This window comes from Mercenaria mercenaria, chromosome 18 (genome assembly GCF_021730395.1).
Source record: "Mercenaria mercenaria strain notata chromosome 18, MADL_Memer_1, whole genome shotgun sequence".
NCBI classification, from domain to species: Eukaryota; Metazoa; Mollusca; class Bivalvia; order Venerida; family Veneridae; genus Mercenaria; species Mercenaria mercenaria.
In genome coordinates this window covers 55,275,041-55,338,469 of record NC_069378.1, presented here as the reverse complement: position 1 = coordinate 55,338,469, position 63,429 = coordinate 55,275,041, and the positions used below count along the sequence as shown (strand labels likewise).

Below are 63,429 nucleotides of genomic sequence, written 5' to 3'. Positions count from 1 at the left end.
TTCTCCGATTGGTTGGTTCGTACCGGGAAACGACTTAAGTGCGGAAAGGACTGCTTTTCACATTAAGCAAGTAGCGAAAAGGACATAGACATGTATTTTTAAGCTCCTTTCCACAAAAAGACTTATATTTATTCTTATAATAAAACTTTTCTTCACCACTACTAAAAAATGTTTATGTCAAAATCGCATATCTAAAGTTTCAATAATTGATGTTAAAGGAAATAATCTTTGTCAAATTCATACACTATGATTTGAAAAAAAGCCTTTTCATATGAGAAGTTTCATCTTGAAAAATGTGTTTTTTATTTATATCAGATATATAGATAACATGATCGAGGCCATAAAGAAGGAAAGCAGAGGAAAGAGAATGCTGTTGGAAATAGTGCAGCTACTGATGATGATGATGATAATGATGATGATGTCAGTTTTTAAGCATTTTTTGATGATGATGTGTATGAGAAGTATGCTGATATTACCTTAAAGTTTGTCAATGTTTTTTTTTATAATGCTGATGAAGAAAATGCAGCTGATGATGTTAATAGCACTGATGATGATGATGTTGTTATTTTTTTTAATTGAGAAAGGGAAGGAAAAGAATGACATGTAGTTATGCTGCTTCTTTATGATGATTTTATTTTTATTTTTTATATTGCTGCTGCTGCTTGTGGTGGAGATGATGATGATGATTTTGATGACAGATTGTTTTTGATGATAATGCTGATAGCGATGAAGATATTTTCATTGTTATGTTGTCAGTGAAATTGTGATTGGCATGTATATAATAATAATGTTGTCGTTATCGATGAAAATTATTGATGTTTGTGATAATGGAAGTGTAATTAAAACATTGGTTTTGAAGTGATACTTCAATTAAATGTAATAACTGTATATTAGGTTTTGATTTTTAAATCATCATCATCAGTAACATCAGCATCAGAAAAATCCTCATGGTCGTTTTATCAATATTTAACTTGAATGCTCGTGACTGGAAGTTTTTAATTTTTCAAATTATTTTAGTATCAGATTTGAATATCTAAAAAGAAAAAAAAACACAACATCTTGTCAATTTGGAGGCATGAAAACATTAATCTTGTTTACATTATACATCGAACACACTGGGCTTATCAGTGCAAGTCATGGCACTATTCCAGCGCTGCATGCTTGGGTACCCCTTTATAACCGATCTAACTACTCTTTGCATCAGAAAAATATCTTGAAACATAACATGCAATAATAAATAATAATTATGCTGTGGAAAAAAGACAAATAGAAGGTTTTAAGGTCAATTGTTTTGTCATTTCCCACATGTTTCAGTTGTTACACCTACAAATTGTTTCTTTAATGTGTGCCTTATAAAATGATTTTTAAATCCATTCATTATATGTAATCCTTTATGCTTTAACATATTGAAGTGTCACAGAAACTTAAATAACATTATTTTAATTAATGTCATAATCACCATCATCATCATCAACAACACCATGACAACTGTCATCACAACCACCACAACAAAAATCATCATCTTTTTTATCACCACCACCACCACTATCATCATCATCACCACTATCATCACAACCATACAACAATTATCATCATTACACACTATCATCACCACTATGATTTTAAACATTATCATCTTCATCACCATCACCACCAACATTTTCTATAACTAAATACAAATTCCCCTTTTGGCCTTTTTTGTCTGTTTGTATTCTTTAAAAAATATATTTCACAGACGAAGCAGTTTTTAAATCCTACCAGGACTGAACTGTTTTGATATCTGTCTTCTGGCCTGTTTCGTCGGGCCCTTAAGGGTGTTTCTCTTGTTGCTCTGTCTTCTGAAAAGGCATTGAGTACATACGTTTTTGGTTCTAAAGGTTTGCTTTTTATATATTTATACACGAGCATTTTTGTGTTTTACATGCCATGCCCTTTTGTTTCCATTACGTGTGTTAGAGATTCACCTGGAGGGGATTACTTTTATTTACACTGTCCCGTGTCTTTGGAACATGATGGGGGTAAGAGTGAGGTTGGGTGCTCACCATAAACCGGTTTAAGCTCCCCAGTGGTGTTTTTGCCACTGACCATTCCAAGGCGGTGCCCCACTGTGTTCCTTTGTTTGTTCATTTTGTCCTCATGTGTCAACTTTGTGTGCGTTTGTATGTGTGTGTGTGTTTGTGGTGTGCAAGTCTGCGTGCTGTCGGTTTCATTTTGCGGAGACTGCGTTTTTGGGACATGGCATTCCCTGTTTGATATTTGTCTTTGTTTTTTTTGTTATATTCGCATTCGGGTCAAACAAATTTTGTTCTGTTTCTTCCGTTCTCAACATATAATTTATTTAGTGTTTGAAATTATTTTTTGTCCAATGGCATTGCAGTATTCTCAAATTATCGGTAAATTTATTTTGGTAAATCAGCATTTACTTCCAGTCGTTTATTAACCCAGTAAGTCACATACTAAACATAAAAGATAATTTCAAACACTAAACAGGTTAGTGTTTATTAGTAAGCATTTATCAAATTAAATTGGTCGCGTGGCTGTGCTGCGTCAGACCAATTTAGTTTGATAAATGTTCACTAATAAACACTAACCTATACTTGAACTTCCATTTTTAAAGATATCCAGAACTTCTAACTTTTATACTTTTGTCTGATTATCTATAGCCTGCAATCTGTTTTTGTTTTTCATATTTATATATCATCCATTTCAAAATACGTAATTCCCTTTGTCACTGCCAATTTTATTACTTTTATCATTACCATTACTTCTTAAAAAAGTAGGTGTCTGCGTCTTAATCTGCTCCCAAGTAAGAACAGGTAAATTGTATATTTTGATTCAAATGCAAATGTGTAGGAAGTATATTTTCAAGATTTTACACACGATTTTGCTTAATATTACATACGAGTTAGTGATAGGACTTCTTGTTGGTAGATAATAAAATTTGGGTTAATATTTATTCAGGAAAACAACAACAACAACAAAATCCCGAAAGAAAATATATGAAAATGTGTATTTAAAGCTTGTTTTCTGGATAGTATGTGATATTTTATTTCAACAGTTCACCATAATATTCATAGGCTTTCATTTTATACCAAAGTTTCCCCTGAATCTGTAACAGACAATTTCTTCATGGGTTTTCGCGACAGTATTTTTTTATATTTTCGAATTAGAGACTTTTGTGCGAGCTCGATTCATACAAATTATAACGGGCCATCCCGATAAAATGGTCGGTACTCTGAAATGGGCCTTGATGTTTTGGAGTCTCCCTCTCTACGAAATTATTGTAGTCAAATAATTTGAGGCTACCGATGAAATATCATCAAGTTATTTTTCTTGTGGGCAATTCATAACTTTATCATGACATCTGGAGATTTAACTGACCAATCAGAGAACAGCATTTTCAAGCACCTGCCAGTTTCCAATTTGGTAAAACAAAGTACTTTTACAATGAACATACAGTGATTTTAGAAATACATATCGCACTATTTCTGAAATCAAATTAGATTTTTGACTGCACATGCCCCAGATGATGCTACAACTACAAAACTTTGAAGTTTCATTGAAAAATTATATAGATTTAATACCTTTATTTTATTTTTAAGGTTGAGATTTTGCACAGGGAGTCTACAGGCCTCAACCTTAGTGGTGGACCGTATTACACCGCTGTGAATAATTTAAATCTTCTGCGAGAGTGTTCCTTCATGCAAGAACGATTATCAGTGAATCTAATTCGCCAAACTTCGCCCCGCCTACTTCAATGAACGCAAATGAAACGAAATATTAGCTGCGCGCATATCAAGGCGATTCGCCGACAATTTGACAATTTCACCGAAGCACTTGCAAAGAATAAAAAATTGTAAAAATATATGTGCCTTCGTAAAAAATGTTAAATAAATCTACATGTTCACGGTCGTAAAATATGTTAAATAAATCTATGCCTTCATGAAATATGCTACATAAATCTACCCGGCAGTCATAAAATTCAGTCGCGTTTAGTTGGTTTGAAAAAAAAATTCAGTCCAAGAATCTTTGAGATACAAATGAACTAAAGCAGTTCTTTTGGTTCTTTCACTGCCCAGTGTATGTAGCATTGAAACACCTGATGAATTTTAAAAGCATCATCCAAGAGCTTCGAAACAAAGACACCTAATACCTCCAGGTGGTATTTTCCCTATACATTAATATGTATGGAATGCAGTGCTCCAGCTAGGATTAAAAAAGGGCAGGGTGCTGGCACTGAAAAGGGCACTTCTGGGGTGGTGGTCGGTCCGGGACCGTGCTCCCCCGGGAAAAAAATATAACTGGTCCATGCATACAGTGCATTTTAACATACTTTAAGCATGGAATTTGGCATAATTTAGGCATGTTTTTTGGCACACTTTAGGTATGGTCTTTTAATAGGCTATGTCTGTCATCTCTAATGCACCTATTTATTAACTAAAAATTCTGCTGTTTGTATTTTACTTGGCATTGATTTTCAACTTGTAACATTTCTTTGTAATTGCATACTGAATAACAATATCTATGTGTTTAGGCCTATTTTACTTGCTACAATTTCAGTACACATCTTCTCCATGTAGGCTACTTGATATTTATAAATTTATACCTGCCACATATTATATACAGAAAATAAAGTTTAAACTTCCACTTAAATAAATGAAATCAGGCAAAGTTTTTAACTTACAACAGTCTAAAAGCAAGTTTAGCACTTGTAATAGACATATTCCGGGTATCCAAAATTTTATATCCGGATATGGTTACACTTTTTTCTAAAAGTCGTCGAATGTCCAGTTTAAACAATAGTTTTGAAAAAATATTATGATGCAAAGACAGTTTAACAGCATTTCACAGTATCTGATATTAAAGTGTACCCTGTCATTACATATTAGTAAACTAATTTCAAAGAAATCTTCATGAAAAAACGGCAATTTCACAAAGCAGACGACAACTTACTTTCGATTTCAAAAACTTGTAAAACGATAAAATCAAAATATTTTCCTATTTAAATTTGATTGTGATCGATTTTTATTAATTACATATAAATGTCTGTTGTCTGGACTTAAGTTTCAGTTGTGTTTAAAGGGGTATTTACGACTATATTACCGAAAACGAAAGTACACTTTGACAGGTGGCGCAAAATGATAATGATTTCAGACTGGTTTGCAAACTGTTTTAACACTAAGGTTCAATGATTTTAATGCTAGTGGAGCAGTCTCAAATATCATGGTCTGCCTCGGGCACGATTACAGCAGGTAATATTGTTTAACGCGTGTATCACTCGATAAAAAGGGGGCAATAAAGCAGTGTATTATAATCACAGAGGCAAAAAAGGGAAGTTTGGCTAAAAAAAAGAAATGAATGGTTGTAAAACGGGTAGGGTGCCTGGCGGGGCAACAGGGCGGAACGAATTTCGGAACGGGCGATGCGCCCTGCTGTAAATAGCTAGCTGGAGCACTGGAATGAAATAGAAATTGAAATGTATATATAATGAAACTTTAACTTTAAGAATTTTGAAAAGTCATAAAATAAAATAAAACTCTTTTTTGTGATAAATGACCTTATATAAATTTTGAATTACAATGGTGAAAAATAATGAGCTGAACATTTTAAACTATTTTTGATTCAGTGTGATATTAGGATGTACTGGTTCAAGAGTAAATTGCATGGTTTAAGTATGAAATGAAATAGCTCTAGATTAAAAAAAATATGGCATCTGATTCTGGCACTTCTGTATATAAAGTGGCTCCATGTTTTTGCAATTGGCTAGTCATGCTTCAAATGACATCTTTTAAACCCCTTGGCCAATTTTGATCAAACTTCACAGGAATGTTCTTTGACTAGTCCCCTTTAAGAATTGCTCTAAAAATTGAATTTCATGCGGAACTCTGGTTTAATATTTTGCCAGGACAAGGATTCGAACCTTGGTTTCAATCCGAAGAAGGGATTATAAATGTCTTTACCACTAGACCATACTAGTACAATATGGTGTATGTAATAACAAGATAGCTGAAAGATTGGAGGAGGAGGAGGTAGAGTCAGGAGAGTCTGAGCAATATGATGACCATGATGAGGACAGTAGAGATATCAGATTGCTACAGAGAAAGCATACAAATTACTTGTCGGACTATTGTGAATGAAGATATGATACAGTCATTTTGTTCTTCCAGTTTTATTAGCTCGACTATTCGAAGAATAGTCTAGCTATTCTACTCACCCTGGCGTCGGCGTCACACCTTGGTTAAGTTTTTGCATGCAAGTACATACAGCCATCAATTAAAGGCATATAGCTTTGAAACTTTTTTTTTCTTTTTCTAGGTCAATTACCAACCTCTCTGGGTCAAGTCCCATAACTCTGACATGTATTTTGAGCAAATTATGCCCCCTTTTGGACTTAGAAAATTTTGGTTAAAGTTTTACATGCAAGTTACTATCTCTAAAACTAATGCAGATATTGATTTGAAACTTCACATGTGTCTTCGGGGTTATAAATCTAGTTGATAACAGCAAGTCCTATAACTCTGACCTTCATTTTGGCCAAATTATGCCCCCTTTTGGACTTAGAAAATTCTGGTTAAAGTTTTGCGTGCAAGTACATACAGCTATTTCTAAAAGGCATATATATTTGAAACTTATTTTTTCTTTTTCTAGATCAATTACCAACCTCACTGGGTCAAGTCCCATAACTCTGACATGTATTTTGAGCAAATTATGCCCCCTTTTAGACTTAGAAAATTTTGGTTAAAGTTTTACATGCAAGTTATTATCTCCAAAACTAATGCAGATATTGATTTAAAACTTCACATGTGTCTTCGGGGTTATAAAACTAGTTGATAGCAGCAAGTCCCATAACTCTGACCTTCATTTTGGCCAAATTATGTCCCCTTTTGGACTTAGAAAATTCTGGTTAAAGTTTTGCGTTCAAGTACATACAGCTATTACTAAAAGGCATATAGATTTGTTACTTATTTTTTCTTTTTCTAGATCAATTACCAACCTCACTGGGTCAAGTCCCATAACTCTGACATGTATTTTGGGCAAATTATGCCCCCTTTTGGACTTTGAAAATCCTGGTTAAAGTTTTACATGCAAGTTTCTATCTCCAAAACTAATGCAGATATTGAATTGAAACTTCACATGTGCCTTCGGGGTTATAAAACTAGTTGATAGCAGCAAGTCCCATAACTGGTATGCATTTTGGTCAAATTATTTCCCCTTTTGAACTTAAAACTCTTTTGATATTTAACCTTTTTGGGTAATATTTTCCTGCTTCTGGGACAATATTTCGAATAGTCGAGCTTGGCTGTCTTACGGACAGCTCTTGTTTATTTAAGAAATATGTCCTGTTTATTTGGGTCATATGGAGTTATGACGTCTACAACATCACAATTTATGTGCTAGAATTGGAGGTCCACTAAAGTCTGAGCAGGTCTACTAGATTTTAGCAGTTGGTGGACCTGCTGGCAACTGCCGAAAAAAGTTAAGGTCGAGGCTTGGTCTATGATGAAGTCTGAATAAAATGTAATCATTACCCAAGTTAAATTGGTATCATTCTGCAGTGTTTCGGACATGTTAAAATTACGAATATCTCAACTCCTCCTACTAATTTCCATCAAACTGAAATGAAATATGGTATACATCATTGACATGAATTGGACATGGGCACATTATAGGCCATTCAGCGTCTTCGAAAGGGAGTATTGAATTAAATAAGGAATTAGCTGGTATTCCATTTAGCCTTCTTGAAGAGTTTTTTTTTTTCTCAAAATATTCAGTTTTGCTTAATGCTTGCCCAGCTAACTTTCTACAATGAACTTGTCCATCTTTCAATTTGGACAGTTCCAATAACTGTTAAAAGGTGTGCTTACCAAAAAGATATTGACTGAATAGCAAACAGTGCAGATCTTGATCTACACTAGTCGTAAGGGCAGAATCAGTAGTGTCCAGCATGATAAGGGCTAACCTGTTGTTGGTGAAGTCTGTCCACTTACTATAACAGGTACAGTGCAGATCTATGTATCATTTAGTCAAGTGTTTGTTCCCCAGGGGAGGCATATTTTCTCTACGGTCTTTATAGAAATTTGTCTGAAATCATTCATTCTCCTCCTCAGATTCAGATTGAGAAGCTGGCAGTTACATGTGAAGAATATATTTTTACTGCTACACAGAATCTAGGTACACTGTCACTTGTCAGTTTTAATACTGACAATCACAAAACTGAAATACTGTTGAAAACTGCTGTTAAACTCTAAAAACAAAAAAAGAGGCCCTCCTCTCTGTGTCCAAGGTTTCAAGTTTTTTTGTTTGCTGGAAAACCCCCTGTTCAGAGAGAGTAAATTACAAATGAACAAGGAAGAGTTACATGTGGATACTGTAGGCGTACATTTATTAGCGCGGCAAAAATTTAGCGCAAACGCAATTTTTGGTGAAATATCTAATTAATGCGTGGACGTGAATTAGCGCTCTCGCGAGACCGCTAATTTCTAATTTTAGCGCTGTCCGAGATGAGGCTCTCGGAGATTTACGGAGATTCACGAAAATATTCGGAAATAAACTTAACTGTCAGCAATTTTTATGTAATGTGTTTCTGTTGTAATTATACGTCATACTGATTATGAAATCAACTTTTTTCACTGTTAGCGGGCTAAAGAAAGTACGATTTATTTGAAATTATTTACTTATGTGTTATACCGTAAATCTCTTCTTGTATTTAATTATAATAATCTGCGTGTTTTATATTCTGTATACTAGTTATAATTGCTGAAATAAAACGAGATTGTCACACATTTTAATCATTGAATCCCCTTTGTCCTACATGCATTGTGTCTTAATACAAACGTTCACACCTTTCCGTAAACGAGCGACTGCAACAATGGACATGCCCGAAGGTGATACGGAAATCGATAACAACTTGATCAAATGAGAAAAAACAGGAACTGCAAGCTTAAATATTTTATTTTGTATGATCATATATTTAAAATAATAATATGAACAATAAACAGGAATATCATACGAACCTTAAAATATTAGCAAGCAGTGTAACTAGTGCAAACTCTTAAGTGTAATTATTTGCAAAAGTTCGAAGAAAACATCATCAAATGAAAATGTACATGAAAATGCTTGGACAAATTAATGCGCGGACATGAATTAGCGCACGTGCGATAGCACTAAAAGCGCTGTTATTAGTACACCGCTAAAATAAGTAAGCCTACAGTATATATTTTATATCCACAGGAGGTTGTGCTGATCCCAGAAGAATGAAGATAGCAGTAGAAGGCTGTTGCCATGGTGAACTGGACAACATATATCAGACAATAGAATACCTGGAGAAGAAAAACAATGTCAAGGTTGACCTGCTTCTTATCTGCGGGGACTTCCAGTCCGTCCGCAACACTGCAGACATGGACTGTATGGCAGTGCCACCGAAACATAGGAAAATGAATTCATTTTACAAGTATGTTCAACTTGCTCTATATATTTTATAGCGTAAATGTGTTAGGCTTCTCAGGATGAAAAATTAAAATTAAGGCTTCTAAGAATAAAGCAGAAAAGTAGTGTTAAGAAGAACTTGAAATACCTTGTTAGCTATTGTATGGGATTAGGCATTCTGTTATCAATATTTACAGAAAAAATTTTCCTATGAACTTGCAGAGTTATCACAAACTGAATTTTGTACACTGAAACAGTACTACACTATTGTTACCAATGTTAGTGTATCTATCCAGTAATTTTTGCACAGATTGAAAGTTTGACTATCCATTATTTGTCACTGCATGAAAAGAAGTACTGTTGAAACACGATATCTCAAACTTGCTTATTTCAAAATTCTGGCAATCTCAAAGACATTTTTAAGTCCCTTCCCAAAAACACATGCAACAGGGCAATTGTTTGGCTGTTTTTGGGGCCGAATATGGGCCCCGTTCCCCTTATAAAATAATATATTTTTTCCCTTTCTCAGAAGAAAAGTCCCCTGGTAATGGGTTGTTTGACACAGCTAGATATGAAATCTCTTTCAAGTTATATTATAGTGCCTCTAAGGAAGGTTACTGAGCACTGCAATATAGTTGGAAATAATTTAAAACAGTATTGATAAGTGTGAAAAGTAGTAACATATATATGGCTTAAAACTTCCTCTTTTTGTCTTAAAACGGCGAAAAATTCCACTTCCTGAGGGTATGGGTACCTGTCCCCAAAAGTTGTCTAGTGCCCTATGCACAAAATACCATTTTTAGCTCACCTGTCACAAAGTGACAAGATGAGCTTTTGTGATCGCGCGGTGTCCGTCGTCCGTCCGTCCGTGCGTCCGTCCGTCCGTAAACTTTTGCTTGTGACCACTCTAGAGGTCACATTTTTCATGGGATCTTTATGAAAATGGTCAGAATGTTCATCTTGATGATATCTAGGTCAAGTTCGAAACTGGGTCACGTGCCGTCAAAAACTAGGTCAGTAGGTCTAAAAATAGAAAAACCTTGTGACCTCTCTAGAGGCCATATATTTCACAAGATCTTCATGAAAATTGCTCAGAATGTTCACCTTGATGATATCTAGGTCAAGTTTGAAACTGGGTCACGTGCCATAAAAAACTAGGTCAGTAGGTCTAAAAATAGAAAAACCTTGTGACCTCTCTAGAGGCCATATATTTCACAAGATCTTCATGAAAATTGGTCAGAACTTTCACCTTGATGATATCTAGGTCAAGTTCGAAACTGGATCACGTGCCATCAAAAACTAGGTCAGTAGGTCTAAAAATAGAAAAACCTTGTGACCTCTCTAGAGGCCATATTTTTCATGGGATCTTCATGAAAATTGATCAGAACATTCACCATGATGATATCTAGATCAAGTTCGAAACTGGGTCACGTGCCATCAAAAACTAGGTCAGTAGGTCAAATAATAGAAAAACCTTGTGACCTCTCTAAAGGCCATATTTTTCAATGGATCTGTATGAAAGTTGGTCTGAATGTTCATCTTGATGATATCTAGGTCAAGTTTGAAACTGGGTCACGTCCGGTCAAAAACTAGGTCAGTAGGTCTAAAAATAGAAAAAGTTTGTGACCTCTCTAGAGGCCATATATTTCATGAGATCTTCATGAAAATTGGTCAGAATGTTCACCTTGATGATATCTAGGTCAAGTTCGAAAGTGGGTCACGTGCCTTCAAAAACTAGGTCAGTAGGTCAAATAATAGAAAAACCTTGTGACCTCTCTAGAGGCCATATTTTTCATGGGATCTGTATGAAAGTTGGTCTGATAGTTCGTCTTGATGATATCTAGGTCAAGTTCGAAAGTGGGTCACGTGCCGTCAAAAACTAGGTCAGTAGGTCAGATAATGGAAAAACTTTGTGACCTCTCTAAAGGCCATATTTTTCATGGGATCTGTATGAAAATTGGTCAGAATGTTCATCTTGATGATATCTAGGTCAAGTTCGAAACAGGGTCATGTGCGGTCAAAAACTAGGTCAGTAGGTCTAAAAATAGAAAAACCTTGTGACCCCTCTAGAGGCCATACTTGTGAATGGATCTCCATAAAAATTGGTCAGAATGTTCACCTTGATGATATCTAGATCAAGTTTGAAACTGGGTCACGTGCCTTAAAAAACTAGGTCAGTAGATCAAATAATAAAAAAAACCTTGTGACCTCTCTAGAGGCCATACTTTTCATGGGATCTGTATGAAAGTTGGTCTGAATGTTCATCTTGATGATATCTAGGTCAAGTTTGAAACTGGGTCAACTGCGGTCAAAAACTAGGTCAGTAGGTCTAAAATTATTAAAATCTTTTGACCTCTCTAGAGGCCATATTTTTCAATGGATCTTCATGAAAATTGATCTGAATGTTCACCTTGATGATATCTAGGTCAGTTTCGAAACTGGGTCATGTGCGGTCAAAAACTAGGCTTGTAGGTATAAAGATAGAAAAACATTGTGACCTCTCTAGAGGCCATGTTTTTCATGAGATCTTCATGAAAATAGTGAGAATGTTCACCTTGATGATATCTAGATAAAGGTCAAAACAGGGTCACGTACCTTCAAAAACTAGGTCAATAGGTCAAATAATAGAAAAACCTTGTGACCTCTCTAGAGAGCATATTTTTCAATGGATCTTCATGAAAATTGGTCAGAATTTTTATCTTGATAATATCTAGGTCAAGTTCAAAACTGGGTCACATGAGCTGAAAAACTAGGTCACTATGTCAAATAATAGAAAAAACGACGTCATACTCAAAACTGGGTCATGTGGGAAGAGGTGAGCGATTCAGGACCATCATGGTCCTCTTGTTTAAGTCAGATTTCAGTTACCTCGAAGTAAAACGCTTGGTCCCTTGGAATTTGAGATACCGAGTGACAGCTGTATTTCCAGATGTCACCATATTTAAATATTATTTTACATTACAGGTATTATTCTGGAGAGAAAGTTGCCCCAATACTGACAATATTCATTGGAGGAAATCATGAAGCATCCAACTATCTACAAGAACTGCCGTATGGTGGCTGGGTGGCTCCAAAAATATATTATATGGGTATGATTGTTATTGTTATACAAATCAGTAAATCTGCCATTAACTGTTGACAGAGAGTGGCCTTAATTCCAAAGTAGTTGTCAGTAATGTTGTAACATTATAAATATTTGAGCCACACCATGAGAAAACCAACAAAGTGCATTTGCGACCAGCATGGATCCAGACCAGACTGCGCGGATACACAGGCTGGTCTGGATTCATGCTGGTCGCAAATGCACTATGTTGGTTTTCTCATGGTGCGACTCATTTGTAGTTTTATCAAATCACTTGCCCTTCACCCATGTGGGTTTGAAATCTCACTTTGGATGAAGAATTCTTCATTTGAGGAAACCATCCAGCTGGCTTACGGAAGGTTAGTGGTTCTACGTTAGTGTCTGTCCTTGGTGAAATAATGCCCATATGGGCATCTCTCGGGTCTTTCTCCACCATCAAAAACTTGAAAAGTCTCTTTGACCTAAATTGTGTCAGTTTTGACAAGGCTAAAGAACACATATGGCAGAAAACACATGCATCAAAGATGATTTTTATATCAAATTTTGTTTATCTTTACTTAAAATGCTTGGTCCGTTGGAATTCTAGGTACCAGGTTAACTGCATTTGGTATTCGCTATATTTCAGGCTATGCTGGTGTTGTTCAAGTTGGAGGTGTTAGAATTGGTGGAATGTCCGGCATCTACAAAAGCAAAGATTATATGAAAGGTATATTTACTTTCTGTCTATTGTGACTGTCTATTAACCCTTACCATGCTGGACACAATGAGTCTGCCTTTGGGACCAGTGTTGATCATGATCAGCCTGCACATCTGTGCAGTCTGATCATGATCTGCACTGTTTGCCATTCAGTCAGTATCCTTTTGGTAAGCACCCCTTTTAATAGTTAATGGTACTGTTCACACTGAAAGATAAACAAGTTCAGTATAGAAATTTAGCAGGTAAGGGTTAAAATGCATTCTAGATAGCCTGCCTGATTAGCTTGGTAGGGAGAGGATGAATCTTAGTTCTAGACATGATTTCAGACTTTTCAAGTATTTGTTCATTACTGGTATGGAATCCAAGAACTTTGTATAATTAACTGATTGAAGCTACATAATTGAAATTCAGGTACTATTGGAAAATGACACTGTACCCATAGTTAACAACTAACAGAAGAAACATATTCTGTTTTAAAACTTTAAGAATATCGGGGTAACTGTTAAGGAGGTAACTCAACAAAGCCTTGATAACAGCTACCTGCAAACCTGATACTGTGATACGTACCTTAAACCAGTGATAGATTGTTTTTCTTGCATATTGCATTCTGCAAAAACATTAAAATAAACAGTTCTCTTTCTTTAAAACACTATTTTCTTGTTGTAGCATATTTAAATAAAGTGCGGGAAATCATCATCCTTGCCAGTAATTCACTGGAAGTCCAGTCCATTAAAAAAAGATTGTTTTATAAAATTTTCAAAGGCTTATTTCCACCAAGTTCTTAATAGTATCTATCCCTTTAAAAGCATTGGAAAGTTCTGATTTTAGTTAATCTTAGATAAAAGAAAAAATATTTCTAGCTTGACTATTCGAAAAATAGGTAGAGCTATTGTTGGCGCTGGCATCCCGATTTGGTAAAGTTTTTGTATGTAAGCTGGTATCTTAGTAACAACTTGTGGGAATGGATTGAAACTTGCATTTTTGGTTAAAGGGTTTTTGTATGTAAGTTGGTATCTCAGTAACCACTTGTAGGAATGGACTGAAACTTCATACTCTTGTTCACTGTGAAGGACTGACATGAAGTGGACACATTCTATAACTCTACTCTGCATTTTTACAAAATTATGTCCCCTTTTTTTTGACTTAGCAATTTTTTATTAAATTTTTGTATGTAATTACCGAGTAAGCTGGTATCTCAGTACCACAGATGGGAATGGATTGAAACTTCACACCAATGTTCACTGTGATCAAATGATATGAAGTGCACAGGATCCATAACATCGTTTTGAATTTTTTATCCCCCCGCCAAAGGCGAAGGGGATATTAGAAATGCTCTCCGTCCGTGCGTGTGTCCGCAACGATCTTTGTCCGGAGCATAACTCCAAAAGTACTGGAGGGATTTACTTCAAACTTCATACACTGATAGAACACATTGGGAGGAAGTGCAGTGTGCAAGAACAATAACTCTACCTTGCCTTTTTTTTGAGTTATTCCCCTTTATAATATTTTCATAAAAAATTTTGTCCGGAGCATAACTCCAAAAGTACTGGAGGGATTTTCTTCAAACTTCATACACTGATAGAACACATTGGGAGGAAGTGCAGTGTGCAAGAACAATAACTGTACATTGCCTATTTTTTGAGTTATTCCCCTTTATCATATTTTCATAAAAAATTTTGTCCAGAGCATAACTCCAAAAGTACTGGAGGGATTTTCTTCAAACTTCATACACTGATAGAACACATTGGGAGGAAGTGCAGTATGCAAGAACAATAACTCTACCTTGCCTATTTTTTGAGTAATTCCCCTTTATCATATTTTCTTAAAACATTTTGTCTGGAGCATAACCCCAAAAGTATTGGAGGGATTTTCTTCAAACTTCATACACTGATAGAACACATTGGGAGGAAGGGCAGTGTGCAAGAACAATAACTCTACCTTGCCTATTTTTTGAGTTATTCCCCTTTATCATATTTTCTTAAAAAAATTTGTCCGGAGCATATCTTCTTCATGCATGGAGGGATTTTGATATGTCTTGGCACAAATGTTTACCACCAAGAGGCGGAGTGTGTGCGCAAGAACCAGGTCCCTAGGTCTAAAGTCAAGGTCACACTTAGAGGTCAAAGGATATAAGAATAAAAACCTTGTCCGGAGCATTTCTTCTTCATGCATAGAGGGATTTTGATATAACTTGGCACAAATGTTCACCACCACGAGACGGAGTGTCATGCGCAAGATCCAGGTCACTAGGCCTAAGGTCAAGGTCACACTTAAGAGGCCAAAGGTCAGATACAAGAATGACTTTGTCCGAAGCATTTCTTCTTCATGCATGGAGGGATTTTGATGTAACTTGGCACAATTATACACCATCATGAGACGAAGTGTCATGCGCAGTTCCCTTCTTTAGAATTACTTCCCTTTGTTGTTACTTTAAATAGCTTTTATTGTAACTTTTTCATTACTAGTCGTAGGGAAAAATCGAGACCACTTTTCTGTAGTACAACAAGCATGCTAAATCAAATTTTGAGGTGTATTTTGACCAATCTCTACCTAATAAAGATTTTTGTGTGGACTTGCAATTTTTTTTTTTTTTTTTTTTTTTTTATAAAGATTAACTTCCTTTATTTGTTACTATAAATAACATTAATACTTTCAGACACTAACTTGCCAGGAACTTTAGCCTTCAATTATAATATGCCCGGCGGGGGGATTAGCCATGTCTAACATGGCTCTTGTTACAAAAGTATGCCCCTTTATCAACTTAACACTTAATCACTTGACAAGGCTGTTGAATAATCGAGTGTTGCTGTCCTCTGACAGCTCATGTTAACAATATATTTTCTCATCTTCAGGACATTTTGAACACCCACCATACTGTGAAGATTCCAAGAGGTCTGCTTATCATATCAGAAACTTTGATGTGTTCCGTTTGAAACAGGTACAAATTTGATTGTTTTAAGACCAAATACTCTTAATAAACATTTAAACTAGATTTAGCTCTTAATCTAATGGTATAAATTTTACTCTTAACATACCAGAGCCTACAAGAGTCAGAGGCATGTGTTGTGTGTTTAGTCTATGTTTCAAAAAAATTTCAGTCCTATAAGAGAGGGTGTCTACTTGTAGCAGTGAGCGAAATGCACAAGTGTATAGTGCTGCCTCACAGGAATTTCTAGTCTATGACATGTCAGGTGATATGATGTGATACCCCACCCAGTCACATTATACTGACACCAAGCTGAACAGTCCTAGTACTCTTCTCTTAATGCTGAGCACCAAGCGAGGAAACTACTAGTACAGTTATTCATGTTTGTATGACATAGCCAGCGACTGAACTCATGACCTCACACACTCTACAACTAGACTCCCGAGGGCAGTTTTTAAATGGCTGTTTAAGTTTCAAATGCTACATAAGCCGTCCATCATTTCAAAACTGAAAGTATTAATGTTACAGCTAAGGAGCTAAGGATTACACTCTTGGTAGATTAGTCTTACATAACAAAATATATACTGACAAAGGGCTTTTTGTGACTGAATTGAAAGGTATAGTCTCATTGAAACATGTTTTGAAAGTATACAGTTGTTTTATGTACTCTTTAGAATAAAACTTGATTATTCAGCATTTAATATGATTTTTGTATAATTTTTTTTTATATAGAAACTAATTCATGCATGGCTAATGGAAGGGTTTTGCATTTGATTGTTCAAATCTGAAAACAAAAATTCATTTGCTATAAAGAGACCAGTCTACATACTCCAGCATCTGATTGGTTGTCTTCTGAACTCAAATTTAAAATTGACCAATGGCAAGGCTGCTTTGTGAGACTGGTCTCAAAACAAAATTTAAAATGTTGCAGCCTGGAATTTATTGGTGATTTTTTTATGATTTCAGGTAAAACAGCACATAGATATATTTCTGTCACATGACTGGCCCAGAGGGATCTACAAGTATGGTAATGTAAACAAATTGGTTCAGAAAAAGAAGTTTTTTGCCGAGGAGATAGAGAAAGATATCCTTGGGAACCCAGTTGCAGCTGATCTGCTAAAGCTGTTACAACCTACATACTGGTTCTCAGCTCATCTTCATGTCAAGTTCCCAGCTCTTGTACAACATTCAGTGAGTGAAATGTTTTGTTAATCCCGTGATTCAGACTGAAATGCAATAAGGGTCATCATCTGTCCTTCAGTCTGTGTGAATAAAGTAACCGATTGCTTATACAAAATAACCGTTATGGACCATGTGTTTAACGAGTCTTTGACATGCATAAATTCGGTACGGTACTGAAAAAAGGGCATTAATACAATCACGACTTCCTGAATTAATTGAAATTTCGCTAATATAAGATAAGAACCTTCGCAAATTTAAATTCCTGACCCTTCCGTCGCGAATTCATAAAACCGCGAAATAATTCAGGGTGCAGGAATTCGCGAAATAAAGATCACGCTAATATAAAGTGATTTACAGTATATTATAGCATCAAATGTCACTTTGGTGCACTGAAAATGAACATGACATGGCACAGGCAAATATTTGTGGATGTGGTTAAGGATGAATGAAGGGATATGCTTGATGAATTAATATATTTCAACAGTTATTAGCTCGACTATACGAAGTATAAGGAGAGCTATCCTACTCGCCCCGGCGTCGGCGTCTTTCCGCGTCCCCACCTTGGTTAAAGTTTTGGTGCACTTTCTCTTTTTTCAACATATCTCTGTAATTACTTGATGGATTTGATTCAAACTTGAAATACTTATTCCTCATCATCATCCACATCATCTGACATAAGGGCCATAACTCTGGCACCAATATTTCACGAATTATCCCCCCTTTTCACTTAGATTTTCAGGTTAAAGTTTTGATGCACTTTCACTCTATCTCTGTTATTACTGAATGGATTTGATTCAAACTTAAAATAGTTGTTCAACATCATCACCCACATCATATGACACAAGGTGCATAACTCTGGCACCATTTTTTCATTAATTATTCCCCCTTTTTACTTAGAATTTCAGGTTAAAGTTTTGGTACACTTTCATTCTACCTCTGTTAATACTGAATGGATTTGATTCAAACTTAAAATAGTTGTTCAGCATCATCACCCACATCATATGACACAAGATGCATAACTCTGGCACCATTTTTTCATGAATTATTCCCCTTTTTACTTAGAATTTCAGGTTAAAGTTTTGATACACTTTCACTCTACCTCTGTTAATACTGAATGGATTTGATTCAAACTTAAAATAGTTGTTCAACATCATCACCAACATCATATGACACAAGATGCATAACTCTGGCACAATTTTTCATGAATTATTCCCCTTTTTACTTAGAATTTCAGGTTAAAGTTTTCTGCACTTTCACTCTATCTCTGTTATTACTGAATGGATCTGATTCAAACTTAAACAATTGTTCAACATCATTACCCTTATCATATGATGCAAGGTGCATAACTCTGGGACCAATTTTTCATGAATTATTTCCCCTTTTTACTTAGAATTTTTGGTTAAAGTTTTAATGCACTTTCACTCTGTCTCTGTTATTACTGAATGGATTTGATTCATACTTAAAATAGTTGTTCAACATCATCACCCACACCATATGACGCAAGGTGCATAACTCTGGCACCATTTTTTTATTAATTATTCCCCCTTTTTACTTAGAATTTTAGGTTAAAGTTTTGATGCACTTTCACTCTGTCTCTGTTATTACTGAATGGATTTGATTCAAACTTAAAATAGTTGTTCAACATCATCACCCACACTATATGACACAAGCTGCACAACTCTGGCACCAATATTTAATGAATTATGTCCCTTTTTGCTTAGGATATACTTATATAGTGTTTTGATACATTTTATCTTTACCACTCTTATTACTTTAAGTTGATATTTTTGACACAGACTGAGCATCTATTGTGCAATATCTTCTTCCACAATTGGAGTCATTAAACACTCCAGTGACAGCTCTAGTTTCCTCAGATGTGCCCAGTTTCACTATCCAGCATCGAAATAGTCGAGCACGCTGTCTCCTGTGACAGCTCTTGTTTTATTGTTGCATTAAATCATTGTTTATTATTCAGATGTAAGCGATTATATCACTGTGTACAAGCACTTTTTGAACAATACAATAAATTATACATTTTTTGGTATAACATATACCAATACCATGATGATTTGATCAAATGTAAAATTCTGTAGATCTCAATTGTGTTTTAATTAGTGCAGTGTTTTCTTACCATTTTCAGGAAGATAAGAATTCAAAGATAACCCAGTTTCTAGCCCTGGATAAATGTTTACCTAGAAGACAGTTTTTGCAGGTATGTGATTTGATGTGTGACAGTGTCTGTTACTTATGGTGGCTGTATGTGTGCCAGGGATCATCCTAGATCAAAAATTTAGGGAGAAGTGACTTCTCCCTCCACAGAATATATATATCTGCCTATAATTATATATTTCCACTTCCTGTGGGTCTTGCTATAACTCATAAACAGTAATTATTTAAGGAAATTGATTATTCCATTATTATTTTCATAAATGTCTAAATAAAGTATTAACTTAGCTATGAAAAAGTAGCCTTAAAATTTTTATCCGAAATTTACACGTCCGAAACTCTTAAGTTTATCAGGTGCACGATCAAAACGCCATGAAAATTTTCATTCATGTTTCGATTCTCGTGCTTTAATAATGACCGATTCTTGCAGAAACTTAGATTATACATTTAATTGATATATTTATTAATCTTCATCAAAATAATACCAAGCTCGTTGATATTGGCGATCTTTTTACAATAATTTTGTACGGCAGTTGAGACGTCCGCGGAGTCGTTTTTAGCTCACCTGTCACATAGTGACAAGGTGAGCTTTTGTGATCACGCAGCGTCCGTCGTCCGTCCGTCCGTATACTTTTGCTTGTGACCACTCTAGAGGTCACATTTTTTGTGGGATCTTTATGAAAGTTGGTCAGAATGTTCATCTTGATGATATCTAGGTCAAGTTCGAAACTGGGTCACGTGCCTTCAAAAACTAGGTCAGTAGGTCTAAAAATAGAAAAACCTTGTGACCTCTATTAGAGGCCATATATTTCAAAGATCTTCATGAAAATTGGTCAGATGTTCACCTTGATGATATCTAGGTCAAGTTCGAACTGGGTCACGTGCCGTCAAAATAGGTCAGTAGTCTAAAAATAGAAAACCTTGTGACCTTCTGAGGCATTATTTAAAGTTTCATGAATTGGTAGGACGTTCACCTTGATGATATCTAGGTCAGGTTCGAAACTGGGTCACGTGCCTTCAAAAACTAGGTCAGTAGGTCAAATAATAGAAAAACCTTGTGACCTCTCTAAAGGCCATATTTTTCATGGGATCTGTATGAAAGTTGGTCTGAATGTTCATCTTGATGATATCTAGGTCAGGTTCGAAACTGGGTCACGTGCGGTCAAAAACTAGGTCAGTAGGTCTAAAAATAGAAAAACCTTGTGACCTCTCTAGAGGCCATATATTTCATGAGATCTTCATGAAAATTGGTCAGAATGTTCAGCTTGATGATATCTAGGTCAAATTCTAAAGTGGGTCACATGCCATCAAAAACTAGGTCAGTAGGTCAAATAATAGAAAAACCTTGTGACCTCTCTAGAGGCTATATTTTTCATGGGATCTGTATGAAAGTTGGTCTGAATGTTCATCTTGATGATATCAAGGTCAGGTTCGAAAGTGGGTCACGTGCCATCAAAAACTAGGTCAGTAGGTCAAATAATAGAAAAACCTTGTGACCTCTCTAAAGGCCATATTTTTCATGGGATCTGTATGAAAGTTGGTCTGAATGTTCATCTTGATGATATCTAGGTCAAGTTCGAAACAGGGTCATGTGCGGTCAAAAATTAGGTCAGTAGGTCTAAAAATAGAAAAACCTTGTGACATCTCTAAAGGCCATATTTATGAATGAATCTTCATGAAATTTGGTCAGAATGTTCATCTTGATGATATCTAGGTCAAGTTCGAAAGTGGGTCATGTGCCTTCAAAAAGTAGGTCAGTAGGTCAAATAATAAAAAAACGTTGTGACCTCTCTAGAGGCGTTATTTTTCATGAGATCTGTATGAAAGTTGGTCTGAATGTTTATCAACTGGGTCATGTGGGAAGAGGTGAGCGATTCAATACCATCATGGTCCTCATGTATTTTTTATCAACAGCGACCGGGCAATTCATTTACAGAAATTGGCCGTATTAGAAATATTTTTGAAGTAAGTTTTAATAAAATCAGTAAACAATATACAATTGATGCATAAGATCATGCACTCGTTAAGTTTATCGGGTTTTTTGCACGACGATTGAAAATTTGCAAAATTGGCGGCGGCTTACAATATTATTGATTAACATTGGGATATTAACGATACAATTGGCTGAAGTTTAACAGGCGAGTAGGCGGGGTTAACTATGGCTTTATTGGTAATTTAATCTAGAATATTAATCAAGTTTTACAACTTTAAGTAAACAGATTACAACATTCAGAAAAACTCGGCAATTCAGATTTCGCCTGGAGGCGATAATTAGGCGAAGTGGCTGATTTTAAAGCGACGATATCGTTCAAATCACCTTGTAGGCTGATCCCTGTATGCTGGCCTGAGCACAAAGCTTTCAGGATTGTTGAAGGTCCATGATTGGTCATTACGTCTGTCATCCACAATATCTTTAACAGGGTTTGCACAGGCTTAAAAAGTGCTTAAATTTGGTTACTTTTCTTAAAAAGTGCTTAAAAATGAAAATTATTGCTTAAAAGTTCTTGAATTTAACACCCCTCTTAAAAAGTGCTTAAAAAGTCCTTGAATTTGTCCCAAATGTGCATAAAACTGCTTAGAAATTGGAAAAAAAAAACTTTGACAAGTCAAATTTCAGTTAACTCAAGTAAAACAGTTGATCCTTTGGAATTCAAGATACCAAGTTTTAACTGTATTTCAATTCCAGTTGTGTCCCTGGTTCTTTGATAAGGCTTTTGTAAAGCACCCATTTGTGTAAAGAGACTCCTATCCTAAAGAAAGTTGTTTTAGTTTCAGGAATATAGAGTTTGAATTTGTGACACTGGTTTAGTAGAACTGGCATCTCACCACTATCTGCTTTCCCAGTCTGTGGTGTATAAATTTTTGTATCTTGCTTACTGGTAGACATTATATAAATATCATATGGCAGTGTTTGTGACATTGATATTGTCAACCCGAGGGCAGAATGTCCCCTGAGGCGAAAGCCAAGTGGTGACATTCTGTTTCGAGGGTTGACAATATCAATGTCACAAACGCTGTCATACGATATTTATCTTATTATACCGAACAAAATTAAGCGCATAAAAAAGTTTTTTTTAATGCTTTTTATCCATTTAATTTAACAGTCTCATCTTTAACGTGGTAATCACCTGTATACACATTGAATAGTGACATCATTACTATATGTCTACAAGGGAGGCAATCATTTCATGATTTGGCTAAAATATTGAAGCAATTATTTGCCCTTATTTGACATTCAAAATATCAGCGTGGTCACATGACCTTACAGTCACTTTTGCTAGGTTACATGTCAAAAAGGTTGAAAATGTTTCTGATAGTCAAAATATCTCTTTCTCAGGTAATGGGATTTTATCATTGTAGACAGAAGTGTGGTATAATAACAAAATTTATCAATTCTGTTGCAGGTAATTGACGTTCCTCATGACAATTCCAAACCAATGAAATTGCAGCTTGATTCTGAATGGCTGGCCATTCTGAAGTCGACCAATCATATGCTGAGTTTATCCAAGGCTCCACATTATCCTGGTGGAACACCAGGAGGAAGGTAATTGGTTTGTTAATTTATGTAGAAATTTACACTGTATAGAATGCTGTACAAGGTACTACTGTTTCAGCTATGCTGTATAAGACATATTCTTTGATAAATTGTGCTTATCATATCAGATCAAGCCAGTACGAAACACAGCTGAGCAGATATCAGAAAATCGGGGCCAGTATGAAAATACCAGGCCCAGTAACAGAAAAATAGAGCCATTCTGATTGGTTAAGATAAGAGAGCCGTAAAATTATTTCTCTGCTGGTTTTGTATTGGCCCGAGCCTGGGAGCAAGTACAAAAACAAGTTTTGACATTGTTTAATATGTTTATAGCAACTAATAAGTACGGTTGAAACTCAATATCTCAAACTCGTTTATCTCAGAATTCTTGGGAGAGTTTTTTTGCTTCATGAAAACTTTTAGTATTGGTCAGACATGGAGGAATATGTAAAAAGAACCAGTAGTATGCCCATTTAGCACGGTATTGTCAATCAAGATGACTGGGAAAATTTTCAGTGTGGGATAATTTGATAGAAGACTATATGTCAAAATCATTTGTTCTCAACCTCTGATTCATGTGGGGAAGCTGACAGATACTTGCATGGAGAACAAGCATACAGAAATACTGGTAAGGTTAGCTCAACACTGTTGTGTAAAGGAAGTGTTGACAGGTGGTGTTAAACCACTATGAAACAGAACAGTAAAAGGCAGTTTTCCAAAAAAGGATTTAGAACTCGAATAATTAGGCATCATTTCTGCTCCTTGTGTGGAAGTTGTCAGATACTCGAGGGCAGCAAGAACTGAAGAACACAATAAAACTGACCTACCAGTCAACTTTCATACATCTGAAGTTATATTTGAAAATTAATGTCTAACTGGAGAGAAAAAAAATCTGTTTCTAACTTTCAGGACCGATTTTACTCCAACAAAGGCTGAGATTGAAGCCGTGAAAGCCGAATTCGGAGATAATCTCAATTTTCCCGAGCGATTTGACACTTCGGTACCAGCTTATGATCCAAAACTGTCAAAACAGCAAAATAAAATGCCGTCTGCTCAGACAGAGATAAACCCGCAGACAACATTAATTTGCAGTATGCTTGATCTCACTGATCCAAATGCCGTGTTTCTGGGAAAAGATTCTAAATATAACCTTCCCGAAGATGCTGATGTTGAAAACGTTGATGGTGGAGATGATAATGATGATGATGATGATGATGATAATGTTGATGATGACTATGACAGTGAACTGAGTTTTGTATCGCTCTCGGAAAGTGAAAAAAGTTTCAGTGACCGCAGTTGTAGTTTATTATCTGTTGGAAATGACAGCATACTCTCTGCAGGTAATGAAAGTTTTACTTCAGTAGGTAACGCAGAAGAGATCTCAATAACTGAAGAAGATGATAATGTTGACAATAGTAATAATAGCAGTGAAATTAGGAATTTGAGTAGCAAAATTGAAGAAGCCCCTGGTAAAATTTTCAGAATTGAGAAAAGATTGAGTTTATCAGAAAAATTGAAAATGTGTCCGCCGACAGAATCTGGGAGTAGTTCAGATACTGCTCCGTCTTTAAACACGTCACAAGACGAGGTTAACGATGAGTCAGAAATTGCAGAAATACTAGCTGCTCAAAAATCAGATGGACTTAAAACCGGAGCTGGTATGTTTTCTCCTGGAAAGTCGGACTCGGATTCAGAAATCGTCGACAGTCAGACCAGCTCATCTAGCTTAGACTGTAAGTCACTAGAAATCAGTGACGACGATCCAGAGTTACAGCAAATGATAATGGCTCAAAGTTCAACAAAGAAAAACGAAAGTATTATTATGGAAGTCTCAACTGAAAAAGATGATGTGGAATTTCAAGCCATAATTGCAGAACAGAAAAAGAACAAAACAATTTCCGATAGTTTACCGGAACTATCACACGGTGCAGAACTTGAAAGACCACTTAATCAGTCAAGTCCAATCGTGAATATAGAAAATAAATGTATAGAAGATTCTATAGAAAAATCTGGACAGAAAAGAATGGATACAGCAAAAACTATAAAAAGTCCCGCTAGTAAAAAATTCAAAAGGAGAAATCAAGATATGTATGTGAAGGAAGATAGTATAGGAGAATTTTGATCTGAAAATTTCAGTTAAACTTAAATGATTTTTTTTTTGAATGTCTTTTCCCATGCAACATTTGTTGGAATGAGACTGCTTTGGCAGATTAGTTAAAAGTTGTTTATTTTAAGCATTTATCTCCTCATTGTTGTGTTATTATGCTTAATTAGGGACCAGAAGCTTTCGTGTAAGAAGGGGCCTCGGTGGCAGAGTGGTTCAGGTCACTGACTTCAAATCACTTGCCCCTCATTGATGTGGGTTTGAGCCTCACTCGGGGCCATGAAATCTTCATGTGAGGAAGCCATCCAGCTGGCTTACAGAAGACCGATGGTTCTACACAGGTGGCCGCTCATAATGAAATAATGGTCTTCCTCCACTATCAAAAGCTGGAAAGTCGCTATATGACCTGTTACTGTGTCAGTGCGATGTTCAATGCAACAAAAAATTTATGTAACCTTAACTGAGAGTGTGACTTGAAACTAAATGTAAACGTTATTTTCTAACTTTTAATGTCTTGAATACATTTTGTTTTGTTTTTGTATTAAACTTTACATCATGTTATGGTATTGTACACAAATATTTGACGCAAATAAAAAATGATAAGAAGCTTGAAAATTTGGTGAAAACTTCTTTATTTCTTGGGGGGAAAAAATCATTTGAGCCGCGCCATGAGAAAACCAATATAGTGGGTTTGCGACCAGCATGGATCCAGACCAGCCTGCGCATCCGCGCATTCTGGTCAGGATACATGCTTTTCGCTTTCAAAGCCTATTGAAATTAGGGAAACTGTTAGTGAACAGCATGGATCCTGGCCAGACTGCGCAGATGCGCAGGCTGGTCTGGATCCATGCTGGTCGCAAACCCACTGTGTTGGTTTTGTCATGGTGCGGCTCATTATACGCCCGTTTGAAAAACGAGACGTATTATGGGAATGCCCCAGGCGGGCGGGCGGCGTCCACAGACTTTGTCCGGAGCATATCTTCTACATGCATGAAGGGATTTTGATGTAACTTGGCACAGTTGTTCACCATCATTAGACGGAGTGTCCTGCGCAAAAACCAGGCCCCTAGGTCTGAGGTCAAGGTCACACTTAGAGGTCAAAGGTCAAATTCATGAATGACTTTGTCCGGAGCATATTTTCTTCACGCATGGAGGGATTTTGATGAAAGTTGGCACAATTGTTCATCATCATGAGACGGACTGCCATGCGCAAGAACCAGGTCCCTAGGTCTAAGATCAAGGTCACACTTAGAGGTCAAAGGATACAAGAAAGAAAACTTTGTCCGGAGCATATCTTCTTCATGCATGGAGGGATTTTGATATAACTTGGCACAAATGTTCACCACCACGAGGCGGAGTGTCATGCGCAAGAACCAGGTCCCTAGGACTAAGGTCAAGGTCACACTTAGAGGTCAAATGATACAAGAATGAAAACCTTGTCCGGTGCATTTCTTCTTCATGCATAGAGGGATTTTTATATAACTTTGCACAAATGTTCACCACCATGAGGCGGAGTGTCATGCCCAAGAACCAGGTCCCTAGGTCAAAGGTCAAGGTCACACTTAGAGGCCAAAGGTCAGATACAAGAATGACTTTGTCCGAAGCATTTCTTCTTCATGCATGTAGGGATTTTGATGTAACTTGGCACAATTATACACCATCATGAGACGAAGTGTCATGCGCAGTTCCTTTCTTTAGAATTACTTCCCTTTGTTGTTACTATAAATAGCTTATATTGTAACTTTTTCATTACTAGTCGTAAGGAAAAATCGAGACCACTTTCCTGTAGTACAACATGCATGCTACATCCAATTATGAGGTGTATTTTGACCAATCTCTACCTGGTAAAGATTTTTGTGTGGACTTACAATTTTTTTATTTTTTTTTTTTTTTTTTTTTTTACGATTATCTTCCCTTAGTTATTACTATAAATAACTTATATTGTAACTTTTTTTTATAATTGACCGTAGGGAAAAAACAAGACCACTTTTCTGTGGTACAACATAGATGTTACTTTCAAATTTTAGGTGTATTTTAAGGTATCTCTACCTGGTAAGGAGTTTTTTTGTGGACTTAGAAAAACAAATGACTTACAATGATTACTAAACAACCACAAAATTAAAATTCCATTTGCAAATACAGGTGCTAGAGTAAAGAAATTTGTTGTGACGGGCGTATATTGTGACATTCTGGCACTCTTGTTTTAATTTTATTGGCACAGAAGTTTAGCGGAACTTAATATGATTTTTATACAGGACACCAGTCTTGATACCACCAAATCATTAACACTTACCCTGCTAAATTTCTATAATGAACTTGTCCATCTTTCAACTTGGACAGTACCAAACTGTTAAAAGGGGCGCATAAATAAAAGATACTGACTGAATGGTGAACAGTGTAAATCATGATGAGATTACACAGATGTGCAGGCTGATCATGATCTACACTGGTCGCAAAGGCAGAATAAATCGTGTCACAGCATGATAAGCGTTTAGATTGGTAGGGTAGGGGGAATAGTTTGAGTGAATCTAAAAATGTAATCTGAATGAACATAAAATTCCGATTCTTTATATATCTGAAATTGGGTCCATGGGAAAAACCAGGACTTTCCGGTACCATTTTGTCATGTTCATAGGTAAAGACATTTGCAACAGTCTGAGGCTTAGTCTCTATATTCATATATTGACATGGGGAAAGAATTTTCTTACAGAAAGAATTTCTTTTTTAAACTGTTTTTACTGAGAATCAAATCAAAAACAGAAATATGAAATAAAACAAACCATAGGAATCCAGCCTTGGTCATTAATTATCTGCCCTTGAAAGTCGGAAAATGCTGAAAAAATCTACGTTAAATGGCAGATAATTCAAGATCAAGCCCGGGTACCTATGATTTTTAATACATTTTTCCGTTTTAAATTTGATTCTCAGTCAGTACACGAAGTTTAAAGAAATTCTGCTGGTAGGAAAATCTTTGCCCTATATACATACCGATGTGTGCATATAAATAAAGAAGCACTTTAAAACTCTTTTGCATTCACCCCTCGATATAGGCACCTGGCATTTACCCTTAAAGATTGTATTGAAATATCTATTGTTAGATCACCATGGTTATTTATAGAACCAGACCATGCAGAATGGCAATACATTTAAAACACTATAACACTAATTGCCAATGATAATTATATTTCTTTTTATGTCTGGGCTATTTACAGATTTTATTACATGCAATAATGGGCAAAAGAAGTCTTGTTCAACACTTCATTTGGCGATTGCTACACAAATTAATTGTTTATTGAAACTATTAATGATAAATATTTCATTTCCCAGTCAACAATATATTTATATACCCCAGTAAACAAAGTTAATGCCTGGCACTGGTTCAAATATATTTAAATTAGGCGTTCTAACCTTTACCCATCAAAATTGGACTGTACCTTTAAGTGTTAAAAGTGGTGCATAGAGAAAATATACTAACTGAATGGCGAACAGTAGCCTGGAATTCCAGTCTGACAATTTCTAACTTTTTTCTACCTGCAAATTGACTGATAATATCAGAAACTCGATGAATGCCAATTAACACTAATTAGCGCAAATTAAGTGATATCTTTAATGCATAAATATTAGGTATGATTTCTTCTGACAAAGCACAAATATTATCAACGGCTTCCCAGGCTAGGCGAACAGTGCAGATCATGATCAGACTCCCTGCATGGGTACCATTCTCATCCATCAGAGGTTCATACGGGGAACCATGGTAGACCTCTGGTATGCGAGAATGGGATGTGCAGACTGATCATGATCTACACTGGTCTCAAAGACAGGATATAGAATCTGTTTAATAATTTTACATTTTTAGTGTATGCTGATAACTTGAATGTTTTATGTGGGTTTTATGCAAACGAAAATAAAGAATAAAGCATAATAAGGTGAGAGAAAAAACTTGAGAAAAAACGCGACTTTCGTGCAAATTTTGTCCTTTTTTTCCGGCAAAGTGAGAAATAAATTACAGGCGATAATTTGAATTTGAATAATTAAACAGGATTTTACATTCACACTGGGTATACTTAACATCTGTTTCATCATTACTTCAAACAAAATCAATTAGCGCAATTATTGTAAAGAATTCACGTGCCCATTGTCGCGTAAAATATGATTAAAGGTATCATAATCATGCCATCTCTTTAAAGCGACAAGTCTGGGTGAGAAATGACTTTGTGTGGTATTAAATGAAGTCTGTCTTTTCTACATTATTTGCCTCATAACTTATTGATGAATAAATTTTTCGCTCCCGGTGTGTTTTGCCTAATAAGATAATGGGTCTGTATCAGTTTTGAAATCGGGAGTTCAAAGGGTTTTAGGAATAAAATGTCTTAATTAAGAAATGTATTTTTGCGTTTAACAAATTGATATAGTCGTATTAATATGATATGAAATTGAAGAAATTATTGCACTTTGCAATTAAACCTCTTGCAGGTAATAAGCGGAAGTTTTATCAGCAAAAAGTGCTAAATTGTACAACGATAATGAAATTATTTGAGAGAAATTATTTGAAATCCAATGCTTCAATTAAAAAAGTTACAATTTAATGCATACCAGCACGTTCTAAATCCAGTGAAATCGTAGAAATCAGTATTAGCTTTTAGAAGGTGTAAGATTAATGCTATCTGCATATTGGTTTCGTAACTAGCGGTGTCACGCGATACACTGTCGTCTGCGACAGGTCCCGCTTTTATTGGCAGTTTAACAGGAAGGGAGGTGGATGGGGGATGTGGTTGATGGGCCGAGCGTCTTAATCCTAGCTCGAAAATACGAGATTCGAATTTTATTACATTCAACAAAGAGTTGTCTAATTTGGTTATTTCAGAAAGTGCCGGAGTTGGACCTGCTCGTATAGAAAGCAGCCGCCCAACCTATTTAAGGAAACTTCTGAGAACTTCGTCTGCTGCTGATTTAAACTAAATAAATAAGAACTAATAACCAAATTGTGTTGAACATACCAATAAAAAAAAAAAAAAAAAAAAAAAAACACTTTTTTTCCCTTAAAGATTCTTAAGGCAATTAATTATGAATCTAGTTCTATGCACGCCTATCTTTTTTATCCAGGCTAGTTTGGTACATTTCTTGAGTTTTTTTTACATCAAAAGATAATAAATTTCTGAAGATATTATAGTGAAAGAGTGGCATTAGATGTATAAGGTGTAACACGTCCTGTTATATAAAGCCCATTTTGGAAAAGCCCAATGATAAATGTCTCCTTTCAGATTACATAATTTCATTTTGTTAAGGTATCTTCGGGAACGTTTCACAAATACAGACAGTAAATGCCTTAAAAACGTGTTGCAGAATTTTGATCAATTTCCAGTCTGTTACTTACTTTGAAGAGAAAAGAACAAAAAAATATCATATGAAAATCCGAGATGAAAGGGAGAAAACATTCAGTATACACGGCTTGCACATGAATGCATTTTACATTTCTTGCCTTTATTTTTACAGCATTTTATGTGTTTCATAGGTTATTTCACCTTCAAAGGAATTTTATTCACAAAACCTAACTTCAAACGCTGCTTCCCCACCGCGAACCAATGAATCGAAACGTTATAAAACTTCGCGTTAACCAAAGTAATAAAGAACGCCTGATTTCATTCGTTGAGCGAATTTTGAGAGGGACGGATGCTCGGGTATTAATAAAAAGTAACGAAGCAGAAGGAGTAATTTTACGTTTTCTTTATATGAATGTGTCACCAGCTTGAAAATAACTTTTAACTTTGTGAAAAATAGATGTAGGATATTTATTCCTTATAAGATAATTCTGAAATATACAGTGAATGTAAACAAAGGACTAGTTATTGGTATATTGACGTTAAGTTACTTGTGTGCCACAGTAAAATAGATACAGATCGTTATAAGGATGTATACTTAAATTTCTTTAAGTGATTAACTCGAAAAAAAAAACAATCTTAAGACGTAGCGAAAAAACTGTGCTGTGAAACTTTACATACTTGATAAGTAATATCACATTAAACGAATTATTAAGGCTTTGAAAACTATCCAAAACATTTCGTGAAGGAATGAATACCAAAGTTTGCCGATTTTCTACTAGTTAATGTAAAGCATTAATTGCCGTTTAGATGGTTTTGATTCTAATAAACTGTTGATCAAGATTGTGCACGGGAGCACGTACAGGGCTTGTGGAAATCCAATACAAAAAGGTGAGTGGCTTTATGAATACATTCTTTTCATTTGTATTTCTTCTTTTTCTTTAATGTAATAGCTTTTTAGATGTTTTTTTCTTCTCTATCTTCTTTGAAAACAGAGTTACTCTCATGTTTTTATGGTGGCATTAAGGTAAGTATTAAGTGGGGTAATATAGCGAAGAAATAACAATGTAATAAATTCAACATCGTTGTATGAACACATTTGTTTATAGCATACCGTCCGCTCCTTTGAATGAATTGTTGTGCAAGAGATATAGAATGTTCTATTAAATTAAAAAAGTAGATCTAAAATTTCATTTAATTAAAAGGCACAGACTTTTCAAATGTTTTACGACTCGCACATATTTGAATTGAAAAAAATCGCCGAACTGAATTTGGAGACCAGTCTTTGAATGAGATATTCCTATTGGTAAATTTTAAAAGTGGTCACGAGAGGAACCAATCAGATGACTAGGATTTCAGACTGGTCTCAAAACCTGGTTTCATAACCTATAAATAGTAACAGCTATTGTCAGATTTTGTGCGTGAACCACATTTTACCACACATATATTTTTAAACCTTTTCATTATGTTTCAAAATTAGAATGAACTAAATACACTTCCTGTGTTAAGTAGTTATCCCTTTGTAAGAAAATTTTTTAACCATTCACTGAAAAAAAATGTAAAGGATATCTACTAAAACTGTAAAAGTAATCTACTTCAAAAACTGACTACATTGATCAAAATATACCGTTAATCTACGGTTACGAAAAGCCTGCAGGCTTATAAGCAACGCAAGTAGACTGAGATTGTATTAATTAATAAGTATATTAGAGAATGTTAATTAACTTCAAACCGAGAATGCACTCCTCAAGTACCTGTCTTGTTTGAAAACGAAAGAAAATCAGCTCACATAATTTAATTTTTCGGGCCCCTATAAAGTTGATTTTGAAAGATAAGATGTAAACACGTTTTTTTTTAATATAAAGTGTTTGTTAGAGGCACGAAAGTTCCATGTATTTATTTTAAAGAAAATACAATCACAAGAGCCCCTTCGGTGTATTTGGCTTGGGTTGACGATAAGTCAGTTATTCCAGACTGGGCGCACGTGCTATACGGTTGGTGAGAAGAGCATAATCCATTCGTTAAAGCTCGTGCTGTGTTGATAAAAAACCAATTTGCGCAGGCACGGATACTGTCATCTTGCTTCGCGATTTATTTCAAATGTTGCATTGTACTAAACAACATATTGTTCTTTGAAGTTGTGCGAGTTGATCAATAAAATGCTGTCAATTAACCTTTTATAAGCTACATACAACAATAAAACAACAATAACAGAATTCTTAGAAAATCATTCATGCTTTTTTTTTTCATTTCAGTGGCCAACTATGGAGCTGTGGCATTTAGAGATCATGAAAAGTGTCAAGGTCGTTCCTTTTTGCTTGCTGATAATTCTTTCTCAGGTAGGTTTCAGTTTTAGATTTCTATGTAAATGTGGCATTTTATGTCACTTCCCAGTGGTGTAGGTGGGGGCTTCCATAGTCGATTTCTTTATTGATATCTCTGACATGGAACTATGCGCCCTTAACCAATGAGAGGTTCGTAAGAGGCGATCGATCTTATACTGATATGTGAAGAACTGGCTTGTAGAAGGTACTTCGTTCTACTGAGGTAGCAACAAGGACAAGAATGAACGCTCGGAAGGGCACCTGGGGTCTGCATAATTGCTTGAAAATTGTCATTTTCCATCTTATTTGACGTTGTTTACTCCGGGTACGACAGTCTGACTTAAAATGAAATTAAAAGGTTTCTTTTAAAAATAATTCACTTCTGGTTAATATATATATTTACATATTTTCTTTTCTATATGATCTTAAAACATTTTCAAGTCTTAAATCTCGAGTTCTGAACAATTCAAAAGACTATATGATCTTTGGACTTCGAAATAAACAATACATAAACAATACATGCTTAAAATAGACAAAATGAACAAAATGAAATAGGTCAAGGCAGTGGACAATTTGCTATCAAATGAATAAAAGCGAAACATATAGATCATTATACTGAAACACGGCCTTTGATTTTTGCCGCGATTTGACTCAGTAATACTTCGAGTTGCATGTTCTTAACCACATGTAGTTGAGTTATGTCACAATAATCATTTTCTACCCATATCTGTCATAAATATTGTGGTGTTGAGTTTGAATCGATGCACATGGTCTGTTTTGAGTACACGCATCATCATTAAACACGGAGGTGCAATGAACATGTATGTATTAATAAAGACCAGTGTCTGCGCCAATTTTTTTTATTTAATTTACATGTATATACGGAAGAGCAAAGTCCTATATATATGCCAAAATCAAATGTTTGTAAAAAAAAATAATGGAACTTAAAAAAGGTATAAATACATAAACTGTAGCGAGTCTTGGAAAACTCGATAAAGGAGTCACTATATTCCTGCAGGATTTAAACCCGTCTCCTGCCTCCATTCCCGAGGTTGGGGGTCGTCTTACTGACAAAAAGCGTATCGTGCAATTTCATTCCTTGATGTGTGACATGGTGTTATAAACAACAGAGGCAAATTTCGTTGTTTTTTTTTCTCTCTGAGTGTAATACTATCACTGGCAATAATTACAATATCTCGTGCCTGCACGTGCTTTAATGGGTCCTTTGTGAGGTGCTTTGGTCGTTAGTGGTGTTTTTTTTTCTTCTGCTGAGTTACGTGAATACACGATATTGGGGAAAATTAACAGAATGTTGTTCTTTTTGATATATTTATTTAGATATATTATGGCGAATGAATTTAACGAAGTACGGATATTTTTTTTATCTTAGTATATTAATATATCATTAAATTTTTTACTCATAAGTTAGTCTTGTACATGTACAATGATTTGCTATAAGAAATACTCGCATTTGACCATATTATTTATTTACATTGTGTTTTACAGCTTTTATTAACCAACCGATAGCTACTAAAACGAAATGTTACTGCAACGGGTAAAGTTGCGGTCTTAACGTTTTCAGTCAAAGATTGCTAATATAATTTGCTTTTTTGTATTACCTAGTTAAATGACATTCTTTCGTCTGCTGAATCGCTTGTGTTTTTCCCCAGTCATAAAAATTATTATGAAAAAGAAATATCTTTTTTTTCTCGGCGTTAACCGCAATCAATGAATATTGGAAGAAATAGACGCCGCAAAAAAAGTTTTTTTTTTATCGTTTGCATTGATGCGCCGAACTTGCGATAATTCAATAAACGTTTTAGTCATTAAAACGATGTAAGTTTGTCTGCAATAGTTTGTACAGACTATTTAATATGGTATAAAACGTTCATCATCATTCAGTACTGATATCGTCGCAAACATCTTGTTTAAGTTAACGCTTTAAAACGTTTACATTTGTATGACAGAGTGTGAAAAGGTATGCAAAAAATAAGATATCAAGATCTATATAGTGTCACAAATCATCATATAATTCTCCCAGCAATCCTCATGCCTCAATTAAATGCCTTTAAGATATTTACTTATTATTTAGTGCTCGTGCGTATCATGTAGGGAGCAGCCGTTGATTGCGGGGCGATGTTTTGTTAATATGGTATTTAGGTGATCATTTAAATATAGCTTTTTTTGTGTAACAAAAACAACTGCAAATAAAATGTTGTGTTTGTGAACAATCATTTCCAGAATTACAAGTGTTAGAAATCTTATCTACGAGAGCAGCGAAATACGAAGCATATTGTAAACATAAAACGCGCATGCATATATATCATGAATGCATCATTTTATGGTTCGCCTTAAGACATTGCACATCACAAGAATTTTACTTGCTTTTTATTCGATTGCATATAACAACCGCCTCTTTATTCCCTATGTATGAAGGCATCACATGCCGCACATTTTATCTGTTAACAATCATATAAATTACGATATAAATCAGTAGGAAAAAGACAACACATCTGGTTAAGGTGTTTGCGCACCGCCGAAAATAAAAATCTCTCTGTTTTTAAGTGTTACATACTACCGTTTGACATAGTCCCCGTATTCTAAGTATCCCTGTAAAACTAGCTTCGTACAACATAGTTCTGACGATCATCCAAAGTATGCGCGAAGCTAATGAATACAATGTACGACTGCTGTATACAATACAGAACATCTGTATATAACACGGAATCTAACGTCGCTCGATTTGCTTGACAGTTAAACACAGAAGGAAAATAACAGCAATAAAATCTGCATTAATTAAACAACTACTGACGCGCGGACCGGTGGGAGAAAATTAAATGCATAAGTTATGACGTCAGAATATCGCATGGCGTCGTGTTTATTACTTTTTCGTACTATATCAGTGAATGAAAGTATAAAAAGGCCTTCTTGTGGTTCGTAGGAATGTTCAACTAACCGTGGTAATATGACGACTACGCATGCGGATGCCTTGATTACCTGGTAATCAACTGTATATGAGGCTGATTTGATGTTGACTTGGGTTTTACGGTGCACCAACACAGTATAGGTTCAGTTGCGCAAAGCAAGACTAATAAACTCAGATTATCGAAATAAAAATATATAACAAGGACAAATTATTGTTTATAACTCGGTACGTCTGTATATATAACGCAGGACAGTTCTGTAATTAAAATGCGGTACGTTTGCTTATAAGGCGTAACATTAGGGCAACCAACGGCGTTGTAAATTCGTCTTCACGGGTTTACTGCATTTGCGAGCATTGAAAGTATATCTATTACAGTTTCTTTGTATGCACAGCAGAATGACGCATAACTGTTACAAGTTTCACTTTTTATCAATGTATATAAGTTATAGACTCGGATTACTGTATAGCTCGCATTTTTTATTCTTTATCGTATTAACAAACTTGCAAGAGCTGTAGAACACACCAAGATCCTTTTTTAAATGCCTTTAATCTAATTTGCATTTAAAACATTGATAGTGCTTAATAAAAATGAAAAGTCAGTATAAAGAGAAGCTCAGAGTTAAGTCCACAAATTGCGGTTGTGGTGTATGACCCATGATGAATTCTTATGAGCAATTATTTCATGCCAGAATATCAAGCATAATCTTGTCGTGCGATTTCGGTAAGATAATGCAGCTGACCTCAATATCAAGGAAAATGCCCTGCTTGGTGAAACAAGCTAAAATTATTATAATCCTCCATTATGCGATTGGTTATTTAGCGACGGTAGCACAATTTCTGCTACCCGACAGAACTTTGACAGTTCGAGATGTCTTTTAAGATATCGAGTTTTAATAATGCATGGTATAAAATAAAATAATGCATCCCGTTATACATGTATAAAGACTCTTGACAGCTTTTTGTAAGAGGCAAGCTGCCTACCTTAAACACGAAAAACCAGCATTTCTCGTTAAGAGGCTAAGATATATACGTTACACTAACATATTTAATTGAAGTTTTTATTACTTATGGTATGAAGTGTCAACAAATATACATAAAAACGGGGGTTCGTTAAGTGCACTTTATGAGAGAGATGTTATAATCAAACCAGAGACCTTTGAAGTAGGGTTTTTTTCTTGAGATACTCAAGTGGTAACACCGGGTGCACAATAAAAACATTGTGTGATGCACACTGTAAAACACAACGATTTATGCGGAAAAAATGTGCATGCATAAATGATAATGAAGGGCGCCGGGATTTTTTTTATAAACAAATCTTTAGAAATATAACATAAAAGATATTGCACATGTGCCTGCTGCAACTGTTGTTGCTTATGATGATGATGATGATGAACTCTAATTTATGGTGCTTCTAAGGCTTACTAATTCATAATGGAACTTGGGTAACATAGAGGTCTGTCTTTAGATGCTGTTTTGGGTCTGAAGCTTAGAATTTCAATTTATTCCAACTTTAATACGCACTGGTCTGACGTATGCCATGCATACTGTGTCCGTCTCTGTCCGTGCTTTTCTTTTTTGTTGGGGTTTAACGTTACACCAGCACAATTATAGGTCATTTGGCGACTTCCCAGCTTTGATGGTGGAGGAAGAACACAGGGACCACTCCGTGCATCATTTCACCGGACACCTGGGTGTGGGGGGGGGGGGAGCACTTACCTTAAAAAGCCAGCTGGATGGCTTCCTCACATGATTAAATAAACGCTCCGAGTGAGGCTCGAGCCTCAAATCCACATGGATGAGGGACAAGTGGTTCAAAGACAGCGACCATAACCACCCGGCCACGTACATCCCTGCTTTTCTTTTTGACAGGTTTTCGGTTGTATCATGAAACGATTATGAAACAGTCTCGTTTGTGCGGTTGCGAATTTTCATGATACTAAAACATGTACATACTAAATTTCACTTTCAGAAAGAATTTCAAAATGATGTCGTGGTTCTGCACAATAAATTTAAGTAATTGGTAACATTATTCTCTTTGTGAATGCATAACAAGTATAGTTTAATTTGAAGCATTCTTCAGGTGTTGTCATTGGTTCACTTACAACAATTGGAATGATAAAATGTTTTACAACTTCTAATTTACCAAGACAATGAGGAATTTTCTTTGATATAGGGAGCAAAGAATTTAATATTTCTTTCTGGTTGCCGAAAACAAAACGAGAAAGTGCGAGATCAAAGCGAGAAACTAATTAATTCGGAATCCTTTTGAGGGTATCCTTAAAGCAATATCGCAGTCGGGGGACTTTGGTTATTATGCATGGGTGGCTGAGTTTGTTTTACGCGCAACTAAATTCGTCATTTTTCTTTTGAACACATATCTCTCATTTTATGTTATAAATTACCTACAATGATTTGTAATTTGAAGTAATTTAACCAAAACACGCTCTTCACGCAATTTTAAACATCTTTCTTGATCGTATAGTTATTTATTTTCACATTACCGGTATCAGCTTCAACTTTGAATAGCTTAATTTAAAAATAAGGTGATTTTTCGGACTAAGATTAAATAAGAGGTTATTTATTCCCAAATTGCGCACTTACCATCTCATCTAATTCAGAACGTTCCCAAAAATGCATAAGGCTGTCGGCAAAACCAAAAAATTCACAGATCTGAACATACCTTTGTACATATAATGTTAGAAAGGTAATGTAGATATAGGAAGCATTTTTAACGTTTGGCGCTTTGGCGAATCATATTGTAAATCAAGTGAATCTTAACCCTTAACATGCTGGACACGATTGATTCTGCCTTTGCGACCAGTGCAGATCATGATCAGCCTGCACATCCGTGATGTGCAGTCTGATCTGCAGTCTGATCGTGACCTGCACCGTTCGCCATTCAGTCGGTATCTTTTTGGTATGCATCCCTTTTAATAGTTAATGGTACTGTCCAAATTGAAAGATAGACAAGTTCATTATAGAAATTTAGCAGGGTAAGGGTTAAGAAACTATAACTTTTACCTATTTTTTGATACCGGCAGTCTTTTTCTGTAGTTTGCGCCAGACAAAACAAAACTCAGTTTGTAAGGTTGCAAAAACTGAATCTGGAAACCAGTCTCAGAATTTCAGAATGAAGCTTTGCCATTGGTCAATTTGAGAATGGTACTCAAAATTAGCCAGTCAGATATTCGAATTCATAGCCTGTTATCCTGCCTTGGTAATAATGTTTCATTGAAATCTTAAGCAGGTTTACCATTGGCCATTTTCAAGGCTGAAATCGTAATATACCAATTAAATGCTGGGATTTTGAAATTGGTTTCCAGACCCGTTTAACGTTGTTTATTTGTTATTTGGGGAAGCGGTTCATTCACACTGGCTAATATACTATTGACTCCAGTCCAAAGCTTTTTCTTGGCAATATCATGTAGTCTTTAACCGAATTGTGAAAAATGTTTTTGCTGTGTTTTAAAAGAACCAATTCATTCTACATCCGTTCATTCTCCACCCAAAAATTCTTTTAAAATGTAATTTACTTGCACACATCAATAGCACAGACAAGAAACCTTAAAGAAATTACGCCGAGGCTTTCTTATGCTCATAAATACAACAAGAACTTTTTTTATATTTACGAGGATTTCAAAGGGCAAGCCGGCAAGCTTGTTCTGTCTATAAAATAAACACTTTGTTTGTGGATCACAAACATTGTAAAAACAAAAGAAACTTTGTACTCAGAAATGAAAAGAGTCTTTAATTACAAGGAATCGGTTATAAGTAACGCGTTATACCCTGGGTTAGTGTTTTTGCACTTGATGATAACATAGGCACCGACGTTATTTGCATCTCAACAGCGGAGAGCGAAAGAGAAAAGAAACAACAGCCAGATAGAATAGAGAAAAAGGGTGGATCTATTAACCAGTTGATTTTTGGCTTTTAATTTGCAGTGCTGATTGAAGGAAGAAATAGCGAAATAGTTTATGTAGCCGCCACAGATACTTCTGTTATTTTTTAAAGAAAAGAAAGAATTTAAGGGGGCATTTATGAACCAGTTGAATTTTATTGACGTCTGCTGATTGGCAAAGTCTGTTTAAATTGGCGAATTTATAAAGTATCTAATTATCTTATTTTTGCTGATTGGCTTCTTTCAGCTTTTAAAATGACATTGGTTAAATTCTTCACATTTGGAAACAATTTACTCGGCTATAAGAAGTATATGGAGAGCTATATACCCCATAGTCCGCGTCCGCTCCTTGATTTAAGATTTAATAATAATAATAATAATAATAATAATAATAAAGCCTTTATTTAACGAGGAAACTCATTTGACGAACAACATCAATTTCCATGAGGCCCTCAAAACAATACATAAATATACAACTAAAAATATTTACATGGTACATTGTTAATATATAGAATACGACAGTGCATTTAATACCAGTATTTGTTTATATATATATACGAGTGCTTTTAGATTACTTTTCCTTATCTCTGTGATTCATTGATGAATTTACTTCAGACTTTAAATACTGTTTCTAATCTAATCATAACCCACATTTAAATGATGCACTTGTCATAACTCTCGCACTTATATTTCATGAATTATTCCCCCCCCCACCTTTCACTTAGAATTTCAAGTTTAACCCTTTTATGACTTACACAATTGCGGGGAAAAAAACTTTATCTTACATTAGTCAAAGTCTGTTTGATTACTGAATACTTGAGGTCTGTTTGATTACTAATACACTAGAGGTTTGTTTGATTACTGATATACAAGAGGTCTGTTTGATTACTGATATATTTGAGGTCTGTTTGATTACTGATATACAAGAGGTCTGTTTGATTACTAATACACTAGAGGTCTGTTTGATTACTGATATACAAGAGGTCTGTTTGATTACTGATATATTTGAGGTCTGTTTGATTACTGATATACAAGAGGTCTGTTTGATTACTAATACACTAGAGGTCTGTTTGATTACTGATATACAAGAGGTCTGTTTGATTACTGATATACTTGGTGGTCTGTTTGATTATTGATATACAAGATGTCTGTTTTATTACTGATAGACTTGGGGTCTGTTTGATTACTGATATACAAGAGGTCTGTTTGGTTACTTATACGCTAGAGGTCTGTTTGATAACTAAGATACAGAGGGTCTGTTTGATTACTGATATACCAGAGGTTTGTTTGATTACTGATATAACATAGGTCTGTACTAGACTTGTTTGATTGCCAGTATACTAAAGGTTTGTTTGGATATTAATATACTAGAGGTCTGTTTGATTATTAATATACTAGAGGTCTGTTGGATTACTAATATACTAGAGGTCTGTTTGATTTCTAGTTTACCAAAGATATGTTTGATTACTGATATAGTAGTGGTACTGTTTGATTACTTCTATACTAAAGGTCTGTTTGATTACTAATGTATTAGTTTTCCGTTCAAGTTCAAAGCAAGAAACGCTTTCATACTGCGTCATAAAGTTGCTGGGAAAAATAAAGGCGTATTTTTCATTGATTACTGCATAATAATCATGCCTTTCTAATTGCGGCCGCTTGGAATATTTTCCCTTCTCTGCGAGAAAGAGTTTTTTTTTCTCTTTGGCTTTTACTTTGTTCTTTGGGGAGAAATGTTAAAAGAATAGAACGAATAGTTATTTCAGTGGCGTTGAGTATATGAGTCATTGGTAAATAAAATTGGGAAAATATCATATTTTATGAGTTTGTACGTCATTTTATTTACTTGATTTGCGCAAACTATGTTGATTTGGGTGTAAAATCACTCAGTAGAGGATGCCGTTTCCATTTTTTTTCTGCTTGTACGTTTTTCTTCCTGTGCAATCATCATATTTAGATTTTACATCTAGGTTTTATAATGGCGTTGAATCATCTATACAAAAACCCTTAAATTTGATGAAATGACTGTGTTAGGTTTAATCAGGCCTTCGATGCGATTAAGCGGAATAAGCTATAAGAGCTAACAAAAATACACGTTCATATGTATATATTTACCACTACTGTACCTGTCACTATCTTCCGGTGTCGACTTTAAAGTAACTTTGATACGCGTAGACTACACGAATTAGTTTATATTAAAACATGTAAAGTTGTTCATCATAGAAGTTTTGCAGGAAGTTTATGCACACATTTCTAGCTATCTCCATAATAATCTAGCATGTTGTATATTTTTTCTCTCATTAAATATCTTCACAAACAATATCAAATGCATTCAAACTAAAATATCTAATGATACGTAAAACCCTTTTATCTTGAGCGCTTTGTATTTTTGTATTCCCGCGGATCGAACCAGCATGCCCCTGGGGACAAAATTTCAAAGAGATTTTCAAATGAAGCGGTATCGAAAGATCTAAAGCGGTGATGTAATTTCTGAACAAAGTCTTTCCTAGGAACTAGCACCATATCATTAATAGAGTAATTAGCGAGGCAAATTCTGAAGCGAAGTGGCCATATATATATTTTTTGTGAAACATAACCCGTTGACTTTTTATACATCTACTGGGACGTATCACTTGTCTGTGAATGGCGTCATATTATTAAAGTTTTACAGTCAAACCCGTACATATTTAATGCGCATGGGAGGACCAACGCTTGTCTTGAATTGCAGGATGTCGTTATTTGCAAGTTGTCGCTATATTCACAAAGCGCAGTACTCACAGCCTATTGGTTTCTGATCAATTATTGTATTTATCATTTGGTTACATGTAGCTGGGTAAATTGAATAATTAAACATACTTTTGCCCATCAATGTATATGTCAGTTGTGTCTTTGAATAATCATTTCAGTAAAGGCATTTACTAACAATAGCGCGCCATGAATACAACATATCCTTTGCGCTACATTGATCCGACAGCTGCGCATTCCGCGCAGTTGGTGAATCCATGCTGTTCGTAACAATTCTCTAATTTCAATAATCTTTAAGAGAACACTTTAATACCGAAAAGGATGGCGGATGCGCAGCTGTCTGATCCATCGCGCAAAGCACGTTTGTTCCATGCACGCCAATATGAGGAAGTGTATAATGCCAATCGGTCGTTTCCGTGCAGTTACGAATTACCGCACGCTATTTCGGCATTGTTCGGTTGAGAACACGTGATCGAACGGATTTTGCCGATTGTAATTATGAGTGCACTCATAGACGGGTCCAACCACTCCCGGAATATCGAGATTCGTCAATAAAATGTCAGGATACACTGCCTCTGCTTACGCGCATGCATATTACATGTAAAGCCTTTCATCTGTCTGGCGTTCAATTTCAAGACTAGTTAATTAATCTGATAGACTTTTTTTATAAATTCTTCATTAACTGGAATTCCTACAAGGCTAATAAGTGATATACTGAAAATTTATGTTCGTTTTATGTATGTGCAAATGTATATATTTTTGTTCTTTGTATTGATTTTTTGTATTTTTTTAATAATTCAAGATTACTGCAGTATAATCACGAACGGTATCACTGGTCGTTGTTAAGAATGAAACACGGTATTAAACTGCGAGTTTCTGTGCATATGAATTTTTAAACAAAGTTAAGTTAAGGAGTTTTTGATTGTGTTATTTGAGACAAAGTAATAGTCCAATAGTTGTTAACAAAGGTCGCATTATAGACAATTAAGTGCAATGTTATATGCTGTAAATACTAAAAGTTCAGTTGTTGCTCTCTGACCATATTCTGTGTGAATAACCTAAAGTTTTTCTTTTTTACGTGTGACAGAATTACCCGTAACAGCCAATATTTTGGAAACAATGAAATGGATATATTATTACTTTAAATTTTAACGGTATGAAACATATCCCCACCCTCATAAAACAGGTCACAGTTCCGCCCCCATTAAGCATTTTTGCCAAAGCAGCTATTTGATTTTTGTGATTTCATTTAAAAAACTTTTTCCCAATCATTTAAATATTTTTTAATATCTAACGTCGTTAAAAATATTTCTTTCTCAGATACGGATGCTACGTCAATGCTCAAACATCAATGACTGATTCAACGAAACTGTCACAAATGTTGCGACGTGCAAACCTAGAACGTGTAGATACAATGCTACTAGTGAAATACTCAGTGCAAAAATGTATCCTGGAAAAACAATTCTGATCGAAATTCTTCGAAGACCTGTAACAGTGTTCAACTTGTGGAAATAAAATCATTTATTCTTAGGCAATGAAACCAGAAAACAATTTGTGGATGCCGATGTCTTACTACACGCCGACAAGACATTTTAAATTTTGTATCTGTCCCCACCAGGCAAGGGCGCCGTGAGAAGGTGTTCTAGAATAAAACATATGAACCATCGAATGGGACATTCAAAAACTGATCCGTATCGTGTACCGTACAAAGTGTTCAGAGACTGAGTTCTGAGAGTCGGCGACAAGACAGAATTGTTCAGTAAGTAAGCTTATCGATAAAGTAATAATAAGTAGCTTATCGATAAGTAATAAGTATAGCTTACGATAAAGTTGAGTTTAAAACTATTTCAAACAGTAAATAAAGAAAGCTGTAAATCGAAAAAGGTAAATTTTACTATATTAATAATAGCTATAACTTATCCAATTTAAACAATAGCATATTGTGAAGTATTTAATTGCTATATCGATAAAGTAGGAAGTGTAACATATCGATAAAGAAAAAGTAAGTAATATAGCATATCGATAAAGTAATATAGCATATCGATAACTTAGAAGTAAGCAATATCGTAAAGTCAGTAAGTTAATCGTATACGATAAGTGAGTATAGCAATATCGATAACAAGAAAGTAAGCAATTCGTTAAAGTAGTAAGTGATATATAGCTTATCTTATAAGAATATAGCTTTATCGATAATATGAAAGTATAGCTATTGATACAGTAAGTAGCAATACGAAAGTAAGTATATAAATCGATAAATAATATTTAAAGATCACTGGTCCACTTCGCATCATGTTTTAACGGGACTCGAACAACCATTCTTAAGTCTCTGCATGACCTATTTAACTTGTCATGCCAAAACTGTCACTGGTATTAGTAAACAAATGCATGACACAATGTGATACAATAATGTAAACAAAAATTTCAAAATGCTATAGACTAACTTCTGTTACGCATCTACACTGGCATACCCAAACTGCTACAAAGACAAACTTCAAGTACCCATTTTTTCAAACTTTTAGAAGTTAACCTCTAGTTAATAACAACAACCTGTATAAGCAAGCACTTTAATCTTTCAGTGTGTTCACTATGATAAGGGTTATGCTTTTTACTTAAAACAATATAAGACCGAATTCAGATAACAAACTGAACTTCAAACACTTTTTAATCAATGAGAAATTTCCTGTTTATTTGCGACTGTAATTTGTTGAATATTCTCTCTGTAAATATAAATTTTATAAACAAAAATGTGCGGTTATGTTTCGATCAAGAGTTCTGAAAAAATGTTTTTGTGGTTAATTGCGGTAACAATTTTTGACTAGTAATACGTCTGTCTGTCTATCCTTACGAAACTTTGCATGTTTTTCAAAGAGCGTGTTTATTTTTATCTTTGGATAAAATCGTTTTGAAAGTCAAGATCAGAAGGTAATGTAGGCACGATGTTAACGAGATAGATTCTTTTTATCTGAAAATATTTTGCCTTTGAACAATAAAACTGAATAGCAACCTCCGGCTATTCAGTCTGTGCATATTATCTTGCATTAAAAATGGACATAAAGCGGTCAGCGCGTATTAAAACTGGCCACAGTGTTGGTATTTTCCTTTGTTTCTTTGACTTAACCTTTTCATGCATTAAAAATGTCACACGGCATTAAAACTATTTGAATAGGTATTAGGTAACAGTGATACACGCAAAAGTTTTTAATAGGCAGTTATTTTCGTGTATTAAAGAATTAATGGGCAATAAAGTGTGCCCAGATAATAAGGTTAACCAGATTTTTATTGCCGGAGAAATATCTTCGGGCATTAAAGGAACAAAATAGTTCCAGTTTTGAACGATTTGCACTGAATTTTAACGATATTAATTCAATAACATCGATGCAATGGCGGTGTCATATTGAAATCAAATTTTCACCTGAAGGTATTACATATTAAAAGGTTGTGTTAAAAATAGATCGCCTTTATATTATATGACTAATGCTATTTAATTAGACAACTAATATTCTCGCGTAACATAGAGGAGTCTTTGGCATTTTAAATTATTTGTTGTTTATAATTTTTTTTTACCTTTTTTACATATGGGCGGCTATAGAAGAAGATTATAATTTTTCTAATGAAATTGTAAAGGTATACAACCGAAGAAAATTTGCAGGTTTTGTTGCCTGTCATTTGTAAAGTAAATATACACGATTGCGCGGAAGTTTAAGACTGAATTTTAGTAATTTTTAGGTACAGGTACTTGAACTCTTGACCGTGTTTGTTTGTGTGTGTATGTGTGTGTATTTTTTTTTTATTTGTTTGGTCCGGCGTCTTGCCACTGGTTCAAAGATCCGATTCTCACAATTTTCAGGTTTCGTCAATCTTTTAACTTTATTGAATACCTTGCACATTCAGTCGACATGATGTGCCTCAGTGCCGAATGTATATCCAATGCAGTGATCATAGTAAATCGTACCCGGGACCTCTCATACCTAAGACTGACACTCTACCACGTCGCTATAAAAGCTAGCTCTATAGCAAGGAAGTAGAAGTGCACATTTATACTCTACCCTACTACATACACCCCTCCATTCGTCCTCGAATTCAAGGAGTTTGAACTTCTGTAAGACGTTCAAGAGTGGCCATTCATATCTACACGTGAGTTATTTACGTCGGGCGCCAAATGTAACAGGCTGAAAATACTTCAGCCCCGACCGGGGATCGAACCGGGACCTCTCATACCGTCGGGCACTCTACCACGTCGCTATATAAGCTAGCTGTAATAGCAAGGAAGTACATGTAAGTAATGGTGTATAAGTGCACCCTTATACTCTCCCCAACCGCAATTACTAGTCTCTGTACTGAATAAATTACACATTCAGTTGCTATGACGGGCCTCAGTGCCGAATGTTTAATCTGAGCAGTGACAACAACGGACCTCAGTATTGAATGCACATAACTGGGAACCTCACTGATAGATGAGCCGGTGCCGAGTTCGTTTGAGTATGCACATTGGAACTGACGGGCCTATATGTTTGAATGCAACATTGCACACATTTTCCCCGTTTCTCATTTTCACTGAATCGATTTATTTATTTTGTGCTAAACCTCACACGGATATGAGACAATGAATGCCCTGTTTATTGATTCTGCTGTGAAAAAGGCGCAAAAAAATCTTCAAAGTAACCGTTTTAAACAACCTGGCTTTTGTATTTATTTGTTAAGAAAGAAATGAAAGCAATATTTAGCATGTTACAGAGCAATTCTGCTTTTGTGTAAATATATTCCACAGGATTCAACATCTGTGTTTCTCTTTCAATAAAAGAATGAAAAGACGTAAAAATAACATGAAACAGTTTGTCTGTCTCAAACGGATGCGTGTAAATTATTTTTCTTTCAGTGTTTTTTCATCTTTTTCCTAAAACGATTAAGTAACAGTTATGTCTTCCACAAACGAACGCATGTACAATGCAAGTCTCTTTAAACGATTTAGTAGAATCTTGTTGTTGTTTTTTTTTTCTCATGTTACTGCGTGTAAAAATCCATATAGTTCTTTTTTTTCTGTTCCTGCGACATTAAAAGCAACAAAAAACCAAAACAAAAAAAACAAGCGAGTATATTATTTGAACTATTTCATTTTAGAGCAATTAAACGTCCAATATTCCCGACGTTAAAAGACGCGTCTCCAAACCGTGGTTTCGTTAAATAATAAGAGCAAAATATGAGAAAAATACGAATATTAACGTATTATTTCAATACTAACAAGATGATACACCTGTCTGTCAGCCTGTCTCAACCTTCTCAGTTAGGCCAAACCATTGTAAGAGGTTTATTTCCTCGTAATATATTAGGTGAGTTTAATTTATATTTTTACTGAATTTAAATAACCTAGATGTTTATGGTCTCTCTCTGTCTGTCAGTCTGCCAGTCTGTCTCCACCTTCTCAGTTAACCCAAACCAGTGTAAGAGGTGAATTTTCTCGTGATATTTTACGTGAGTTTAATTAATTTATACTTTTATTATATTTTAATAACCTAAATGTTTATGGTCTCTGTCTGTCTGTCTGTCTGTCTGTCAGTCTCTCTCCACCTTCTAATTTAGGCCAAACCAATGTAAGAGGTGAATGTACGTGAGTTTGATTTATACTTTTATTGAATTTTAATAACCTAGATGTTTATGGTCTGAGGTCTCGTCTAGAAATATCATGAAAGGTTTTTTCTAGTTTAACAGGTTTTCTATTCCCATATAATTTATATGGGGAAAACTATAGTTAACTCAGCTATCGATATATCCACGCCGGTACATTCTTTGATGAAAACAGTCTTAATTGCTTGCCTGCATTCAAAGAACATGTAAATTGAAGATCAAAGGAAAACTGTCGCCACCGAAGAGAAAATGGAATTAAGTAAATAGAGATTTTGGCCTGATACAGAGATATATAGGCATTCACGGACATGACTGGCATCTGAGCAATCACTTGGCCCTACTTTACATTAAACCGCCATTTTCAGCAAGTCACTTGGCAGTATACCGGAAGTCGGTCCCAGACGTGACACTGATATTTGCAATTAATATATCAAAGCAAGACGATCTTTTATCTCTCCAAAATGTATCATTTACACGCCATTTCTGAGACTTAATTAATTTCCATTAATGAAAATTGCTACTTTTGGTAACGAAGGCAACGGTTATTAGCTCCTTGTTTGCAAATCTATTACTGCAGTGCGACAAATTTGCAAATGAGAATTCATATTGCCCTAATTTCTTCACAGCAAATTACTCGTCATATGTTAGAATTTGGTTCACATAATTTGAAGTGTCTGTGCCAAAGTTTGAAGGGTACAGTGTCCCAGATCCTCTAGATTTCCCCAGACACATCCAGTCCTCAATCGGGATGCCTCCGCTCTCAGAACTTGAACACGTTCACGTTAACGTAATTGAACAAAAATGGCCGGAGAGCTTTTTCTCTTTATTATCCCAGTAAATATGTGTTAACCTTCATCATGCTGGGCACGAATGATTCCACATTTGCGACCATCCGTAGACCATCCGTGCAGTCTGATTATGATCTGCACTGTTCCCCATTCAATCAGTATCTTTTTGGTAAGCACCCCTTTTAACAGTTAATGGTACTGTCCAAATTGATTGACTGACAAGTTCATTTAGAAATTTAGCAGGGTAAGAGTTAAATAATGTCTAACAACCATGTAGCACAAACTATGGACCGGGGTCATATAATAATAACTAATATATTCGGATTGCCTTTGATATAAAATAGGAAAGAACAATAATTAACGAACATGTAAAACATGTAGATACATAAAACAGCGAGGTAATAAAATATTGGGTTCATATCGACCGCTATTCGCCTAATTACTCGGTCAAAGAAAAATAGTTCGCGTGTTTTTTGTTGGTATGCAAAAACAGAAAAAGAATATGTTCGCGTGTTTTTGTAAATTTACAAAGAAAAAAAAATGTATTAGACTTTAATTCTGTTTGATTAAGAGGACTCAGATCAAAGAGCTGATGCAATCAATTGCATTTTAGTTGTGCAATTAATTTTTTTCTAGCACACAACAACGGCCTATCTCGAGCAGATCGATTCTTCTACAAGATACAATAGGAAACTGAATCTTAAATGCATTCGTTGTTGCTGTAAACACGCAATGGTTAGTACATGAGAGAAATTTGGAACGCGTGCAACTGTTGTGTTTACTTTATTTGTACCCAATACAGAGGTAAGCGGAGTGCTCAAGGTGCCGTCTGCTCCACATAGAGGACGCGGGTTCAAATTCCGCTTAGAGCCGACTATGCATCTTTATAAAGTGCCAATATCGGTTTTCTCTAGAAAACTGCTCCGATTGTTAATGTAAAAGGAGTGGTATAATCGATGTGAAATAAAGTTATATAATCTCTAATTGTAAACTAATTGACACATGAATGGTACGATATCAAAACGAATCGCCTCTTACACTGTTACCTAGGTATATTAATATCTTGGAAATTTGCTCCAACACAAGTTCTGACTTCAAAGGGTGGTAGAATCTGGAAAACACATTACATATCAAAGCGAGCCCTCATCTTATATTCCGTTAGAAGCTTGCACTGTGTAATATATGAATTATTCATTCTTTTGCTCAGAAATGCTAGGGCTGATCTGTGAGGTATGGGACTGGCTCGGACATGTTAGGGGGATCTTTGTGGTGTGGGGCTTGCGCTTAGGTGGATATATGAGGGGTGGGGCTGGCTCAGAGGCTAAGGCGGAACTGTTAGGTGTAGAGATGGCTCAGAGAAGCTAGGGAAGTTCTTTGAGATGGTGGACTTGCTCACAGGCTATAGGGCAGAACTATTAGATGTGGGGCTTAGTCAGTGGAGCTAGGGTGGCTCTTTAAGGCGGCGGACGGCTTAGATGCTACAGTGGATCGTTTAGGTATGGGACTGGCTTAGATAAGCTAGGGCGGGTAAATAAGGTTTGGCACTGGTACAGAGTGGCTAGAGCGGTTGAGATGTTGGACTGGGTTGCATTTATCAAGCACGGGTTTCACTGTTCGGAAGAAAATCGAAAAATTATGAATATCTGCCATTTTGTGCGCATAATGTAAACCTATATTTTGCGTGAGACGGGGTCATTAAACAATCGGTCTCATGGTCCTCTATACATATTGAATGCCTAAATAAATCCTTGGGTTGTTCAAAACCGGGACGAGATACTGTGTAAATCGAACATTATAACTAATTAGATCTATCATTATTTTCATTCAAACCACGCCCAGTACCCTTCCCCCTTCTCCTCACACACTTCGTTAATCTAAACCTTAAGAATAAATTCTTACGATATGCCTGAAGTATAGGCCTTTCTTTACTCGTTCGGGGATTTTCGAAACTTGAAACAGGCATAATACGTCGTTTGTTTGTCATGAATCATTCGCTCAGAAAAAAAATGATTTCAAAATTTTTATCATATTATAACTTGAGAAAATAATTGCACATCTTAGATCTAAGGAGAATGTTTCCCGAAGATATGTTAACCTTTCAACAGTAGCGATTAGCGAGTATTTCTAATGAGTTTACCAGGTTACCTCGATGATGTATGAATTAATTGACGGTTTTTGCAGTTTACTTTGTAATATTCAAAACATATTTTCCTCGCTTGATAGACAGAAAAATAGATTAATTACAAAGCTTGATATTCCCGTACGGTAAGACAGGTGTATCTGTGAAACAACAACAGTCCTGGGGCACTGTTTTCTTCATTTAAGGTAGAAGTGCACATGTACAGTTTTCTAAATATGCCTCGTTTGGTACACTGGTAAGATTAACTGCCCGCCGTTACATAAGTGAAATACTGTTGAAAAACGGCGTTAAACCCAAGACAAAGAAAAAAAAAACACCCAAAAACACTTGTTTAAATAATGTATCACGGAATAAACAATTAGTCAGTTAATCAGTCAATATCATTCTAGTCGGTCAGTCAATCAATCGATCAATCATTCAGTCAATCAATTAACGAATCAATCAATCGCTCAAATTAAAAAAAAATCAATCGATCTATCAATCAATCAATCAATCAATCAATCAATAATCAATGAATGAATGAATGAATCAATCAATCAGTCAGATTTTTTAAAAAAATCAACCAATCAGTCAATTCATCCATCAAGCATTTCGAATCAAGCACAGTTATTACGACCGTGTCATGCGATATAACCTAAGGGGTGTCTTTTTTGGGGTCGTTAAAATAATGAATATATCATGAAAAAAAAAAAGTTTCATACATGGATATCTATGTATTTTCAGGTATGCATGCTGGTGAAGTTAAGCCACCAGTAAACAGCTCTACACCGACGGTTTATACACACGACGATGACGGCGACGGCGATGTTATTCCAGTTTATTGTTCCGTCCTTGGTTTAGTTGTTGTCGGTCTCCTTGGTTACGTTGTGATAAAGCACTGGCGGAGGATTCGCGCGAAAAGACGTCACAAAGCACCGTGCAGTCACGAGGACGTCGAATATTCCAAAGCTTCTGGTGGCGACAGCGGTATTTTTGTGGAAAATGAGTCGCCAAAAAATTATACATGTAAGTAGAAATTTACTAGAATTATAGTAAGAACATCAGAATCTAAAATGCATAAAAGTGTATACATGAATATAATTAATTACGCTTTTAGCCTGCAGTAAGTCACGTGCCTTATGCTGTCTTGGGTAGTAGCTTTGATCTAAAATGTAAAAATGAGTAAAAATTGTGCAGTTATTGCATATGCACCTGTGCAATATGCAAAGAGAAAAAAATGTTTGCGTAATAAATTCCTTTGAAAATATTATTTATGAGTCTACATGAGATATAATAACTTGTATATACTGAAGTGTATTTATGTTGTTTTCAACAGTTTCTAATAGGTGATATAGGTTAGGTTATTAACAGCGGGATTATAAAGAACGTTCTTATTAAAAACGGCGTCACAAAGTTAACAGGTAGCACGTTAGTGTTAATATACCTTAATGGTTTTTGTAGTAATCGTTTTTGCTAAAAAAAGTGTCTATCATATGGATTTTACTAATTTTTGTAACAAATTTGTATCACCTGAGAAACCAAAACTATGTCTCGTCCTGTCTAATCTATTACAGAAAAAAAATCATAAAACATTGTAATTTAGATTTCTGTCTTCACATGTTTGTAAAAGGTACTGGAGAAATACTTCCAAAGAATTTTAACAGTGAAAAATGTTTTTTTACGAAAAATATCTTTCTTTAGTATGTTATGTACTAAATTTTTCGGATTCTGTGTCAACCTCGTGCAAAAAGAAAAGTCATGAAATCAATTTAGAGTAAATTAATGTTAATTAATGTTGTTCCTGATGTTACGACTTGCACATACTGTACCGTATGACATATTTGTCATAAATTCTAGAACGCGAATTCGCAAAATATAAAATCAGCATATTATATATATGTTGTTATTTGCGCCACCACGTGGTAAAACGTGATTCGACACCCGGTTATCCAGTGCTATAAAAAATACTTTTAATTCAATAATAGTATATTGTTTATTAACTCGTCAACTGAGCTGAAACAATGTGATAAGCTATAATAAGATTCGCTTGTTTTACATAATTTTGACATTTTGTGGTGTCTTCTTCCAATAAATACTCATTACTTGGGGTATAATAGATTCTCAAATGCACTAAGTCTATAAAGAGTGAAAAAATAACGCCTTATTTTTACTCGAAATCTAAATAATTACAATTTTATAGGAACATTTCGTGCCATTTCTAAAGTTCCTACACAATGATACGAGCCGTGCCATGGGAAAACCAACATAGTGGCTTTGCGACCAGCATGGATCCAGACCAGCCTGCGCATCCGCGCAGTCTGGTCAGGCTCCATGCTGTTCGCTTTTAAAGCCTATTGGAATTGGAGAAACTGTTAGCAGACAGCATGGAGCCTGACCAGACTGCGCGGATGCGCAGGCTGGTCTGGATCCGTGCTTGTCGCACACCCACTATGTTGGTTTTCTCATGGCACGGCTCAATTACTATATTTTGCCATCCTTATATTTCGACTTAACACGCAAAAGGGGTGTTACTTCCAAAGAACAAAAGTAAATAATTACTGATTAACAAGAAAAATGTCTCTTGTTAAAGACAGAGTGTGTTTACATTAGCTCGGTTTTACGTTGGATGTTTCTTTCATCTTTAAAAACAGTTATCCCTTTGATTGCTGTACGCTGTGTTCAGTGTACATGTATGTCAGACAGTGTCGTAGCTTCATATAGGCACTGTAGGCACGTAACTTTACTTTTATTCTCAACTTAAGTGAAAATTCTAAAACTACAATTCTAGAGATTTTCTTCAATTGGACATAGAATAAAGACAGGCTCAATTCACTACATTTAAAATATTTATCAAAGTCTATGAGCTAGTCAATAGCCTTACGTAATCTTAATTTTTTTCTATTTTTTCTTGTCGTACGATTTAAAAATCTTTTAGCAGAAAAAATAACATAAGTAATGGCTTGAGAATTATGTACTGAATTTTTTTTTTTTACCATTCGGTCGGATAGAATCTGGGGCTGTTTCAAATTAGAAACTGTGTCTTTTTCATATATAATCTGTGGCTATTTTGGATAGAATATGTGCTTATTTTGGATAAAATCAGGGGCTTCCTCGGAAAGAATCGGGGGCTAGAATCTGGGACTATTTTTGATAGAATCTTGCGCTAGAAACAGGAACTATTTTTTATATGATTTTGGGCTATTTCGGATAGAATATTCGGCTTTTTTTGAAATGACTAAATGGTATACTAACTTTTCTGGATAGACTTAAAATCTTTTTTGATCCGGTATGCGAAATGCTGATAAGCCTTCAGGCTCGTATAAAATATATGAGAAGAACCATGTCGTGCAAATACGGTTTAATGAAGCTGTTGATCATTTTCACACATTGCGTACTGAAAAAATTCCGAACTGAAAATTCCGGGAACATTTAGGCTATTCATGTGGGACGGAAAAAGATAATTTCACATCCTCAGCTGAATTAGGTAGCTTGAAAACAACATTGTGTTTTATGTATGAATTCCAGTGTAAGAAAGTATAATAATGGTTTTTAAAATCTTTTTTGGACCAAATGGCAAATTATTACAAACTTGTAAGCAGTAACAAACTAGTAAAAAGCATTGTGATCTCGTGTCTTGATTTAACGTAGTCTGAGGTGACTGATGAACTTCTTTTAATTAGAGCTATATAATGAAGTTGTTTTTTTTAAATAAATTCTTTGTTATAGATTTAACCTTTTATTTAATTCAGCATTAAACGTGTCTGCAGTTCATATTCATTCGAAGGAAAATTGGCATAATGCTGGTATTTTGGATCGACTCATCAGAAAAGTAATCCCAGGTGGTCGTAAGCTCGACTCCCGTCTGCATACGAGACTGACCCGTATCAAAGCTTTTTTTCCCCCCATACAGCCTAGGCCGTTGACAGGCCTGGCGTCTTCCCATCAACATTTTCTTTCAAATCATGCACGGTTTTCACGTAAAATTAACCTTACATTAAGCTTTTTATTCTGCTTTACCAAATACCTGGCCAGTACCCCTAAATAACAGATACAACTCCCTTTCTCTTATAAGTAAGAAGTCCCTACACTACCTCTCACACGGCTGATCTCAAATGAATAGGTTTAAACTAAACTGCTAAGGAAATCAAATGTAATAGATATTTCATTCGCTTTTAATTTTGTCATTTTCTCATCATTTTCAAAGGACTTGAAAGGTTTAAAACTGCTACAAATTGATGCGAAAGCCAGAGTTATATTATTAAAAATAAATAGACAGGCAAAATTAAAAAATCGAGCCTTTTGAAACATAAAAGAGACTATTTAACAAACTAAATTTTTCAAATTAAGTCCTTTTATGAACATTTACGTATGTTAATACATTTCGACATGACTCCGTAAAATTTTATGTGTGATCCGCCTCATTTGCGAAAAGAAAACATACACTTGATTATAAACTGCTTAGTTTATTCCACGGTTGGATAAAATATACGCAACGATCCGTCAATAATTTCATAAATATATTTTGCAAAAAAGATCTTCTTTGCCCAATTAACTCCGCTTATGTTCAAAGGAGTTTTACGTCCTTTATTTCTTTGTATCGGCGAAATTAAATCTCAGGGTTTTTTTTCGACTGAAATTTATGAAGTTTTAATAATGTGCAAATCGAGTGTTCAAAGTCTTTCACACTATTAATGCATTTACAATAATAGGCTGAAGTTAGATATACTATTTTGCAATTTAAGAAAAGCATTTTTGTCATCAAAGTGAATTCCTAATTTGTTTAAATAGCCGTAAAAAGCCTGGTCCGTCTACAAGGCGTGTTTCAAAATAACCACAACGAATAAAAACAGTTCTCAATACAAGATCAGAGAAATACAGTAAGTCCACCTTCATCTGGAATGGAACAATTTCTTTACCAAAATGTACGACCCGGTCCCTTCCGCTGAATTAGAGTTCTTAATAATTTGTCGCAAGTGTACAAAGAGCCATCGAGAAACAAAGCCCACCCTGGTCTTTACGCCAGAACGAACCGCGGGAATTATGGAATAGAAAGTTTGCAACTTATGCGTGGCCCAATAGCCACTAATCGACCGGCAGTGATTCGGATAACACACTCACTCGTAAAACCCCACCCTTCCACCTCGTCCACACCCAGAGCGGCTGAACAGCTCACGTTTATTCAGTTTGTTTTGTGCATGATTTAAAATAGGTTCAAGGCGATATCAAACACATATATGAAGACAGCCATAAATACTTTTTGACCACAAAGGCAGCTTTTATAGACCAATTTGATAAAACAGCCACCGCAGAAAGGTGTACGAATGTTAAAATCAGTGACCCATACGAAATGAAAGAAAAAAGGAGATGGAAATTGACACAAAAGCTCAAAAAGGACGGGCCATCAATATACATTATTAGTTATAACATCGGAGTTTTATCTTTAAAATAGGACTAGGTAATTGAGATTTATATCATTTTGATGATTGTTCATGGAGACAGTATAATGATAATCATTCCTGTGAAGAAAAACAGATATGGATGACCAAATATTGATACATACATTGTCGTAAAAAATGATTAAAAAGAAAGATGTTGTCAGTTTTGTATCTTTGCGAGTAGTCACGTTAAAAATGGGACCACCTGGTTGAATTGTTTCATAGTTCTAAAGATTTTTTTTATGAAATTCGTTAGCTTTTAAAGTGAAAATAAAATATACAACAAAATGACATTGTGACCCCTTTTTACTTTAAACAGCTTAAATGTACAAACAGAATAATACACAGTTGTTACAATGAAATTAATGTTATTTAAAGATACTCGTTTTAATTTGTGTCTTCTTTTCAAAGCGAACTCTTTTTTCATTTCCATAATATATTTTAATCGCTTCTGCAATTTTCGTCCTTCCATTGTAAATAAGATGCAGCGGTGTTTCTTGAGTATAGGCGTTCAGTAAAATGTCACCATAAATTGGTTCTAGATACCATTTCTGACAGTGAATCATATCGTCAAGTGACCTCTTGCTTGTTGTTGCCGTAGAATATACCAATTTACCTTCTAAAATCTAATAAAAAAGTTAATTATCGTTGGCGAATAATCGCACGTACTGTTCGGATGATGGGACCAATTCTTACACGTCCATTTCGAATTTTACTCTTTGAGCCAGCTGTGCGGACAGTTTAATCTTTATAGTTACCTGTCCATATGTCCATATGTCACCAAACGCCAGATAAGATCTGCTGGTCTGTTTAGATGATATCGCCACCTGTATCACATTTATATATAAAGGCTTTTACATGTGCATGTGTGTCTTTCTATTCCAGATTGTTTAACGTCACGTGTTAGAGACCTTCCGATGTCTAAAAGAAAGGAACTGGAAAAGGTTTTGTCGTACCCACAGTCCGACAGCTGGAAATCGCTAGCTAAAGAACTTGGTAAAGAGATCTCCTTTTTTGTTTTCGAGATACACTAATATTGTCTGCAATGAAATGTTTAAAAAAAAACTATTTTCAACGTTAATTAGTCAAATACATATCGGCGGGCACATTTAATGGAACCAGCGACCTCTGACAGGCCAGTTTCTGACATAAACAATGACGTCTAACAGGGCTCAAACCCACAATGATTAGTGGAAGCGATTCCATATCATTTGCCGCGAAAGCCCCTTGATGACATGAAAAGGGAAATAATTCATAGAATGCAAATGCAAGTCGCATATAGTTGGTTACCGGTAATTTCGGAAAGAGAAAACGTAAAAACACACATCTAAACAATTATTATTACGTCTAAATTTGGAGTGACCAAAAGACTGACCAAAGTTTCTGCCCGGGTACTGGTCAGAAGTCCAGGATAGTATCTGTCACAGTTATTGACTTGAGTAAAGAGAATGTTGCTCATACAAAAATATATTTCAGTAGGGTAGGCGTCCGGTAACCGGACTTAGAACAGAGGCTAGTTACCGGACGCAGAACGGAGGCTAGGCGTCCGAATACCGGGCATAGAACAGAGGCTAGTTACTGGACACAGAATGGAGGCTAGGCGTCTGGTCACCGGACTTAGAACAGAGGCTAGTTCCCGGACGCAGAACGAAGGCTAGGCGTCCAATTACCGGACGCCTGCAAACAAAAATATCACAAAAAATATTTAACTGTCTCCACTGTTGATAATTAGGATGACTTTTTCCTATATTTCAGGTTATAGCAATAAACGAATGACACAGTTTGAGTCTAAGAAGAAAAATGACACTAACAGTGGTTTCAATCATATGTTACACGATTGGGAACGGAGGGACTTGGCCATAGTCAGCCATCTTATTCAGTGTTTACGTAACATAGGCCGCGAGGACGGTGCTAGGATACTATATATTGACTCCACGGAGGGGAGAACCAAAATTATGGCAAAACAACAACAAAATCACGTGGTGTGATAACATAACTTGTCCATAATAGAGCGATTCTGTTGATGAAATCAATACGAAATCCGTAGATCTCTTTGTTACTGTATTGCTATACATGTATACTGGACGGCAACGGTGACTTCCGGAAGTTATTTATAGAAAGTGCGGGAATCACCCAAAGGTCAGGACTTACCGCGGTGTTGGTGGACATAGAGATTGGAAAATACTTTTATAAGTGATTGTGATAGATTTTATAAAACGTAAATGAAAGAACTGTTTCATCAAATGAAATAAAGTTCTTTCAACTTCAACTGGTTGCAACTGATGCCACAGTGCAAGAAAAAGACAGAAGTGGCGCTAGATATTTTATGAAGAATATGTGTAAATGAAATCCATATATTTATCATGAGAAATGACTTAATTTGAGGTCATTTATCATTACTGTGTTATTGCTCATACTGTTTTTCATAGGCATTTTGACTTACATGAAAAATGACAAAATGTTTTTGCAAATATCAACGCGTACTTGATCGCGGTACTGTGTACTTTCGGTACTTTGTAATCGGGGTACTGTGGAATTGCAGTACTGTGTGATCGCATTACAATGTGATTGTGACACTGTGCGATTGGTTTAGGCTACTGTGTGGTCGCTGTTTTGTGTGGGAGCGATACTGTGTAATCGCAATACTGTGTACATAGAACCGAGTAATTATTTCATATTTCGCTCGTACGTCTTTCAAATAGGAAAACTATTTAATATTATGTGTTAAACTTACGGTTCTGTAGTTATAATTTGGCGACGTCACAACATCCAAGGACAGACCGATAGGGAGTGTTTTTGTGACGAATTTATTCACCTGATTCTGGTGACAAAAACGAGTGAATAAAACACAAAAGAGAAGACAAAGTAGCGTCACGTGTAATTGACGTCCCAGAAGTTTCAGGTGTTGTGTGTGACAGTGAGCTTAGCCTCTAAGTATTCAACAGTTCAACAGTTTATACGTCAGAGAAAGAAGGCATAGTCGTTTCATGAATGGCGTATGCCTCTCAAAGACTTGCCTGAGAGAGTTACCTATGTTTATGATGTACGGAATTTTTAAGTTAATTTTAATACTTGGGAATGGTCTTGATTGTATCAACAATATTACAGTATTAGACCTCTCAAAATAGGAAAAAGAAATCATAAGAAAATCATGAGATAAGATTTTCACGCAGCTTGTGTTCATAAGGTATTGAAAATAAATAAATTTTGTTAAATATCACATACTTTTAACACTGGTATAAGGAAGAAATCCAAAGTTCATAAATAATACTCAAGTCTGATATGTAGTTTTTCTAAAACATGCTATGTATATTATGAATTTAATACTAAGATGTAAGTATCTTATTTTGTTTTTCATTATTTAATATCTGTGATACGCCGCAGATAATGGGCTGTTAATGTTGAAATATGTACCAAATTAAATATATGTCTCTTTTTTTTATTTTGAGCAAAAGGGGGTTGCGATGTTATAAAAATAAGTTTGTATACGCGTTTCGAAAAGCTGCCTTGCGATTGATCAGTTTCAAGGGTGTGCTCCGAGACAGCCAATCAGATGCCAGTGTTTTGAGACTGGTTCAAACTCAGTTTCTATAATATTTGACCATGACATATGTTTGCAACGCCATATGTCGCTGACCTATGTTTTACTGGAACAGTTACTGGTTGAGAAAAAAGTGAACTGTTACTTAAAGCTTAAACTTACCTGGTGGGGGAGATTTTGATTTTTTTATCATATAACCTTATTGTCCAGAGAAAATATTGAAATTCGTAACACGTACTGTTGCTAATTTAAGGCCTACTAAGATGACCGCAAAACGTACATGTATTATAACATATGTTTATTATTAATGTTTGGGGATTTACTACATGTAGAGATTGACTACAAGGGGGCATACATGTACTGAAAACGCTACCTAAAATTATGTTTTAATAATATATTTTTGTTATTTTCATTCTCAGTTTTAATTATGTTACTTCCGCATACGAAATTACTTTGACTTTTTAGGACTCGACAGTTTATATGTTGCAGAAGATGTTTCATTTATCATAGTACTTTTAGCAGAATGATTGTGATTTCATTAAGTTTCTAGTATCCATAGTTGTAAATACAGCGGCCTTCTGTTCTCATTTTCAGCATGAATGTTACATTGTGAGTGAATGCACGTTAGGCCAAAAAAAACAGGTGTTTTATGTCTCATTTCAAGTTAAAACCAGACCAGTTTTGCATTTCGTTTACGTGTGTATCGCAGATTTTAGATGAAAACAACATAAATGCATCTACCAGTAATTGCTTGGAAAAATCAACGAACAATAACCTTGTCATTTATCAAGGACTAAGATAGGATTTAAATCCAAGGATAAATAAAATTAACAGATACTAGTATGTTAGCACCGGGTGCTGTCGTGTTGAAAAAAGACCATGATGCTCAACAGCGCCTTTTTTTTTGGAATTAATCTTGCTCTTCCTCTTAGTGATTCATTTTGAGTGAGAAAAAGCCATGATACATTTCCTCCCTTCATTTTGTAAATTTGAATTAAACCCACATACATTTTTATGCAAATGGTGTAATATTTAGTAAAAAGGGGGAGGAGTAACTCAGACTATTCAATAAATAAGTCTTCCAAGATAAATGAAATTTAAGAAACAAGAAGATAGGGAGCACGCTGTTTGACTTTTGTCAAGAGACGGTGATGGTTTCGTTATGGTCTGAAACTGGTTGGTATCCCGATCGGAATGCGTAAATACAGGTTTTATTGGCCTAACTTTTTATTTATTTTAATGCAATATATGTACATGTCAACATTGTTATGTATTTTATACAGCATAAACTTGCCATCTCTGTTTCATTTAAAATTCAAAAAGTGACAAAAGTGTTGCGTGGTTTCTTTCTTTATTTACACAGTTGTATCGCATCTAGACATTAGAACAACTTAGTTCAAACATCGCTTCTGTTTTTTCTACAGGTCTGTTTGCGACAACATAAACCATTTCATTTAAATGTCGTTTTTTTTCTGTGTAAATATTGAAGTTTTTTGTGCTTTTGTATATTTTTTGTAATATATTACACAAAACATTATTTCAAAATTCCAATTTAAAAAGTGGACCCTTGTTTATTAGCTCGACTATTCGAAGAATAGTCTAGCTATTCTACTCACCCTGGCGTCGGCGTCGGCGTCGGCGTCGGCGTCGGCGTCACACCTTGGTTAAGTTTTTGCATGCAAGTACATACAGCTATCATTTAAAGGCATATAGCTTTGAAACTTATTTATTCTTTTTCTAGGTCAATTACCAACCTCACTGGGTCAAGTTCCATAACTCTAACATGTATTTTGAGCAAATTATGCCCCCTTTTGGACTTAGAAAATTCTGGTTAAAGTTTTACATGCAAGTTACTATCTCCAAAACTAATGCAGATATTGAATTGAAACTTCACATGTGTCTTCGGGGTTATAAAACTAGTTGATAGCACCAAGTCCCATAACTCTGACCTTCATTTTGGCCAAATTATGCCCCCTTTTGGACTTAGAAAATTCTGGTTAAAGTTTTGCGTGCAAGTACATACAGCTATTACTAAAAGGCATATAGATTTGAAACTTATTTTTTCTTTTTCTAGATCAATTACCTACCTCACTGGGTCAAGTCCCATAACTCTGGCATGTATTTTGGCCAAATTATGCCCCCTTTTGGACTTAGAAAATTCTGGTTAAAGTTTTGCGTGCAAGTACATACAGCTATTACTAAAAGGCATATAGATTTGAAACTTATTTTTTCTTTTTCTAGATCAATTACCTACCTCACTGGGTCAAGTCCCATAACTCTGGCATGTATTTTGGCCAAATTATGCCCCCTTTTGGACTTAGAAAATTCTGGTTAAAGTTTTGCGTGCAAGTACATACAGCTATTACTAAAAGGCATATAGATTTGGAACTTATTTATTCTTTTTCTAGATCAATTACCTACCTCACTGGTCAAGTTCCATAACTCTTAACATGTATTTTGAGCAAATTATGCCCCCTTTTGGACTTAGAAAATTCTGGTTAAAGTTTTACATGCAAGTTACTATCCCCAAAACTAATGCAGATATTGAATTGAAACTTAACATGTTTCTTCGGGGTTATAAAACTAGTTGATAGCATCAAGTCCCATAACTCTGATATGTCCCCTTTTGAACTTAAAACTCTTTTGATATTTAACATTTTGGGTAATAATTTCCAGCTTCTGTGACAATATTTCGAATAGTCGAGCTTGGCTGTCTTATGGACAGCTCTTGTTTTATAACATAAAACATTTTTTGATGTCGTACAATATGCATGCATTTGACGACTTATTCACAGTCATATATTTCCTCTCGTAATGATCCTAGAATAATTTTGGATAACGTATTCATCAATGGCTTCTTTTTTTTGCATTTGCTTTTTTTTTCTTTTCGGTGAGGTGGGGCTGAGTGTAGGAACGGGATTTAGTGCCATTTTCAACAACATTTCAGTTACAAAACGGAAGGCAGATAACCTAACCAGTGTTCCTGGATTCTGCACCAGTACAAACCTGTTCTCCGCATGTAACTGTCAACTTCCTCACATGAATCGGGGGCGGAGGACTAATGATTTCAGACGGAATGTTGTTTATTAATCCCCATGGAGAACATACGTCACGCCCGGGGATCAAACTCACGACCGTAGATCTGTGCTCTCACTATCAACCTTATCAATACCTTGATAGGCAGGACTATTTGCATGTGAAACCACATGGAAATTAAATTAAAAGAAAAAAACAACAGAAAATTTAAACTAACATGCTTGTAAAAGTTCATGTTAACAGTCAACCATAGATTTTTTTAAATAGTAATTTTTCCAAAATTTAAAGTTTTAGGTACTCTTTTAAGAATAATGATTTTCAAAATATTTTCAATTTTATAATACAGCCGGAATTAGTCCTGAACAAATTTTATTCCGCTAGACATTTGAATCCTGTTCACTAAATGTACGCGGAGTGAAATTATTATACCGTTTGGCTTGATCTTTGAGGAAAGCTATGTATTCTAATCACTCTACTATTCACTTCCTAGTCATGTTATATATATAAAACATTAAGTGCGGTAATGACCAAGATGGGGCTCAGATCAGTAACCTCCGGGTTG

The 63,429-nt window shown here is 35.3% G+C and overlaps 2 protein-coding genes across 2 annotated transcripts; both read left to right on the top strand.

The window, feature by feature from the left end:
* The first annotated feature begins 2,947 nt into the window (after positions 1–2,947).
* LOC123538372 (lariat debranching enzyme A-like) lies at positions 2,948–25,733 on the top strand. Its single transcript, XM_045322421.2, has 9 exons — positions 2,948–3,034; positions 9,232–9,451; positions 12,391–12,515; positions 13,134–13,214; positions 16,058–16,143; positions 17,098–17,322; positions 19,454–19,525; positions 22,884–23,023; positions 23,924–25,733. Exons 2-9 carry the CDS (start codon positions 9,255–9,257, stop codon positions 25,134–25,136), a joined length of 2,139 nt encoding a protein of 712 aa, XP_045178356.2. The 5' UTR covers positions 2,948–3,034; positions 9,232–9,254; the 3' UTR covers positions 25,137–25,733.
* Positions 25,734–51,562: 25,829 nt separating this feature from the next.
* On the top strand, positions 51,563–62,109 carry LOC123538244 (tumor necrosis factor receptor superfamily member 16-like). The gene is made up of 3 exons (XM_053530114.1): positions 51,563–51,881; positions 57,176–57,286; positions 58,046–62,109. The coding sequence occupies exons 1-3, from the start codon at positions 51,578–51,580 to the stop codon at positions 58,276–58,278; spliced, it is 648 nt and encodes a 215-aa protein (XP_053386089.1). The 5' UTR covers positions 51,563–51,577; the 3' UTR covers positions 58,279–62,109.
* The last annotated feature ends 1,320 nt before the right edge of the window (positions 62,110–63,429 follow it).

What these genes read in the sequence shown, in the direction of transcription:
- LOC123538372 (XM_045322421.2), top strand. Translation starts at nt 9,255, where the DNA reads ATGAAGATAGCAGTAGAAGGCTGTTGCCATGGTGAACTGGACAACATA. An exon ending in AAGCAAAGATTATATGAAAG is followed by an intron (nt 13,215 to 16,057) that starts GTATATTTACTT and finishes TCTCATCTTCAG; the next exon opens with GACATTTTGAACACCCACCA. An exon ending in CTAGAAGACAGTTTTTGCAG is followed by an intron (nt 19,526 to 22,883) that starts GTATGTGATTTG and finishes ATTCTGTTGCAG; the next exon opens with GTAATTGACGTTCCTCATGA.
- LOC123538244 (XM_053530114.1), top strand. Translation starts at nt 51,578, where the DNA reads ATGGATATCTATGTATTTTCAGGTATGCATGCTGGTGAAGTTAAGCCA. An exon ending in GTCGCCAAAAAATTATACAT is followed by an intron (nt 51,882 to 57,175) that starts GTAAGTAGAAAT and finishes TTTCTATTCCAG; the next exon opens with ATTGTTTAACGTCACGTGTT. An exon ending in ATCGCTAGCTAAAGAACTTG is followed by an intron (nt 57,287 to 58,045) that starts GTAAAGAGATCT and finishes CCTATATTTCAG; the next exon opens with GTTATAGCAATAAACGAATG.